General features: G+C 36.5%; 7 protein-coding genes across 8 annotated transcripts; 4 read left to right on the top strand and 3 right to left on the bottom strand.

Moving 5' to 3' along the window:
* The first annotated feature begins 19436 nt into the window (after positions 1-19436).
* LOC111914681 (PLASMODESMATA CALLOSE-BINDING PROTEIN 5) lies at positions 19437-20567 on the top strand. Its single transcript, XM_023910380.3, has 3 exons — positions 19437-19955; positions 20037-20064; positions 20208-20567. Exons 1-3 carry the CDS (start codon positions 19586-19588, stop codon positions 20371-20373), a joined length of 564 nt encoding a protein of 187 aa, XP_023766148.1. The 5' UTR covers positions 19437-19585; the 3' UTR covers positions 20374-20567.
* A 2745-nt stretch (positions 20568-23312) lies between these two features.
* LOC111914679 (zingipain-2) lies at positions 23313-24890 on the top strand. The gene is made up of 2 exons (XM_023910378.3): positions 23313-23983; positions 24222-24890. Exons 1-2 carry the CDS (start codon positions 23530-23532, stop codon positions 24809-24811), a joined length of 1044 nt encoding a protein of 347 aa, XP_023766146.1. The 5' UTR covers positions 23313-23529; the 3' UTR covers positions 24812-24890.
* On the bottom strand, positions 24777-26613 carry LOC111914680 (pentatricopeptide repeat-containing protein At1g06270). The gene is made up of 2 exons (XM_023910379.3): positions 26269-26613; positions 24777-25992 (listed from the first exon to the last, which is right to left on the bottom strand). The coding sequence occupies exon 2, from the start codon at positions 25917-25919 to the stop codon at positions 24882-24884; it is 1038 nt and encodes a 345-aa protein (XP_023766147.1). The 5' UTR covers positions 25920-25992; positions 26269-26613; the 3' UTR covers positions 24777-24881.
* Positions 26614-31906: 5293 nt separating this feature from the next.
* Positions 31907-32389, top strand: LOC111914580 (RING-H2 finger protein ATL52). The gene has a single exon (XM_023910286.1). The coding sequence runs from the start codon at positions 31907-31909 to the stop codon at positions 32387-32389; it is 483 nt and encodes a 160-aa protein (XP_023766054.1).
* On the bottom strand, positions 32382-33855 carry LOC111914678 (glucosidase 2 subunit beta). Its single transcript, XM_023910376.3, has 5 exons — positions 33655-33855; positions 33462-33575; positions 33010-33105; positions 32735-32923; positions 32382-32607 (listed from the first exon to the last, which is right to left on the bottom strand). The coding sequence occupies exons 1-5, from the start codon at positions 33758-33760 to the stop codon at positions 32504-32506; spliced, it is 609 nt and encodes a 202-aa protein (XP_023766144.1). The 5' UTR covers positions 33761-33855; the 3' UTR covers positions 32382-32503.
* Positions 33856-45181: 11326 nt separating this feature from the next.
* Positions 45182-45948, top strand: LOC111914677 (LOB domain-containing protein 2). The gene has a single exon (XM_023910375.2). It carries the CDS (start codon positions 45182-45184, stop codon positions 45884-45886), a length of 705 nt encoding a protein of 234 aa, XP_023766143.1. The 3' UTR covers positions 45887-45948.
* Positions 45949-50491: 4543 nt separating this feature from the next.
* Positions 50492-52366, bottom strand: LOC111914676 (F-box protein CPR1). 2 transcript variants are annotated; one of them, XM_023910374.3, is made up of 2 exons: positions 52131-52366; positions 50492-52034 (listed from the first exon to the last, which is right to left on the bottom strand). In XM_023910374.3, exon 2 carries the CDS (start codon positions 52018-52020, stop codon positions 50758-50760), a length of 1263 nt encoding a protein of 420 aa, XP_023766142.1. In that variant the 5' UTR covers positions 52021-52034; positions 52131-52366; the 3' UTR covers positions 50492-50757. The 2 variants fall into 2 exon arrangements, with proteins under 2 accessions (XP_023766142.1, XP_042756858.1); XM_042900924.2 differs by having other exon boundaries at positions 50492-52031.
* Positions 52367-72089: the final 19723 nt, after the last annotated feature.

The following is a 72089-nucleotide window of genomic DNA, read 5'->3' as shown; positions in this document are numbered from 1 at the left end:
AATTAATTAAGAATTAATTTTGTGGTCAAAAGATATTAATCGAACTAAGGGGACTGGAATTACAATTATAAGATAATTGGATTTTGGGTTGAGGATCCCTTAGAAAGGGGTGGGAAAAATCAAGGGTGGAAGCCCACCTTGAATTCGCCCAAGGCCTTGTTCTGGAAGGTTCCTTTGGACTGCTTAAGGCCTAAGCAATCCTATTAGGGTTTTGACTAAAACCCTAGCAGCTCACCTATATAAAGGACCCTAGGCTTTGCATTTTCGGCTACCAGAATAAACCCTATAAGAGTTCCAGTCAAATTTGAGCCTCCTTCCCCTCTCTCCAAGATCATCCAACTTGCTTTGTTGTTTGTGATCGATTAGAGGTATTACACTTGTGATACTAAATCTCTCAAAGGTTGAAGATTCTTGCTACAATTGAAAGGTAATCATTTAAACTTGTTTTAGTTATTGTTTTCGATTTTATATGTTAGAATTAGGGTTTACAATCTTTGGATGATTTTCATGTACAATTAGAGAAAAACCTAGATCGATCTAAAGCTTTAGGATTTGCATGTGCACCATAGGATTGATGTAATGCTCAAAATACATCGGTGGTATCAGAGCTTAGACTGTTTTTTTATTGTATTTGATGCCTTGTTAATTGTTCATAGCTGAAATAAGAAAAAAAATTGTTTTTTGGTTTCTGGCTCGACTCACGACGTGACACAATGCATGTCACGACTTGAGTTTAGTGATATGTTGAATCTCAAATTTTCTACCCTAATTTAGTTTAGATAATTACCATAAATTGTTTTTCAAATTTAAAAAATCATATTTTCTGTTATGGTAATTAATATCTTAATCAAATAAATATATAATTGTCAGTTTAAGATAATTACTTGTTTTATAAGATAAAGATAATTATTTGTATTTTGATTTGAATTATCTTATCAAGAAAAAGGATTAGGTCAAATTATGTGATAATTATTAATTGTATGTGATATTGCCATACTTATACACATTTTTAGGCAATATTTATTTACATTTCTATTAATATTTTGGTTATTTGCATAGAATAATGGTACTTATAAGTTTAAATTGTTATTTTGCAGCCATATAGAAGCATTTTCAAAGATAGGGACTAAAATTGACAGAATATGGAACTTTGGAGATTGAAGAAAAGAAGAACGAAAAAGTCAGCAAAAGACGCACTCACGACGTGAATAATTCATGATTCACGACGTGAGTTGAGAATTCTAGAAGATATGCATGCGGGTGAAAGAGTCCTTGCCGAACACGCTTATCTCATATTCACGACGTGAGTCTTTATGGTTCACGATGTGAACTCAGGAAATCAGAAAACTATAAATTCCCTTGCCCATTACGACTTGAGAAGTTTTTGGCTGATTAAAAGGTTACCTGAAGACGATTTTGAGCAGAAAAAGAGTTCTGGAAAAGGCTTTCAACATCAAAATGAGTAAAGGTTCATAATTAGTTAATTAGTTTGATAGTTATGAACATGTTTGATAACTTGATTTGTTTTTTCTTACTTGTTATTATGAGTAGCTGAATCTAGCTGCTCTTGTCTAGCTAGATGAAGATTATGAATTATGTTTTAGCTTAATGACTATTGAATTTGATTAGTTGGTAAATTGCTTGTGTTTGATTATCATTACCTAACATGTTATTTTAGTTTCTTAGTTGCTTAAATTCATGTTTTGTGTAGCTTAGTGACCATTAACTTACATGAATTTGAAACCTAGTGATTTGGTGAACATTGAATTGCTAGAGCTAGGATCGACCAAAATCTTAGATAAGTGATAAAAGTAACTAATTTAGGTGTGCTAGAGGACATAAATTATGACCATAATTGTGTTTGCTTAGATAAATCTTACATAGCTCACATATAATTCATAACTAATTATGTGTTTTACTTATGTGTGACCATACAAGGTAGTTCATGAATTGGTAAACAGATTAGTAAATTTGGACTTGAATTGATAGTTACATAATAATTGGTGACCAACTTTGATAATTCATAATTATTAGCTAAACATAAATAAAGAAGTGGATTCAAACTAGACAGGAGTGTTTTTAATTAATTGGTTGAATTATGTGATTTAAGTTCGTCTGGTCTTGCAAAATCAGATAAAACCCCATCTTTGCTCTAAAATTAGGTTAATTTAGTAGTAGATAAATTAATTAGTTAACACCGTTCCCTGTGATCGACACCCGACTTACCCAACTATTCTATAATTCGACTAGGTACACTGCCTAGGTGCATTTTAGTTAGTTAAGTTAGTTAGGTTATAAATTATAAAATTAGTGGGTACTTGTGTGCACATCAGTATGATATTTACTTAATTTTCAAATTTGATCTAAAAGATGTTTTGAAAAGTTTCAAAACTTGCCCTCAAGTTTTGGGATTTAAATTTTTAATTAAAAGTTTTAATTTTGAAATATTTAAATTCCAAACCCTAGAATTTTACAAGTTTAAAATTCAACCCTTATACTATTATAATATTATAAGATTAATAATTATATATATATATATATATATATATATATATATATATATATATATATATATATGTATAAGATTAAGATAGTCTTACCGTTAGTAGGCCTCGTTCACGAAGTCGATCTATAAGGGGGCATAAGGTTGCTGCCTATAAAATGGCAGTTTAATGGGTGTCCACTCTCACCCACCGCTTCCTTGATTGGTGGAGGGTCGTTAGCTGAACGGGTAGGATAGGGCAAACAATTCCTCATTAAAGTATAATGTTTAATAAATTAACTAAATGTTTTTATATAAAATTCTCAATCTTAGTTACTTTAGGAAAAATGTGAAATGATGTTATTCCATGAAATTACACTTTGCACCCTGCCAAGTCGTTAATGAAGCGTGTGTGGATAACCGACACACTAATATGAACTAGAAATGGTGGCAAAGGGTGGCTCGATGTTTATCATAGATTAATGGAGCGTGTGTGGTTAACCGACACATTGATTAGGTGGTAAATGACATCGGGAGCACCAAATACAATTGCATGGTTATTCACACCTTGTTTGTGATCCTCGGTATCCCAGTCACAAACTTGAAGGGCATATCGAGATTTAAACATGCCATTGAAAAGCTCAATGAATCTCAAAAGATCTAGGAGTTTTAATACATTTAAAATTTAAAACATTTTATCGTTTTCATGGTGAAAATTAGTGAATCGTCATTCACTTACATTCAAATTATTTGCAGTTTGGATTACGACATCCCTCTTCTAAATTATAAATAATGTTGTTGGATCATAGCCCTAATTTCTCATTTGGGTGTTTAAGTGGGGATTCTTATCTAATCAAACTTTGTCTCTTTCAGATGTCTACTTCAAACAATAACAACGCTTCAGGCTCGACCTTTTCCGTCTCATTCTCACTCATGAATTTGTGTGGGAGGGTGATTTTCGATGGGTTCATCTTCAATGATTAGATCCGCAAAATTTGAATGGTCACCCATTATGAGGACAAGGAGTATGTTCTTGACAAGGAGCTAAAAGAAGTCAATGTCAATACTGCTACTCCCGAAGAAATCGCTGCCTACGAAGCTCATGAGTGAGATGCTACGAAAGTTCATTGCACCAAGCTCGCGACAATGACCACGGAACTCCAAAAGTCCTATGAGGACTACTACCCCTACGACTACGAGATGCATTAAGATTTGATGGATAGGTACCATCAAAGCATGAGGCAGGAAAGGTATGAGATCATCGTTGCGATGATCACTACCAAGATGAAGGATGGAGAGTCCATCACGGCCCACCTGCAGAAAATGCAGAGATATGTGGACCGCTTGCTAAAGTTAAATGTTAACTTTGATGAGGAGCTGACCATAGATATCATTCTAAATTTCTTACCTCCTTGTTACAACCAGTTTTGTATGACCTACCACATGAACAAGGAGGACGTCACTCTAAGCAAGCTTCAAACACTGCTGAAAGTAGCCTGAAAGATAAATCTGTTGCATCAACTCCTACTACCGCCCCGTCTTGGCAATTAGGCAAGGGAAGGATAAGAAGAGGGAGACTCCTTCTAAGAGCCACAAGGCAAAGTCCCATGATGGTACCTCTTCTAGTGAAACCAAGGCTGGTCCTGCTGCTCCCTCCTCCAACCCGAAGGATGCAGAGTGCTGGTACTACCACGAGAAAGGGCATTGGAAATAAAGCTGACCAAAGTACTTGCAAGATATCAAGGATGGGAAGATAAATCCATTCTTCTCAGGTATTTATATTATTCATTCTAACAACTCATCACATGCTATGTCTTAGGTCCTCGATATAGGATGTGGTTTTCACATTTGTTTTGATTTGCAGGGTCTAAGAAGAAGTAGGGATGTGGAGAATGGGAAGATAAACTTGATCATGGAGGAATAGGAAAGTATCTTCTGTCACCAAGATTGGAGTTTACTCTTTAGGGCTTAGTAGTGGGTAAGGTTTAGATTTGAATAATTATTCTTACTCATCAGAAATGACACGAAACATTATTTCTTTTCATGGTTCGTATAAACAAGGTTTTAGATTTTAATTTAATAATGAAATTGGTTCTATTAATGCTTTCTTTAATGGTTCTTTCTATTTTGAAGCATTGCCCTGTAATGGTATATATGAAACTGTGATGGTTGTAGACAACTTAGGAAATGATGTGTTGCATATCGATTCTTCCAATAGTATGGATAAAGCATGCTTGTGGCAACATAGCCCAAATCCAAAAGGATGGAGTGTTAGGTCATTCGACCTTAGGGACGATGACATGTGTGAGTCTTGTTTGCTTGGAAAGATGACCAAGTCACCCTTCACACCACAAGAGATGTGAACAAGTTCTATGTGACTTTCACCGACGATTATAGCAGATATGGATATATCTACTTAATCAAGCACAAGTCAGAAACCTTTGAAAAGTTCAAAGAGTTTAAGCAGGAAGTGGAGAATTAGTTGGGCAGGAAAATTAAGATGCTCTGATCCGATCGAGGTGGTGAGTACCTTAGTTTTGAATTCCACGACTACCTCAAGGAATGCAAAATTGTTTCGCAATTGACGCCACCTATGACATAGCAGTTGAATGGTGTGGCTGAAAGGCACAATTGAACTTTGTTAGACATGGTTCGTTCCATGATGAGTCATGCTTCGTTACCTATCTCATTTTGGGGGTATGCCTTAGAGACTGTCGGTCATATCCTTAACTAGTCCTGAATAAGAAGGTTGCTAAAACATATCACGAGATGTGGACAGGGAAAGCCCCCTCGTTGGCACATATCAAGGTTTGGGGTTGCAAGGCTTTCGTAAGACGAGAGACTCACGACAAGATGGAACCTCATAGTGAGTGGTGTATTTTCATCGGTTATCCGCAAAAGTCCTTTGGTTATCTCTTCCATAGACCGAGTGACAATATTGTCTTCGTTGCGAGGAGAGGGGTTTTACGAGAGCAAGAACTCATAAGCCAAGAGGACAGTGGGAGGCAAATTGATCTTGAAGAGCTTTAAGATTTAAGCGATGAAGGAACCTATAACGCTGGCGTTCAACCCGAGGAGGAAACTCCTGTTGAACCGATTGATGAGTCCTTACCTCTTATACGTTCCAGTAGAGTTAGGTGTTGTTTGTTTTTCTATAAAAACCTCTTCAAACCACTTATTGTTGCACGGCGCAGCACACGCGCAACACTTTCCCTCTCACAACAGTTTGTTTTTTGAAAGACTTCAGACTACAAAACCTCTGCGCGTGTGTTGCGTGGCGCAGCACTTGACTTGTCTCTTCTAACCTCTTCAGCTTTCATTTTTTCTAAGTGTTTTTTTAAGAATTTTTGTATAACTTTATTTTTTTTTAATTTTTTTTTAAAACTTTGATTTTCTTAAATTTTTATTTACAGATGTGATACAATTTATTTTTATAATTTCCACGATTTTTTTAACTTGATTTTTTTTTTTATTTTTTTTACCGTTTTATTAATAATATTTTCAATTTCAATTGCATTTTTTTTAACGTGTGTAATTTTTTACGAACTTTGTAGACAACGTTTGCAATACTTTCTTAATTTTTTTTATTATTTTCTTTTTTAATGTTTTTTAAAATTAGTTTTTTTTCGAGAATAAAACTATTAGCGTCTTTTATATTTTTTTAAGTTTTTTTTTTAAAAAAAAGTTTTATATTTCTATTTTTTTACATGCTCTTTTTATTATTATTTCAATGTTTTAAGACTAGAATTATTAAATTTCGGTGTTGATAACTATTTTCAGTTTATTTAAATTTCAGTTTACTGCAGCAGTCTGCAGATGTTAAAAAACAAATATGTTTCTTATTATAGGTTGTAGTTGTTTGTTCCACCTCTTTTGCTACAGAGGATTGCAGAGGTGGTCCGCAGACTTCAAGAATTTTCGCTTCGTAAAAACAGACAGCACCTTGGTGTTCCACCCGTGTTGTATGGTTTTCATATAAAAAGTGAGGCTGATACGTTTATTAGTGATAGTACACTAGTAAATTTGGATGAACCTAATAGCTACAAGGAAGCCATGGCAGGCCCGGAGTCTGCAAAGTGGAAAGAGGCTCTGGACAACGAGATTCGGTCCATGTATGACAATCAAGTTTGGAACTTGGTTAACAATGTACCGGGTCGTAAGACGGTCGAGTGCAAATAGATCTTCAAGAAGAAGAGCGACATAGATGGGAAAGTACAGACTTATAAGGCGTGATTGGTTGTGAAGGGATTTACTCAAACTTCTAGAGTTGACTATGATGAGATCTTCTCACCAGTAGTGAAGATAAAGTCTATAAGGGTTATGCTAGCCATAGTTGCATTTCATGATTATGAAATATGACAGATGGATGTCAAAACCGCTTTCTTAATGGGAAGTTAGTTGAAGATGTTTACATGAGTCAGCCAAAGGATTTTGTCGATGCAAAACACCCCAATAGAGTGTGTAATCTTGATAAATACATCTATGGATTGAAACAAGTGTCTCGCAGATGGAATCTTTGTTTCGATGAGAAAGTCAAAGAGTTTGGTTTCTTGGGAAGCGAGGATAAGTCATGTGTATATGTCAAAGCCAGTGGGAGTATAGTTAGCTTTCTCATTTTGTATGTCGATGACATACTGTTCATAGGAAACGACGTCCCAACCCTGCAGGAGGTTAAGTCCTGGCTTGGAAAGTACTACGCTATGAAGGACCTCGGAGAAGCTACTTATATTCTTGGGATAAGGATAGTGAGAAATAGGAGTAAAAGACTAATAGGACTTAGTCAAAGTACTTACTTGGATAAGGTACTAAAGCGTTTTAGTATGGAAAATTCCATGTAAGGGGAGTTACTAATCCAAAGCAATACCAAGTTGAGTAAAACTCAAAGCCTGAGTACCGAAACCGGGATAGCAGAAATGAGCTGAGTACCTTATGCTTCCGCAGTTGGCTCAATCATGTATGTTATGACTTGTACTCGCCCTGATGTGGCCTTCGCTTTGAGCATGGTCAACAGATATCAAGGGAACCCTGGTAGAGCACATCGGACCACAGTCAAGAATATTCTTAAGTACCTTCGGAGGACTAAGGAATGGTTTCTTATCCTCGGTGAGAGTATTGACTTAAGGGTGCGAGGGTATAGTGATGCCAGTTTTCAGACCGATCGATACCACTTCCGCTCTAAGTCAAGCTAGATCTTTACCCTGAATGGAGGAGCAGTGACTTGGAAAAGTTCCAAGCGGGAGATCATAGCTGATTTAACATGCAAATTAGAATACATAGCAGCAAGCGAAGCGTCAAAGGAGGCAATATGGTTGAAGAACTTCGTCGGAGACCTTGGAGTTGTGCTAGCTATAAAGGAGCCTATGGATATTTTCAGTGATAATGAAGGTGTGGTTGCCTTAACCAAGGAACCGGGGGATCATGGAAGATCCAGACATATCGACAGGAAATATCATTTCATTAGACATCAGGTAGAAGAGGGACTCCTCGTAGTGAAGAGGGTATCGTCAGAGGATAACCCAACAGATCCCCTTATGAAGGGATTAAGTAAGGTTAAGCACTTGCAGCATGCTAGGAGCATTGGGCTGAAGGATGATATTCGTTTTAGTGATTAGATAGTCGTAGAAACTTGTAATAGATAAATTGTAATTGACATTTTGATGATTAAATAAAGGAGTATTTGTAACGCAAGAAGGGACCTCTTTGGATCCAGATCCAAAGTCTCAACACAAGAAGGGACCAATTGCTCCACAATCCATACTCTAAAGGGGCTAGAAACCGTAACTCTCAAAGATTAACACCAAAACTAAAGAAGGATCGAATATATACCTCAATATGAAGTCCCTAGACTCTGAAATCCACATAATAGCACCCTCTTCAGTTCTCTCTTGCCTTGGCCACCTTCTTCTTGCAAAAACACCCACACAAGGATCAAAAATGGCCTCTTCTTCCTCACAAACGCTCTAGATCTCTTAGGGTTTCACTCAGGGGTCTGGTAGCCGCAAATGGTGGCTATAAGCCCCTTTAAATAGGTCCCAAACCCCGGGAATTAGGGTTTCATTAAACAGCGCGGACTCGCCGAGTCCACTAGTCGACTCGCCGAGTCCGGTCATTAACCCGGATAGATTTCGCGATCCTACTCGGCGAGTCTAAGCGTCAACTCGCCGAATCCCTCCAGAATCTCCAAAATAAATGAATAATAATGTACCTGGGAATCCGGATGTTACAGTATTATTTATGAGTAATGTTACTGTCTTATGTAAATTATTTACTATTGTTTCACTTTGCATGTTTTGACTTCCTAAATAATAAGATTATTTAAACTATCCGCAGTCGTTCATACTTTGGAAGTAGGTTTGAAAGAAGACTGTCATGAATTGGTTTGTACATTGCCTAAGTGTTTAGACATAGCAAATGTTTGCTGCAACGTTCATGAGTGCTCTTTAAATAAGATTTGAGTATTTGATTAAACCCACGCTCACTTGAATCATGTCATGGAATTAATCACGAGTGATTGTGAGACGATAATATCATATAATCTTTAAACCTAGATATATGGTTTATTGTTTGCAAGTTTGTTGTGCATTGATAATGTGTAAATGCATCAGTAACTTGATGTTATAAAATGCATTGTTGTTTATGATTTGATGAGTAAATAGTAAAAGCATATAAGTCGAAGTTTATCTATTCCTTTTATCCTAAGAGGGTAAAAGCGATATCTTAGTCCCCTCGATGATTTGTTTTGACTTATGTGTCAGGCCCGGTCAGGACTGAATTTATGTGTTTAATTAAGTTCTATGTCAGACGAATCAGAGATCAAGAAACAAACTGCTGGACAATAAGTATGACTATGTTCCATGTAATTGTCCACACAATATCTTGAGAACGGAGGATTATATGATCCCTTATCTAAAAGACGTGTAAGAGTTTGACAGCGGCTTTTGAGAGATATGATTGCTAATTGGATTTTGAATTTGTACTTGCATCTATAGTTAGTAGACTTATCCAAGTAGAGACTGTTGGATTAGATTTCTAAGCCCATTACTATATTTGGTATGTACTTGACCCGGTTGTAGCATGGTCTTTTTGGGTTTCCTTCACCATAGTAACTTGACTGGATGATTAATGGAGAAAGAGGTTATTATGGTTTATTAATATATTATATGAATAATATATTAAAAGAGAAATCAAATTGGTTAATTAATACTGGTCAAGAATTAATTAAGAATTAATTTTGTGGTCAAAAGATATTAATTGAACTTAGGGGAATGGAATTGCAATTATAAGATAATTAGATTTTGGGTTGAGGATCCCTTAGAAAGGGGTGGGCGAAATCAAGAGTGGAAGCCCACCTTGAATTCGTCCAAGGCCTTGTTCTGGAAGGTTCCTTTGGACTGCTTAAGGCCTAAGCAATCCTATTAGGGTTTTGACTAAAACTCTAGCAGCTCACCTACATAAAGGACCCTAGGCTTTGCCTTTTCGGCTACCAAAATAACCCCTATAAGAGTTCAAGTCGAATTTGAGCCTCCTTACCCTCTCTCCAAGATCATCCAACTTGATTTGGTGTTTGTGATCGATTGGAGGTATTACACTTGTGATACTAAAGCTCTCAAAGGTTGAAGATTCTCGCTACAATTGAAAGGTAATCATCTAAACTTGTTTTAGTTATTGTTTTTGATTTTTTATGTTAGAATTAGGGTTTACAAGCTTTGTATGATTTGTATGTACAATTAGAGAAAAACCAAGATCCAAAGCTATAGGGTTTGCATTTGCACCATAAGATGGATGTAATGCTCAAAACCCATCAGCAAGAGCATTCCTTATGGCACAAGAGGAGTACCCCTTGGCGCAAGAGGAACCCATTAGGGTGTAAAAGGGAGCATTATGGTGCAAGAAGGAATGTCATGGCGCAAGAGCGTCCTTCTTGGCCCATACCTTTGACATATGGCGCAACAAGGTCCTTTTGTTACTCAATATCACTCCATAGTGCTCCAAACCTCTTCTAGGTCCTCCAAAACCGCTTATGCATGATTCGTTCCTTTGGTACTTGATCCGTTCCTTTGTCATCCGATCTATTCCTTTCTCAGATGATCCGTTCCTTTGTCACATGCTCCATGAACCTCAAGTGCACCATTGGGTTCCAAGTGCTCCAAATGCTCCATGAACATGATCCAAATGCTTGACTCACATTTAACAATCTCAACCTTTACTAGATCATCCTTCGAAATCCACATCGAATAAGAACTTCCTCTCCCTTCCTGCCATTCGTCCTCAAAGGGACCTACCTCCTGCGAACATCAACCAAGTCCAAGCAAAGCTTGAATTTCTCCGTGGGTAACAACTTTGTCAACATATCTGTTGGGTCGGGCCTATTATACTTGTACTGTATGAGTATGGATATTAACCATATACAAGCACTGAAGCACTCCTTTGAAGGCCAACATAGGCAATACATATCTTAAAGTACTAAGGAGTCAAAGTGGTAAGACCTCGTTTGATAGACATCTTTTCAGGTACAAACAAATCTTTCTGGTTGAATGGATCAAGAAGACTGTTTGATTTGCAGAAAAAGGGGTTTTTCCTAGTAATATATATTTCCCAGAAAACCACAAAACCATATCTTTCTGGCTGAATGAGCCAGAAAGACAATTGTACCCCAAACTTTGTCTCTTTCTTTCTTGAATTATTAATTTTTTTAAATAATTTTTTTAGTTTCTTTTTTATTGGTTATTATTTTTTTATTAGATTATTATATATTAATAAATTATATATATATATATATATATATATATATATATATTAAAATTCTCTCATGTTAGCTACAGTGAAATAGGTGTTCTTTTGGCAAAAATAGTCCTTTGTTTATGGATATCTTTACACTTGGTTTTGGTTTTTATTATGGGGCATTCTTATGCCATTTTGTGTATTCTTCATAGATACGTGTTCTTCCACCAGGACGACTTTCTGACAGATTCCATACGTGGCTTGCTCTATTTTTTTCTTCTTCATCTCAGTTCCACCGCCAATCTAAACCGATAGACATTAGATTGGTCTCGGTCAGTCGGTGTACTCTCCATTGTTGTTTTTGTTTTTAGGTTGTCGGTTTTCTAGGCAACGGGAAGGCTGAAATCGCACGCCAAGGAAGCGCTAACACATCCACACAATCAGTTACGCCAATTTTCCTCCACCTGAAGTTATCATAGCGTTGACTAAGCTGAAAACGTATTATGAATTGGTTCATCTCTCTTAAGACCCGTCGTGTTGGGCATTTGCGACGGAGATAGCAAGGTCGGCGACGATACTGCTGCTCTGTCGCGTACGCCACCTCTGATGTCCACTATCAATGTTCCACTGCCCTTCTTGGTCAAGACTTATGATATGGTGGATGATCCTGCTACCGATAAGGTTCTTCCCTTACGCTACGAATAACAGCTTCATCGTCTGGGACCCTCCTAAGTTCGGTAAGGACCTTTTTCCCAAACACCTCAAGCATAATAACTTCTCCAGTTTTTTTCGCCAACTTAACACTTATGTATCATCATGTTTCCCTTTCTATTGAATTTCCAGTTCCAGTTGACATGATTCTCTGAATGCTCTTGTATTTGATTGGTTATGTGTGTAATTGCGTTAAATGACTACATGTTAACAGATTTGTAAACTTGAATAACTTTTCATGTATGATGATCCGCTAGGTTAAGAGTTAAAATTTTTAGGGAAAGAAAGACCAACTGTTCATCTTTTGATTGCTTGGAAATATGTAGACTGTAGAGTTGTGAAAGATCTTATTACTGAGTATTTCTGAGTGTATAAAGTAATACCAAAAAACAGAGTATCATTACTATGTAACATCAATGCTTATCTTTGTAATTGGACAAATAGATACCACCAAGAGGGTATCCTCATCCTAATAATGTGAGGTTTCAGGAAACACAAATCATGAAATGTAAAAGCCTATTTTCAGATTCATCTTTGTGGTTGTTAGATTACATTCTCGAGCATCGGTTATGCACTTCTGGTGTCTATGTTGGATTTTCAGTGAATCTTCTAGGTTGAATTAGTTTGAAATTGTCACTTTCCATTCCAATCAGAAAGTGCCTTCTTGGTCTTTTTTCTCATACCATAATCAGAAAAGGTACTCGATCCTTTTTGGTTAACTTTTTATTAGTTGGAATCATATCTGTATAAAGCAATAACAGCTCTAAAACATCACATTAACGATACTGAGATCATTTACCTTCTTATTTCCTTTTTCTAATTTGTTTAGATCATGAACCTCTATAATAGTAACTAAATCACAAAGAAAACAATATAAGAGTAGGTAATGTTGGCTTCATTTCTCTTTCTTCTGTTATATATATTTTAACCCTATTTCATAGTTTGATCCTCATTCTATTCTTTCTTTTTGAGGTATTTTGTCACACCCCAAAACTGAGAACGGCGGAAACGTTCCGGGGTGGAGGACGTCATGTACAGTATCATAACAATGCATAATAGTAAGGAGAAGCAACAACATCCATTGCATTAATATAATAATTGTAATACAAGCATGTTCTGTACAGTTTGTTAGACACCAAAAAGTATAATCAAAATAAAAGATGAGTCTTGTATGTGTTCCATTTTCTCAAAAGCTGTATATGTACCTGTCTACTGATGACCTTAGAATACAAGTTACTTTGAAAACGAGTATCAGCATAAAGCTGGTGAGTTCATAAGTACTTAGTGTCATTGCTTGTATAAAAGTGTTTATAATCATGTAATATAATAGCTGTCATCAATGTTTGAAAATAGTATGATCCCTAGAAAATCCTATATTTTCCAGTAAAAGTAGTCTTCTACCAAGACCCGGTTATCTGTATGTTTGATCCTTTGAAAATGTAAAAGTTTTCCCAGTGAAACTATCAGTATGAAAATATAGTTTTAGACTTCATTCATGTAAAGTAATTGGGAAAATAATGTTTTACCCCAACAGTATCGCTGCCGGCTGAATGTAATAAAAATGCAGACTCCAGGTAATATTAAATGTACAATACACCTCGGGGAGTCTGTTTCGCCTTTAATTCTTAATGTGTTAATTAAAGGTCCAAATGTGAAATCGTATGTAACCATGCTGATTGACGATCGAATAACTGATGACCCTCTAGGTCACACGTAGTATGGTGACATTTGTCACCCCTGGGCCTAGTCGGCTCGGACTGTAGCTAGCATTCGGGATGTGGGAGTGTCTGTCCCGTATAGATCTATACACAAAATGCCCGCTCTCCCTCCAGGAGACTCTGGTTACACGGTGATAGCATAGTGAAGTGTCTATTGAGAAGTAGTATGTCACGTTCTGTTTTAGTATATTCTCTTGTATTAGTGTATAATGTATAGAATGTTCTCTTGTAGAGTATATAGTATTGTCGTTGCATAGTATTCAACATGTATTGACTCATAATTGTACTAACTATAGTAAGTGTCATGGTAATAGTAGTAATGAGCGATAATCCTTAACTATACATATTATAGTTAAATAGAAATGTTAGTTGCATGCCTTTGATACACAAATGTATTGAACTGGAGTGAAGACTTTTATATCCAACACAAATATATATAATATATAACTAAGAATTCAACGACAGCCGGACAGATAACAATATACCCTAAGTCCACATCAAACAAGAACAGGAAGTAAGGTGAGCTATCAGTCCTAAGTCCTTCAAGTCTTACTTATATAAATATATTGGTGTAGATATGGTTTGGAAACAAAAGAAGTTTAAAAGAATTTGGAAATAGTTTTATAACAATTTAACATGAAAAAAATGAGTTGATAAACTTTTAAAGCAATTTTGTTGGCAAAACAATTAAAAGTATAGAAAATCCTCTTGGTTGCAAGTTATAAATCACATGTGATTGATACTATAACTTGTTTGATTCAACTTGTATCCCCCCCATAAAAGCATTTAAAAACATTTAAAATGTTGTTTAAGGGGTATGAACTCACCTGTAGTGAGTAACTCGTATGAAAGATCGCTATAGGATTGTTGGGTGTCAAATGGAGTTTTGAGCGCAAGTGAATCCTATTTAACATATAATTACATATATATGTGAATACATTGGTAGTTATCACCACTAATGATGATAGGGACATGTACTAAGGACACAAAACACTTAGAATTAAGTGTTATTAACTCATATGGTTGCACATGAGGAGTATATAGCCCTATATTGGAGTGTAAGGCCACAAAAGCATGACTTTTGTGTGTGTGCGGCCAGAATGTGCGGCCAAGTGTGTGTGCGGCCGCACACTCACTATGGAGTGTGTCAAAATTGCAGTTCCAAGCCTTTGGGACTTTCTAGTGAAGGTGTTTTGACCATTGCTTAACCAGATTGGGAGTTTGGGGCCATTTTGGACCCTAAAAAGGGTGTGTGCGGTTGCACATGGTGTGTGCGTCCAGGCCTGTGTGCGGCCGTACACACTCCTATAAACTTGTCCAAATCGATTTTCCAAGGCTTTGTGATGATTCTAAGAAGGTGTTTTGGTCGATGCTAAGCTTGGGTGAGTGTATAAAGCCCATTTTAGGGCCAAAAGATGTGTGTGCGGTCACACATGATGTATGTGCGGCCGTACACACATGAAGATCATCTAAACTGATGATTTCATGGATCAAACTCGAGGCAAAGGTTTTCCAACGTGTTTTCGTAAAGATCTAAGGGTGTTTACTTACTTGTTTTGATGATTGGAGAGGAAAACTTGAAGAACTCTTGAAGAAACCTTGAGAGAGAATGTTCCAACTTGAAGGAGTGTGAAAAAGGGTGTAAGGTTGACTTAGGTCCTTTATATAGGCTAGAGTGTGAGGCTAGGGGGTGTGCAGTTGGCTGTGTGCGGCTGGCTGGCCGCACACACCTCGTTGGGCATTTTTGGCCCGATTTTGTGATTCTACACACATTTCCACCCTTCCTAAGACTTATATCTAGGTTATACTACGCCTCAAGCACCCAAATAGACCCAAAACTTTATTATAAAATAGCAAAACGAGGCTATCTTTAATAAAATTTGAAGAATGCACAAGTTAAAAATTTCGGGTTGTCACATATTTACAAATTGGGGTTTCGAAAAGTCGACCCAAATAGATGGGACTTTGCAAACGAAGGATTCCTATGAGGCCAAAAACACTGGCTCAAAATCATTTTGGAGTTGGATTATTTGTTTGGACTTTTGCAACACTTGGTTGTGGGATTTCAATTGACTTTTGAGTAATGACAATCTGCAGAATGTGATTTGACTATTTTATTTTTCAAACACAAATTTTACTTCATAGTTTTTCTTACTCATTAGATTAAATCACCCTACCGACTTTTCAGGTTACTTGGTGTTGTTGAGGCTTCTTTCATTACTCCTACAACTCCGTTTATTGACGGTAATACCCGCGTAACTCATGCTCCATTTTTTTAACCAATCACCCATTATTTGTACATATGACGGAAATACCCATGTATTCAAATAACATTTTTTTACAGAGAACAGTTTCGTTCAAAATCTTGTACGTGTGCATACCAACAGGAGTTGCCCTAGGTTACATTTATGGTGGATGAGTAAATAACTATATATAATTTTTTATTTTACCTAATTTTAATTATACTAAAAAGTGTAAATATAATTGTAAATAGTGAAAATAATTTTGTTTATTTATTTTCGTGTTTAGGTTGGAGATGAATTTAGGTGGAGGTATGTTTTTTTAGTGACGTGATTTTGATGTTGCCTTCTGCTACGCAAGTGAAAGGTATTTTTTAAAAATATAACATATTTTTAATCATTTAGTTTTACTAATAAAATTTGAAAATACAGGTTTTTCTCTTTTCTCTACCAGTGATGAAATAATCATTGACAACTCCATAGACAAATGATATAGAAATTGAATAGGCTTCATATTAGTTTTTGTATTTTATTTATTTATTAATATACATTTCTTTTAATAATTATTTGATAAAAATATTGTGTATTAAGATAGTTATTACAACAATGGCCCCTTCAAAGAAACATAGTGGCAATTCCGCCTTTTCTAGAAAATCAATATTATAACACAATAGACATGAGACTGAGGTATGGAAACGATGGATGTAATGTAGATTTTTGTTAATACCTTTACTCTGAATTCAGCTTTCTGAATATTAGTTTTAGATTCTGTTGAAAATATCTTGAGATGTAAGAACAAAATCCCAAACGTTCTTTATTTTTGTTCTTATTTATTATAAAATTCAATGAGGTCTCTTTATTTATTTATTTATTTATTTTGCCTAGATTCATGGCAGGTCATGATGTCTGGAGAGAACTTGCTGAAATATATGTTTCATTGCAACTGTGAGTGCTCCATTAATTTATGTGGATAAAAAAAAGACAAATTTGCCCCTAGGGCTTATCATAGTTTATGTGGTTTTGTAGGTACAAACAAGTAGGTTTCTGTTATGAGGAGTTGATCTTATCTCTACCAATCATTCATATACATCATCTTGCTTATGCTGATGTAAGTATTTACTATGAACATAAACAGTTGTATACATAAAAAAAAATCTGGACTGAATAAACTTTCCGAAAGAGAGTAAATGACTATTTTTACTTCACACTTAAAAAGATGTTACAATATTCATCAGTTTTAACGTGACAGGATTTGGGAGGAAAAAATGTCAAATAATATAATTGACAGGTGGAAAAAACATTAGAGCACTTTTTGGTCTTTACTTGGTGAGTTCTCTTTCATTTTGCAATAATTATTCAATTTTTTTTATAAATATTGCAGTTTCATCAAAGTTTATTTTTTGATTAATTTACCATGCCCTGTGTTCGATGAATTGATTAAGAGTATTCTTTTTTATTAAACTCAGTTGATTATGAGGGATTGACATTAGGTTGTTTAATGTGATCAGACAAAGTTGGGCATGAGTACATGAGTGGCGGAGCCGAAAGTTACTGTTAGTGTTATGGACACATTCCAGATTGTGGTGGGTCGGCTAAAAGCGGATACTCAATTAGGCATGGTTGTAGAATTTCTGCACAAAAACTACATGTATTAAATTTTGTGAATAGTATCTAATTCCATGTTAACACCACATCTTATTTAGCATGAAACCATACGTTAACCTAATTTTTCTTTTCCAGGATGCAACTTATCGGGGAATTGTTGGTGTAAGCTTTGATGTTGTGCAATACGGGTGATGTATTATAACGTGGATTGCCTTTTGTTGGAATTGGAGGGATCTTATTTGGTTATCATACCGATAAATATGTCCATGTTTTCCTTCATTTTATTTTTATTTTATATTTTTCTTATTTACATTGATAATTTTACTACCCAACAAGGGACAAGAAGTAGAGAAGCATATGCGGTTGCAAATAAACTACAAATGAGATCCTTTCTTTTTAATTTATAAAATTTAGTGTTGAACCCTTCTATCTAAGCTTTGGATAAGAATAACAACCTACTTTTATTTCCTATTTTACCAATACCAATGTACTTCAGTTTTTTGTCGAATATAACATGATACTTTCATTTTCTATTTTGTCAAATATAGAAAAATACAAGTAGAATGTTGTATATGGGTATCTACTAAAAACTACAAACCATCAGGGCATTTTTTGTGGCATGACATTTATGATTTTATATGAGAGGAGATGCAGCGAACAATGGACCAGTGGGTCAAAGAATTGCACAAGGAACGGAATTGATTGCAGAAGGTGGATGTGAGTTTTTAGGTTAGCTCACCTATTTGTGTACTACGTCTCATGTTATTTATTCTGCCTCTGCACTTTTAAGATAGCTCATGTAAACCTTTATATTCTGTTAGTCATATTAACTTATTTAAGCTCTATATTCTGTAACTGAATTTCTGAGATAGGCTTTTTTGTTTTGATTTTCAGGATCATTGGAGACCACCAATTATGTTCTTCTGATAAACACTATGTTCTAATTAAAGCCTTTGAGGAACACTTTGTTCAAATCACACAAGCAATTGAAGAAGAAAAGATTCAAAATTAAAGTTAATTCAATCTTTGGAAGTGATATTCATCCACAAACATCATTAGAAAATGACTATAGTTGCACACAATAGCAATAACTTCCGACCCCCTCTAGGGGGGGGGGGGAACGCATCTAGTTTATATTATATAATAGTATTATTAATTTTTTAGTTATATTTTTTAATTTATTTTTATTAAATTAATTTTTTTTGGACAACAACATCACCATCCTAATTTATTTAAAAAAAATGTTTAGGCTATTTTTGGTTACTTAACTTTTGGTATTGTGCTCATTTGGTCACTTAACCCTTTTTAAGATTTAAAAGGTTTTCAAACTTTTGGATTTATGCTCATTTAGTCACTTAATTTTTGGTTTGGTCACATCTAGTCACCTAACTTTTAAAATTGTCCTAATTTAGTTACTAAACTTTTAAATTTTTTCAAAAGTTTAGTGACTAAATAAGCATAATTTTAAAAGTTAGGTGACTAAATGAGCACAAATCTAATAGTTAATCGATCAAACCAAAAGTTAAGTGACCAAATGAGCCCAAAGCTAAAAATTTGATGACCTTTTAAAATTTAAAAAGAGTTAAGTAACAATATAATCACAAAACCAAAAGTTAAATGATAAAAAAATAACCTTAAAAAATATTAGTTTGAGAAATAACAATCATTGGACATGTTTTTATTTATTTACTATTGTTTAAGTTGATCTTTTTACTTTTTTTGGTATACATTATACGTTTGAGCGTTGTTTCCATATTTGAAGTAAATTAGACTTCGTCACGTGCATGTAACTTATTTTCCTTTTATATAAAAAGAATATGAATACACATTATTTTTAGTTTTCTTAACATCTTTCGATCCCTATATATTTTTCAAAAAGAAAATAATAATAATAAAAAAATTTACGCATCTTGTTACCCCCAATCTCCACCGTCCAATAAAAACCAACAAAACGACACAACTCACAGCAGTTTCATACTTTCATTACAATTTACACCCTTCTCTCTCCCCCACGATCTATCTTCTCCCAGTAACCCAACGGTCATATATTCCTTGTAAAAGAAACCCTCCATCGTCAAACCTTCAATCATTACTTCAACTGTTCAACAATGGCTCTGGAACTTTCTTGTTCTGTCCACCTTTTCCTCATCGTCTCCACCACAATCCCCCTATGCGCCACCGCCTTCTCTTGGCCTACCCTCCGCCAACAACAATCACAACCCTACGGCGTCTCAATGAAGCTCTGGTGTGTCGCCAAGAACAACGCCGACGACACCGCCCTTCAATCCGCCCTCGATTGGGCTTGCGGAACCGGTGGAGCCGATTGTGCTCCCATCCAGCAGGGCGGCGGTTGTTACGATCCCGCGGACATCAGAAGAACAGCGTCGTATGCTTTCAACAATTACTGTATCAAGAATGGAATGACGGAAGACACCTGCAATTTCGCCAATACCGCCGCCCTCACTTCCCTTGATCCAAGTAAATTTTAATTTCCCCCTCTTTCTACTTCATGAATCCTGTTGTTTAAAGATTTTAATCAAATCGATCTGATTTTTTCAGGTCACAGCAACTGCACATTCCCATCGAGGTATGTATCTTGTGATTAACTATCGAATCTTGAAATGAATTTTGAAAAAGAAGCATTGTAATCCACAAGATTGCCCAGAAAACAGTTTATGGATCTTGATTTGAAATGAAAATTGAAGAATGTGATTGAATTTGAAATTTCAGTTCGGAGGGGAAGAGTGGAGAAGGAACGACGGCGGTAGGCGGCGGAGGAGGAGGAGGCGCATCGACTGCAGATCTTACAAGTAAAGGAGTGAATAATGGTGGTATGTGGTTATGGTGTTTTTGGTTTTTGGTTATAGTTCATTTACTTTGGTTAAATGTTGTTTAGATTTGATTATGTTTCTATATTTCGTTTCCCCCCCTTTTGAATGTGTAATTTTGTAAGGCCAAAATGGCTTTATTTTAGGAATTTTTGTTAATGAAACTCAACTAGTTTTAAGTTTTAAGTGATTGATTATTACTACTTGTAATTAGAAGTGCTAAGAACGTATTTTAATGATTGACGACATATTTGCTTTTTAATTGTGTTGTATTTAGCTATTTAAAAAAAATGGAGTTGCAAAAAATTGACGTTCGATTTTTGAGATTGGATAGAAGTAAGAAAATATTACGCAGTCATGTTCAATTTGCATCGATGTGTATTCTGAATGATTTTATATAAAACAATTTTTTTTTTTTTTTTTTTTTTTTTTTTTTTTTTCTTTATAGAACACATTAAAGACTTGGAGGATTTTATAATAGACTGAAACTTGTAAAATTATATTTTTTAGGTCTCAAAGTACTGTCCATTTTTGTAATTTTTGTCCTTTTTTTTTTTGTTCTTATTTGAGGTTATTATAAGCATTTTTTCCTATGTTTCAAGACTCTTTTTTTAACAAAACTTGTAAAAAGCGACTATTCTTGAACGTGAAAAGTACTCGTTGTACTGGAACATAAAAAAAAAATCGCTTTTATAAACGCGTTGTTTTTTGTCAATGTTCCAAGCATATACTATTCTTTTCAACAAAAATTGCAAAAATCAAATAATCTCGAAAACCAAAAGTATTCAGTATAAATTAAAAATGGAACAGAGAAAAAAAGATTCGTGAAAATCTAAAATAAAGACCTAAACTTAAGGAACAAAGTTGCCGCAAAAACCTTGTATACCAACTTTAAAAAAGAAAATTTATCGGGGCCAAATTATAAAACTAAACTATAACCAATATGTCTACCATACCAAAAATATGGTTTACTCGTAACTTCGTTAAGAAAAATGATTTGTGAATCTATGTACAAAACTTGTAAAAACCAAAAACCGTTTTAAGCATATTTGAAATTCATTGTTGGCATTTAGATAAAATCTCTGACAAATATATAATTTAGGTGAGTTTGGCAAAAGTAATACTAAAATTGTAGCTGAAAGCTTTCCTGCTTATAGTTATTAGATAATAGTTGGAATACCGTTAAAAAAATGATTTAGGAGGGTAACTACCTTTTACCCGTGTTCACATATTGACAACTTCTTTTTTGTACATAATAAAACAACTAACTTGTTTTAACTGTTTAAATTACACCAATATTATCGGTTAATACCTGTTTTAACTGGTAACTCAAAGAGAAAATGATTTAGGAGGGTAACTATCTCTTATCCGTGTTTACATATTGGCAACTTTTTATTTTTTGTACATAAGAAAGCAACTAACTTGTTTTAACTGTGTAACATCCCAAAAATCATAAACAAAAATTTCGTTTTTAATTTAATACTAAAACCATAATTGTCAAACCATTAATTTAATACTCCGACATCGGGCCCCGCCCATTATCAGGCCTCGTCTGGCATCGAGCCCCGCTCGGTATACAGATTTGTCTCTCTTAGGCCCCGCCCACTAAACACATGCAATCATATAACATGCTAACACATAAAGAAACATATTCTACCGTATTCATGTCCTAAGAAACATACTCTGCTAATAATGAGATATGGAACTTCGTCCGTACTCAACTAGTTCCAGCCAGGGCTTCAGCAGTGCAAGGTGAGTCTCCTCACTGTGTGAATGGGTTTAAGGCCACAATGTCAGCCCATGTAGTCTATGAGTAGGAAGACCCGGGGGTTAGCCCTAGGCATTGTATGCTAGTATGTTATTCCAGACCAAGGTCCAATGTCGGGCGGGTGCCTGAGGAATGTTTACATGTTACATTATACTTGTTGTCTGTGTGATACTTGTATGTGCCTGGTAAGGAGGTGAGTGTGGGCGAGGTCCCATATATCATCACTAGCTGAGTACGGACGATGTTCTGTATCTCATTATTAGCAGAGTATGTTTCTTAGGACAGGGATATAGTAGAGTATGTTTCTTTATGTGTTAGCATGTTATATGATTGTATGTGTTTAGCGGGCGGGGCCCGGAGACAGGCGGGACCTAAGAGAGACAGACCTGTATATCGAGCGAGGCTTGATGCCAGGCAGGGCCTGATGTTGGGTGGGGCCCGATGTCGAAGTATTAAATTAATGGTTTGACAATTATGGTTTTAGTATTAAATTAAAAACGAAATTTTTGGTCATGATTTTTAGAATGTTACACAGTTAAAACAAGTTAGTTGCTTTCTTATGTACAAAAAATAAGAAGTTGCCAACATGTGAACACGGATAAAAGGTAGTTACCCTCCTAAGTCATTTTCCCTTTGAGTTACCAGTTAAAACAGGTATTAGCCGGTAATATTGGTGTAATTTAAACAATTAAAACAAGTTAGTTGCTTTATTATGTACAAAAAAGAAGAAGTTGTCAATATATGAACACGGATAAAAGGTAGTTACCCTCCTAAATCATTTTCCCTTAAAAAAAAGATAATAGTTGTAAAATGTAGTTTTATAACTATTTAGTAAAATCCTAAAAATAACTAAAAGTTTTTGAAATGTATAAAACTATATAATGACAATTGGTTTAAAAAAATAGATATACAAACATATTTTTAAGAGTAATCTTGTAAGTTTATTATAACATGAAGAAACTTTTTGTTAAGAAAGATAATATTTCTATTTAGATTTTCGATCCATCCACTTAAAAACAATTTGATTTGATTTTTATATTTTTTTGTTAAATACTATCTGAAGCAATTTTTGGATTAAAGATTTTTTGTTTAAAATAAGACCTAAAGTCCTGAATGAAGTGTTTTTCTTTTAATGTTAATTTTCTTAAAAACTAAAAACAAGAAGCTATTAAAAACTAAAAGATAAAGGCTCTTAAAAACCATAGGTGGAACAAATCTTTGCAAATCTACAAAATTTAGTTTACACTTTTACACTTTTAACAACACTCTATCCTCAAGAAATTTTAAAAAACAAAAAAATGATTTCAGATGTGTACAAGGCGTAAACGTAACCTCTAGTCAAAATTTTCAAAGCACAAAACACATGAACATAACTGATAACACCACCAGAAAATAACGCAACTAACCAATAACCTATTAAAACATTAAACCGCATCAAACATACCATAAACAAACAATGGCTCCCATTCCCATTCTCTTAAAAAAACCTTGCTTATGTATTTGTACCCTATCCCTATGCTTTATACTCCAACTAGCCACATCTCACAAACCCGACCCAGTGTTAAAAAGGTACGAAAAATGGCTCCAAAAGTATGAAAGAGAATACCAAAGTAGAAACGAGTGGCAACAAAGATTTGGAATTTACAAATCTAATGTCCAATTTATTGACTATATCAACTCCCAAAATCTTTCCTACAAACTCACAGACAACAAATACGCAGACATGACAAATGACGAATTTAGCTCTTTTTATTTCGGTTATAACAATCATCAACACTCAGGTTCAGATTCAGGTTCGGGTTCAGATTCAGACAAACCTGAACCTGAACCCAAACCTGGTGATTTGCCAAAAAGTCTGGATTGGAGAAAAAGAGGCGCGGTGACTCATGTCAGAGATCAAGGCCATTGCGGTATTATAATTTTTTAATTTTTATTTATCTATTAAGGATCTGTTTGATACGATATAATGAAATAAAAAAAGGAATGGAACAAACAATGTTTTTAAAATAGAACTGTAATAAATAAAAATTAATTTGATTGAGTTTTGAAATTTTTTTAAAACATTAGCATAATTGGAATTCTACAAATAAAAGTAATTCATAATCATAATATCTCATTTTATTCCATCAAATAAAATAAAAACTGTAGGAGCCTGTTGGGCGTTCTCTGCTGTAGCAGCAATCGAAGGCATTAACAAAATCAAAGGAGGCAATTTGACGATTCTATCCGAACAAATGCTTGTGGATTGTGATGTCAACAATGGTGACAAAGGATGTCGCGGGGGTATAATGGAGAAAGCATATAACTTTATAAAAAAAAACGGTGGAATCACTACAGCACAAGATTACCCATATGTAGGAAAAGACGAAGGTTGCAAAAAATTGAAAGCTCAAGAACTTTCAGTCATGATAAAAGGATACGAAACTATAAAAAGTAAAGATGAGAAAAGTCTCCAATCTGCAGTTGCAAAGCAACCCGTATCAGTTGCCATTGCTGCAGGGTTTTTATTCCAGCTTTACGGAAGTGGGCTTTATTCGGGCCCGTGTGGGACCCACCTTAACCATGCTGTAACCGTGGTTGGGTTTGGGGAAGAAGATGGAAGAAAGTATTGGATTGTTAAAAACTCATGGGGGACTGATTGGGGTGAAAATGGTTATATGAGAATTGAAAGAGAGAGTAAATATAAAGGAGGTAAGTGTGGGATTGCAAAAGACTCTACTTACCCTGTACTTATATGATTATATAAAAATCACAAAATAAAATGTAACTATGAATCTATGATTATTATATAAAGATTAAAGACAATGTCTAAGAGTTAAGTTCTGTGAATCTTTTTTTAAGAAAATAAGCAAGCTCCACTTGTCCAGCATCAACCAACTTTTGAAATACTTTTTGTCTCACTTTTATATGTGGTATAAACCCTTTGTTTGTCATTCTTATAGCAAGTTTTCCTGCTAAAACGAATAAACTACCTTCCAAACACATCTCAACAACCAACTCATAGCACTCAAACCCAATTTCAAGATTCATTTCTTCAAGAAAATTAACCATTTCAACTGTTTTATCCACTTCTTTGTTTGCTCGCATTGACTTTATCACTTTAACCACCATCTCTTTTCTTGGAGACAATCTATATCTAGATACCATCTCCTTCATCAGCTCTTCAACTTGTTTTGTTTTTCTAAGGTCACAAAGTGGACCAATTACAGAGCTAAAGCTGTCCACATCAGCAACACAACCAGCCTTAGCCATACACTTCAATACTTGAATTGCTTCATCAAACTGATCGACTTTACATAGTGAGGAAATGAGGTAGTTGCAAGTTCCAGTATCGGGTTGATATCCAATCGATTTCATTTGAAGTAGAATAGTGGGGACAGTTTGATTGGGTTGTTTTCTTTGATGAAGCCATACACTTGAGAGAAGTAGGTGAGTTTGAGGGATTGGGGAGCAACCTGATCGAAGGGTGCGTTGGAGGATTGCTAGGGAGAGTGGTAGGGGATTAGGGCTTTGTAGGGTGAAAGAGAGGAGGTGAGAATAGGCGACTCGAGGGTGACAACGAGGTCTTAAAGGGACAAAACTTTGTAGAACTTCATTGATGACTTTGGTTCTATGGTTTTGGGGAAAGTTTAAGAGGAATGAGAATGGATTGGAGGTTTGACTGGTTTTGTTTGAGTCATTGAGAAGGTTAGCAATTTGTTGGTAGTTTTTGGATTCAATGGCGGATTTGATTGATTGCTCAAGTAACCTTTGTGATGAGATTGAATGGATGGGAGATGAGAGGTAAATGGAGGGGAAAGAAAAAGAATAGAGAGGTTTACATAGTTTTGTCAATGAAATTGCCATTGATTGATAATCAGAGATTCAGAGCCCCGATTTTCTGATGAAATGTGATGTTTTTTGGCAAGGTTAGTTAACCCTGTAGATAACAATTTACTATATAAGATAGTAAATCAAGCTTCACAGAATGAAAAATAAAAAAGAAATAAAATGTTTATGTACATGAGTTGCAAATATATGTTGTATATTTAACATAAAAATAACATACAGCACGTGAAATCATATGGTGCCTTTGACCAATTAACGAGGAAACCAGACCAAAAATTCTAATGAACATATAATCAAACAGTTGGTGTGCGAGGATAGTGGCAGAGTATGGTTTCAACAGCAGAAGAAAACTGTAATAGACTCGTACCTGTGAAAATGACAATAACGCCAACAATAAAACCGAGAAATTGGAAGACTGATAGTTGCAAGGGTTAGAGCTTGAAGATCGATGGAGAGCCTGAAGGTCGATGTTGGCAGATCGAAAAATTGGAAGATTGATGTTGGAGTTTTGGGCGAGATTGCTCATCGATGATGGATAGCCTGACGATCGATTGAGGATATAATTGTAGCCGGCGGTAAAATGTCAGACGAGGAAGAGGCTTTGCAGAGATGGGAGTCGAAGGAGATGGAGGCATACAGAATAGAGGAGGAGAGGTAAAATGAGGGTATTTTTGTAATTATATCTTAATACTTCTTAAAAAGAATAAATTACACCCATCGTTCCGTTATAGGTTCGGATGCTCGAAGGAGATGCCCCTTTCATTTTTATTTTCAAAAATTAATTCTGATCATTTTTTGATATATGGTTGTGTTAAAATTTTAGTCGATGCCATATTTAAATTGACCATAATGCTATTAGCATATTTTTTCTCAAATTAATTTAATGTTATTATTATTACTTTTAATTTAAAAAATATGACCCCACCCACCCCACCCTCGCTCCCGTCTCTTTCCCTGCCATGAAACAAAACCATTTCATCATTTCACCGACAATTTCAAAAACCTACAACTCCGACCAAATGCAATAAATATTTTTTGAATATCATTTGCACAAATCCAAACCCATATCTCCAAAGCCAATACCAAAAATACTCGAAATATGAAGATAAAACATAATTGATTTTGAAATTCGTTTCAAAAATCATTTTCAAGATCTTGAATTTCCATAAATCGTATGTAGATGTTAAAACTCTAATATCTTTCCTTATCGCTCCAAAAATTGTTTGTAGATCTCGAAATCCTAACTTCGGCCATATGCAAAAATCATGGTGGGTGTTGTTCGTTGTTTTTCCTTTTCCATAAATCAAGGTGGTAGTCCTTAACGACGTTTTGAAAGAAGATAGGGGTAAAAATAGGTAGTCTGGTGGCGATCTAGATGACCTGAGAGAAGAGAGAAACATAGTAAGCGATAGTCCGTTGAGGGGTCCAGATCGCCATAATTGCAAAAAGATTTATGTGGTTTCTGGTGGAGATGGAGGTGGTTTTCGCGGAGTTGTCATGATTTCTATTTCAACAGAATTAAGGCCATTGGCAAGCGGTAAGAGTCAAGTGGAGAGAGAGGGATGTTAGAGCCTTGAGAGAGAGGAGTGGGTGAGGGTTTGATGGCATCGCCGAAAGTGTCTTGGAGCGACGATGATAAGTGATGAGTGAGCAGATTTCGTTGGCAGCGACTTCATGGTTGCAGAGGATCAATATCAATGGATAGATGGGAAAATGGGAAAGGGTTATAAGAGCGAAGAGATAAAAAAAAAGATGGGACCCATAAAATTTAGGGAAAATGACGTATAGGCCCTATAATGTTTCTAGGGTTTACTCATTCAGTCCCTGATGTTATTTCTGTACCTTTTTAAGGGAACAAAGTTGGTTGTGTCGGGTCTAAAACATTCTTTTTGAGAAAACGAAGGGGTAACCCGGTTACCCCTTATGACAACTCACGTATTTTTATATTTTAATAATTAAAAATAATTAGAAGGGCCCACAACTCTCTCTCTCTCTCTCTCTCTCTCTCCAATCCACGATGTGTTGTTTTGCTCTTTAGTATACTCTGATATAGATATAGCAGTTGCAGACATGAAAGAACCAATCAACCCACCAAAATCATCAACACCCAAAGCTTTCTTTCTCTCTCTCTCCTCTCTCTTTTCTACCTCATCTTTCTCCCTCTACAATTCAAACACCCCAACTCCAGTCACCGTACAATCATCATCAACGGACTCAAAATCCGACCCGAATACACCTCCTACGACATCCACATCCACCACCAGCTTCACAAAACCACCAACCCAAAACTCCGAAAAATATGGACCTCCAGGGATGGGGACCAAAAGATTAGGGTTTTCACCCAATTTTTTCTCCAATTAAAACAAGAAAAATTGCTCGCAAATTCATCAAAGGCGCTTTGTGTTGGAGCTCGGGTTGGGCAGGAAGTGGAGGCTTTGAAACGGGTCGGAGTTAATGATTCAATCGGGTAGGATCTTGTACCCTACCCGCCTATTGTGATCAAGGGTGATTTTCATCATCAATCGTTTGATGATAAGGCTTTTGACTTTGAATTTTCGAATGTGTTTGACCGTGCTCTTTATCCAGATAAATTCGTTGGAGAGATTGAACGGACGTTGAAGCCTGGCGGAATCTGTGTGCCATCAAAATAGAAGGAGGCTTGCTTCAACTGGCCATGGCGGTGGTTTGGTGGTGATTGGATCAGTCTGCCATCAAAATAGAAGGAAGACGAGAGGATGGGTTGAAGAAGGCAACAACTTTGGTTGTTTCTGGGTTTTTTCTGGTGTGTTTGTGTGTGAGAGAGAGGTGGGCCCCAAGTTTTGTCTGCGTGTGCTTTAAACCGGCTAAAACAAGTAAAGGGGACTAAAAGAACAGGTTGCCCACAAGTTGGTTCCCTCATAAAATCACGAAAAAACTTAAATAACTAAAAGGGTCAACCTTAGAAACTTCATAGGGCGTATGTGTCAATATATTTTATTGTTAAATTAATCAGAAACATTAAAAAAAAATAAAATGGCAATATAGCCATTTTATTCTGTTAGAGATTAAACCTACAACTTTTAATGACATGAGGGACGGTCTGAATTAATTTTTAGAAATATAAAATAAAAATCTTTTTGACAATACACGACAAACGATTTGTGTAATTTACTCTCTTAAAAACTATGGGGGAAATGTTTTGCTATTAATTTTTTAACTCGATGAACTCTTAAAATACCAATAAATCAGTTTTCAAACACAAAACCAAATATCCTTTTAATTAAAACAATATAAACTTTAAAAAATAAAGTCACCAATAAAGAGTATTAAACTTATATTTGATATTTTATTTAACATAGCTTATAAGGCAGTGTAATTTTAAAATATTTTATATTTGTTATGTTTGAAAAATTAAAATATAGTTTATAAGATAGTTTTTTAAAAATTTATTTAAGACAAATATTTTAATGAATTTATATAGTTTTTTTAGTTCTTCTAAATATATCATTTATTAGTATATAATGATTATTTCTTATTAATATATTTTTATTTCTACTTTTTGTGATCTAATGAAAGTCATTTATTTTATAATCTGAAACAAAAATATATGTTAAACTTGGATAACAAATTAATTTAACAAAACAACAATATTAATAAATAAATATTAGTAGATAAGTGTTATTATATTTTGAAAAATAAATATTTTTATATTTTAAGAGTTATTTATTTTTATCATATGTATAATAGAACAATAATAAAAAATTAAAACTATGTTTATCGACAAAAGATATAGATAAAAAAAATGTTATTAATATTTTCATGTTTATTTTTATCCACAATGTTTCTAAGTCCATGTTTCTCTTCTCTCAGCCATACATCTTATAGTTCTTTTAAGATAATGTTTGGTACTGAGACAGAATGACACTGGACAACTGGACAATACTAATAAAACCTGACTGACGTAGACAAATTGTTTGTGTAGTGTTTGGAACAGAGCTGATTAGAGCAAAACATGTTGTTTGAATGCGTTTTAAGTTACCAAATTACCAAATTGCCCTTATACAAAATAATAAAAACTAAACAACATAATCAACAACACTTCAAAATTAACAAAGTTTTTCGAACAAATCTTTTTCATCTATTAATTTAAACAAATTATAGTTCCGAATCAACATAACTTCAAAATTAGCAATCTTGTTAACCTATACTCTTTGCATCGTAACCTGAATCACAACTTTCAGAGAAATGATGGAATGAAAAAGAAGACCAATGATTGTTTTGGTGACAAGTACAACCATGGTTGATTACTTTGGTAAATACTTAACCAGGTATATAAAAAAATTACACGTATAACAGGGCAGAGCTACGTAGGAGCCTACGGTAGCACAGACTACCTCTTAAATTTTCCGGTGCAGTGGAATTTTTTTGAGGAAAATTTCAGTGTGGTGCAATTTTCCATGTGCTGCCCCTAAAATTTGTGTGCTACCCTGACATTTTGTTCTGGCGCCGTAGTTAATAAAGGTCCATAGGCATATCTTTGTCTTAAAGAGCTCCATACCTCTTGTTGCATGTTTGGAATTGGAATGATTGATAACTAATATATTTGCGGGCTTTGAAACCTGAAACAAATATTGGAATGCTTATTATAATATTCATGATATCAAAAAGGATCCCAAGATAACAATAACTCTGGAGTTTGTTTTTATTTTGATATTCATATATTCTTGACTAAACACATCGGCAATTTAATTAGTATATATAAATTAACAAATTTAATACAAAATAGAGAACTGAAGCAGAAAAATCTAAAAGATAAATAGACGAGAAAGAAGAGAGGAACGCGAAGATATGATGAGCTTACCAGATGACGGAGGCGAGAAGATAGTTGGTGAAGGAAACAGAAGGATTGTTTTGTTAATATAGAACGTACAAAGTTTACTTCCATTGTGTTCCTTCTTTTAGTGAGACTAAATTTTTACAAAATAGTGCTACAAACTTTTGTTCAATTTCATCTTCTTTTTTTTTTCGAAAAAAATAGTCCAATAAAAATTTATCCCATTTTGTTCCATATTTTCTAATGGGACTAAATTTGAATAAATAATCCTATTGGATTTGCTCAACAGTCCATCTTTTCCGTGTGCTAGTAATGCCACACACCAACTCAAAAAGCCTTGTTCTATTTTGTCACATTTTGTTCTACTTACCAAACGTAGCTGAAACACAATAATAAATCACAGACGATCACAAAATATAACATTCGAGAGACATATACACAATACATGCATACAAGATACTAGAATTTCATATGATAAAGAAAAGAAAAGAAAGTCACGAGAGAAAATAAAAGGAAAGAAAAACAAAATTTTCTTTCGTGTTCCCGGGTTGGAGAGAAGTGGAAGGAAAATGAATCATTTTGTTTTTTCTTTCCAAATCCTCACAAATCGGAAGAAAAGTTAGGAGGGAAAGTGATCATCTCATTTCCCTCCACTTCCTTCAACTTCCCTCCTTTAGTGAAACTCGGGAACACGAATCTCTTTTATTTTCTTCTCATTTCCACTAATTTCCTCTTTTATTTTCTTCTCATTTTCATCTATTTCCTTTCCTTTCTCTCGTTAAGTTGAACTCGGAAACGGGGTGTAAATATTTACTTAAACATAAATAACCAAAAAATAAAATATTTAATATTTTAATTTAAAATATATTACGTATTTAGGATGGCTGAACCAAATCACCATAAAAGTTATAAATATCTCCTAATTAGGAAATAACGCCGTGCCGCCGCGAAGAGAGCAACTCGTTTCAATGCTACTATTATTTTGTCTTTGTCTTCACAAATAATATCTAATTATATTATAAATAAGATAAGATAAGATAAATCAACTCTTTGGTTAATTTGCTTCCAAATTTACGATCTTAATCTTGCATATACACCGTGGCATCAACGTCAAACGAAACTCCTCCACCATAAATATTACATGTAAACAATTTAACTTCAAAATTAACCAAATCCCAATCACCATATTTCCATGGGTGATTCACCCCTCTTTATGGGAATCCTCGGTGTCATATCAGGTGCAATTTTAGTAGCTTTTCTCCACTGCTTATTTGTCACTTGCCGCCATAATAACACCGATGAACCCGCCACCACCTCACCACCTAGACCACCAGAAATGAACCGCCGTCCAAGGCTCAGAGTTGACATTGACTCAAGTGCCAGCTCATCATCGTTCCCAACAACCAGCACCTCAACCTCAAGTGCCTCATCGATCTTGTTAACCGTTCATAAATACTCGAAAGATTTTAAGGAAGGAACATGTGCGGTTTGTTTGGGTGAGTTTGAAGAAAACGATGAAGTTAGAATTATGCCGGAATGTGCACATGTTTTTCACGTGACGTGTATTGACATGTGGCTTTTCTCTCATGGGAATTGTCCACTGTGTAGAGCCAATGCTACTCCACGTGCTCAAGATGTTCTTTTATCAATTTTGAATTCAAGAAATATGGAGTGAATGCTTAACTGTGTATATACTTTACTTTTTAAGGTTTATAAATATAAAAATCAAATGAGATGTTACAACTTACAACTTACAAAAAAAAATCAAATAAGTGAAGTAATAAGTTGATTAACGAGAATTTCTCCTTCTAGATTTGGCACGTTGACGACACAGACAAAGGAAGACTAGAAAACCGATGAGAATCACTTGGACTATTATCATCGCCTTCATACCTGCAATCATTTAAAGGATCTCATTACTAAATAAAGAAACTAATGGGCCATGTAATGATCAAAGTTACTAATTTTAGTAATGCTTAATGAGCAAAAATGGAAAGTGTTTGTGTTTATGTTGTGTTACCTTGGAGTTTTTGGATTGTGTCTTCACCGATTTGGCTAACTTTTTTCTGTTTAGTGTGAGGAGAATGAGAACCAAATTTATTGATTCTGGAATTGTAATTTATGGTCTTGTATTCGGAATGTCCACCCATGATACATGTATTAGGACAGATGATGCTGCTATCATATTCATCGCTTCCATCACAACAGTCTGGTAATAAAAGATATAAAAAGTTCTTGTAAAATGAAGATGTTTGAAAGAAAAGTGAAAATAGGTAAATAAACCAATGAACATACCACAAATTTGGTCGTTTACACGAGAAGAGAATAAAAATTTAGGAGTGCTTCCTGAATTCCTGCAATAGAATTTGGCAGCAGGGCAAGCTGATGTTCCTGCAGATCATAAGAGCTTTGGAATTAGAATTGATTCTAGCTTCAAGATTCTTTACGTCACAGTTTTCGTCATCATCATAATCAGAAGTTCAAAACCAGAAGATTAGGTGCACATAAAAGCGAAACCCCAATTCACCAATCACCACTACCTTTACCAAACACTATTAAAATATGATTTCAGCAGTATTGTATGTGGGTCAATTGTTGTGAAGTTAGCGTAATCATCAATGTATTCTCGGAATCATTGAATTTGAGATCAATTTGGGTGGAAAAAAACTTGATCAACGATTAATGTCCAAGTGTATGTTTTTGTGGTGGACGGAAGGGTTAATTAGGGTTTGAAGTTTTAACAATACCTGGTTCATCGGTACCATCAACGCAGTCGCAAAATTCGTCGTTGATACGATCTCTAGTGAAAGAATTGGATCCATCTTTGCATTTGATGACCTCCGAAGCAAAGTACTTCTCATCTGTCAAACAAAGAGTCAAAATTAACCTAGAAATCAGCAAAACATTTATATAGAAAGAACACGCGCACGCGCAGATAACCTAGAGGGTGGATTCCGATAGGTACATTTGAAGGATCGGAGAATGCCAAATTGAGATTGAGAAGGAAGCAGACGATGAAGAAAAGCACAGGATTAGTTGATTCCATTGGAGCCGGGGTACGATTTTGAGTAGTTTTACTCGTTCTTTGAGTTGTCTCCAGTTCTCTAGACCTTCGAGTCTCCGATGGAGTCAACGAATGTCATCGTTATTCTACTTAAAAAATATGTTATGCATTGAAGTTTTTCTTTTGACAAAAGACAAAATTGCAAAAATGGTGTCTTTGTGGTATGTATTTTTTTGGGGTTCAGTTCAAATCTTAATTTTTTTTTTATTCAAGGTCCTTTTGATCTAGTTTGTATGTAGAAATGGTCCCTCCACTTAACTTCCGTTAAATTATTGTTGTTAACCCCCTCATGTGCATCTCATATGAGGGTATATTTGTCTTTTCACATATAAATGACCATTTTTGCACCTAAAAAATATATCCCCTTTTTTTAAAATAAAAATTAGACAAAACTTCAAAAATGGTCCCTGTGGTTTCCGAAAATCTGAAGTTCGGTCCCTAATTTACAAAAACCTCATGGATCGTCCCTGTGGTTTCAAAACTTTTAACGTTTGGTCTTTTTCGCTAACTCCGTTAGCTTTTGGCCGTTAAGTGAAGGGCAATTCTGTCATTTCACTTCCACAGGGACCATTTATGAAGTTTTAACTTATTTTTTTTAAAAAGAAAAAAATATAATTATTTAATATTAAAGGGTCCCACCTCTCTCTCTCTCCCTCTCTCTCTCTCTCTCTTGCATCTTCTATTCCACTGTAGCCCCATTTTCCTTATTTTACATGGTCCAAATCAACGAAAAGAGTTTTCTCGATTTTACTCAATTTGTCCCGGAGTCGGTTGATCTTGAATCATATATAAGGTGTTTGTGTGAAAGTAAAATGATTGAGGATGCGCTCCAAGTGTTCGATGAAATGAAGAAAGCTGGAGTTTGCCCTTCATTAGAAACATGGAACTGTCTTTTACTTTCTTCCATTCAAGAAGGGTATACGAATCTTGTATGGGAATTATATGGTGAAATGATGCAATCTGGCATTGTTGCAGATCTTGATACTGCCAGTTGCTTGATCCAAGCCTTTTGTTTGGACAAAAATGTCACAGAAGGGTATCAACTTGTTCGACTATTTTTAAACAAAGGGTATGTTCCTCACAAATCTGCTTTTGACAAATTGTTATTTGAATTTATACTGGATCAAAAGTATGACAGAGTACCTGCTCTTCTTCGCCGGAAGGTATGTTAGATGTTAAATTTCAGAGATCCAATCCATAATCTCAACAGACTTTAGGCTCCCAGAAAGACTTGGCGGCTTGGCGCCCAAGAAATTCTTGTACATTCGCCCATCCTTGTTGTATCCCCTTTCCGGGTCGTTCCTTCGTTCTCATTGAGTCCTAACTTGACTCACATCGCGACTATTGTTTCCTTCCTCCGATTGTTCGGGAATCAGATCGGGTTCCTCAATAGGTATGATAGGTTCGTCCCTATTTTCATGTAACATCTGTCGCATCTCATCCCTTTGTTCGGCTAACATAGCCCGAATCATGGCTTGCACCCCAGCCATCGTTATTGGTTCTGGTGCTGCTGCTACAACAGGTATTTGCTCAATCACTGGTGGTTGATTCCTGTTTTCATCCGCGTTTCCAACGCCACTCCTGGTTCTTACCATTTTTGATCTACACACCGAATAAGGTGAAATTAGATCCTCATCCACGATAGATAATTAAATCATCCTTATCACTCCGAAACATTTACATGCTAGTTCTAATACCATAGACATACGCTTAGAATCCTAAACACATAAGGTTTCCAGATCCGGTCGGCAACAGACCATAGATCCGAACAAATAATATCATATATGGCAATATATAATATTTAGCACATAAAAGCATTTTAGGCATGGCTCCTAAAATAAACTAGTGTTTGTGTCAATTTAGGTGTACTACCTAACATATTTTAGACACACTCCTCCCAATCATTACTTAGCATTCTAAGTTTAAGTCTAGAAATTTCCTACAAATTCCTAGTTCGCTTAAACTAATGCTCTGATACCAACTGTGACATCCCCAATTTCTCGGCCAGAAAAGACCGGTTTGTTTATGCTTTATTTTAAAATCAGAGTAATCGTTTAAAGAAAACGGTTGCGGAATTTGTTCCCAAAACAAAATATGATAAAATTTATCAAAACGTTTCTCAAAGAGAATGTATTTTCATTAAATAATAAAACTTCGGGATGTTATGTTCCGATACAGACCAAAAGCATAAACAATATAAAATAGACCTTACAACAGTTATTTGTAACTACTGATCTATAATCCAAAATCTCTCATCAAGTCCACCAATTTATACTCTTGTGCCATTACCTGTAATGCAAAGAAAACTGAGTGGGTCAGGCTTGGGAGCCTGGTGAGCATGTAGGGTTGTCAACCCACAATAATACATTTATTATATTGAATTATCAAACAATCAACCCAAATACTCATTCCCATTATCTCCTTTATTTCTTAAGGATTTACCCTAAGAATCAACTATCCTTTATCCATTTATTCCTAAGGATTGACCTAAGGAATTGACACAAAGTCCACCACTGCCAAGGTCCACAAATTACGATTGGTAAACACTTAGTTCAACATACTTAACAAACACCTAGTTCTAACACTCCTAGTGAACCATTAATTCAAAACATCTGGTGAATACTTAGTTCTAAAACACTTAGTGAACACACTCAGTTTAACAACACCAAGTGAACACATCTAGTTCAAAAATACTTAATGAACACATTGAGTCCAAAAATACCAAGTGAACACATAGAGTTCGGAAATAACTAATGAACACATTGAGTTCAAACACCAAGTGAACACGTAGAGTTCAAAAATACCTAATGAACACACTGAGTTCTAAAATACTTAATGAACACATATAGTTCAAAATACCTAATGAACACATTGAGTTCAAGGACACCAAGTGAACACATATAGTTCAAAATACCTAATGAACACATTGAGTTCAAAACACCTATTATTTCGTCTCATATCAACTATTTCATCTGCCCATGTTCTACCCAACATATTTGTAGATGCAAACACATATAAAGTTTAAATCTTTTAAAACATGTATAACACATTATTTCAACATTTATCTCAAGTAAACAAACAATGTATAAACACCTAGCACATACTTCATAGCAAATACTTCATATCTATGCGGTAGAAGAAAGTGAATATACATTCACACATATAACAACAAAATATACACATAACACGTATTTCGTATAAAATACTTCGTATTTATGTGTTAGAAGAAAGTAACCACACACTCACTTGATCAGAAGATGATCGGACAACACTACAGCTCTAAGAGTAGTATTCTTCGGTGAAACCGGGATATCTTCACACACCGGGTTTCTCGCGGGCATAGCTTCGGCTCGGAAACTCTTTTCTTTTCGGGATCTTCGGGGATTCGGGACTCGCTTCGGGTCTCGGGGTTGATACCGGGGCTTCGGGATATTTCTTGCACGCAAATCAAGGTAAAACGAGAGAGAGAGAAGAGAGAATGAGCAACCAAACTCGGCTGGCCCTTCAAATCTATTTATGGGGCAAATTTGGCCCTTGCCACGTCGTGGCAACCTTTTTCCACGTCGTGGGCTTGGTCGTCACTGCATGCGTCATCCCAAGTTGCATCTGGGGGCCTCCCGGAGGTGTCAGGAGACTTGCCACGTCGTGGCACTGCTTGCCACGTTGTGGTCTCTGACAGTTTTGGGGTTTCGCGCCCCGAACTTCAGAAATTCATAACTTTCGCATACGAACTCTATTTTCGACGTTCTTTATATCGCCGCGAAGATGAGATTATGCTCTACAACTCTCGTTTAGACTCCATTGGCTAATTTTGACTTTATTTTTAATATATTATAATTATATTACTTATATATTATTTTTTGTAGGCCGGGACAGGAAAACTCCGTTATAAACTCATAACTCCTTCGTCTGACGTCCGTTTTCGTCTGTCTTTCCGTCGTTGCACTACTATCGATGAAATCTTCAATTCTCGTTTAGATCACTAAGGATAGATATCTATCAACCTTAAATTCACTATTTACGACGCGCTGGGTCGCGCTAGGTCGTGTCGGTTCTGTCGCAAAACTTCGACAGGTCATAACTTCTTCGTTATAACTCGGATTTTGGCGTTCTTTATATGCACGGAAACCTTGTGACATATACTACAACTTGGTTAAGATTAATCCTTCTAAATAATCTTCCATAAAAAAGTCATTTTTGATGCTTATCGTCTCTAAGTTGACTAACCCTGATCTACGGGCGTTACACGGCAGTCCCCTGACATAGTGCCCCTCCTTGCCACATTTATGGCACCCACCTCCTGCTCTAAAAACTCCCGAATGAACCCTGCCACACTTTCCACAAGTGCGGCTCTGCTGACCCCCAGGTCGTGTATCAGCGCTCTTAGACCGCTTAGGCGCCGACTGAGACTGTGTCGGTGCCTGCCGCTGCTCCTTCTGCTGCAGCTCTAACTCCAACTCACACCACCTCGCGGCTTCCTGAAGATCGAGGAGGGCATCACATCGTTGTGTAGACACAAACTGTCGAATATCAGTCTTGAGCATACTTAGATAACGAGTCATCTGAGATTGCTCTGAAGCAAACTCTGGACAAAACATAGCCCTCTCTGTGAACATACGGGTAATCTCCATCACAGACTCCCCATCCTGTCTCAACGTCATAAACTCTTGCGCAAGCCGCTCCCGCTCAACGCATGGAACGTAGCGGGTGCATAACATATCTCTGAACTACTCCCAAGTAACAGCAGCCCGCTGATCATCAATATACGACCCAGTCGTCAGCCTCCACCAGTCCTTTGCCCCAAGCCTCAGCAGGTTCAGGGCACACCTGACCTTTTGGTCAGCAGGACATGAGCACGTGAAGAAACAGCCCTCCACATCAGATAACCACCTTGTAGCCCTAATTGCATCCTGTATACTATCAAACATCGGGGGCTTCGTATTATCGAAGTCCCGGTATTGGAAGGCCCTGACGGCTCCTCCTCCAACCCCTGTCGTAGTTACAGCCGAAGTGGTTGCGACGACAACTGTCTCTGCTAGAGCTGCATATCGCTCATCAAAATACTCAACCATCGCAGTCTTAATTGACCCAAACATTTTTGGCAGCTGCGCTCGGAACGCAGCAACAATCTCGTCGTGCATGATCTCCCGGATCCTGGCATCCAACTCCTCAGTCCCTATCTGAACCACGGGCTCAGGTGCTACCGGCACCTCCAACCCTCCGTCTCCCGACCCCGATCCTAATCCTGATTCGGATCTCGAAGCAACACATCTCGTCACCACCATACTGAAATATATATGCACAAGTCATCAGATAAATAACATAATGTCGGGAGACCAAAACCCAAGAACCCTAGGGGTTTTGGTTTCCTTGCTACGCGTATGGGTCCTGTGCTTTCAATAGTACGGGCCCATACTACCTTCCACACCTACCCATATTTGTCTCAAGTATCACCACAATGCCCTAACCATATCATCATCATATGAAATGCGCTCAACCCTCATTTCTAGGGGAATACCAAATATCTCGCATATAGTCTCACCACTTATCACGACTCACACATCCATGAAAATTCCATCATCCCCTGCAGCGCTAGTGCATGCTAGCTGCACATAACGCTGGACCCAATAGACTTTCAAATATCCAATCCTACCCGAAGGCCGAATCAACATTCTCAAGCTATAAGGTCTTTATTATGCACAGCCGCGATGCATACACTAAACATCTACAGTTATGATGTCAATTCCACATACAAGAAACCCTAGGCTAATAGGCATCATGCAATCAGGCAAATCTATCATGTGATTCCTGAAGATCCCTAGCCTAGCACTAGCATGCTGTTCTAACATATCAGAATATCAAATAACTGCATGGTATTTTGGGGTTTACTTACAGGCTCCGGCTGATCGTACCCTTTGCATCCTCCATCCTTTATTTTGAAAACCATTTTAAAACTTATTTTCCGAAAATCTCCTTGATTTGAGACTGGATTCACACGAGTGTTCCTCCAATTCACTCAAACCAAGGCTCTGATACCAACTTGTAACAACCATAAATTTTACGCTAAATTTAAACTTTTAAAATCATAAATAGAAACCAAATAAATTTGTTTACAAATGTTTTCAAATCATTTCCCATCAGAGTGTCCCAAAAATCATAACATAAGAATGAGGAGCGGTACGGTCACGCCTTCACCTTTCCATGACCTCCTGAAGTACCTGAACAGTAAACTGAAAACTGTAAGCCCGAGGGCTTAGTGAGCTAGCCCCAAAATACCAATACCCCACTGACAATACCATATCAGTAATAATCAATCAATCAACATGAATACTGGGCCATCGGCCTGACTTGACCGCCCTACCGGGCCTACAGTCTGTCTGAATCTATCCCGAGCCTTCGGCATGACTGGTCCGCCACGTGGGCCTACAGTCTCCTCGGTCCACTCATAGGGTATATTGGCCTTCAACACAAAGCAGGACCGCCTCAACCCCACCACAAGCAAATAACCATGTCCACATATAATAGGTAATCACATAACAGTCCATAGACAAACAAATCGATCTAGCGTATCATAAGGCATATCAACATTCTAACCAAGATACTGACCTAACCGGTCACTAACATAGCATCATCCTATATACCAGGATACCGACCTAAACCAGGTCACTAACATAATACTGTCCTAATTACCAGGAAGTCGATCTAATCAGATCAATAAGCACATCAACCCGTACATGTACAATTATCAGATATAACTATCTCACAGATCATCAATCATAGTAATCTCTCATAACCAAAACACCGACCTAACCAGGTCACTAACATATCAATCCTAACGGATCATAAGAGCATGACAACATACTCTCTATCTGGATACCGATCTAACATATCATAACCACATGTAGCATACCATAACAATAACAACTAAAGGGCCGACCTTGGTGCCGTAGACCCTATCGATATAGTGAGGATAACTCACCTCGCAGATGTCGACACGAAAGGTAAACTCCAACTCTCAGATCTCTTGACACAGGCTCCACCACCTATCATCATAGTACGTCATACTCATAAGTCCTTAACCTTATAAGGTACTCCACAACCAACTAGTCAACCCCTGGTCAAAGCCAAAGTCCTCAGTCAATGTCAACAGTCCATGTTTACCTTAACTCGTCGAGTACCCTCGGCTACTCGCCGAGTTCCCTGAAGTACATTCCAACTCGCCGAGTCATCGGAGTGACTCGTCGAGTTCCTTTGATTCTCGATCAAGCTTTAAGGCCACCTGTCGAGTTCCTTCCTTACAACTCGACGGATACACCTTTATATACATCCAATAGAAAACTCATCCGACTCGCCGAGTTGTTCTTCAACTCGTCGAGTCTGATGGCGATCTTCATCGGACTCGCCGAGTTGTTCATCCAACTCGTCGAGTTCACGACCATCTTCATGTGACTCGCCGAGTCAACCTGCGACTCGCCAAGTCCATTCAGTCCTTTTTCCACACATATTTGTTTTGAGCCATGCAACAATTCCAACTCATAGATCCAAGCTTCTAGGGCATGTTTATTACGTAAAGTTGCAAACTTTACGTGCATGCATGGCTATAAAGGCTCCAAATGCCTATTTTAAGTTCTTAATGGAACTTCATGCTCAAGAAGGACCTTAATCACAACCAAGACTGTGACTTTATGCTTCTAGAATCCAAGGAGGGTCCAGATCTGAAGTTACAACTTCAGATCTAGCCCATAGCTCCTCATACCAACTTGAAAATCCATAAAAACCCTAGAAACTCAACAAAAGGGAAAAAGGGAAGTAAGGATGGCACTTTGATACCTCCTAAGGATGCTAGCTGAGGTAAATCCGGCTTCCCACTCCTTCCTTTCTTCAATTTCCTTTGCACTCTTAGCTTTCTTCCTCCAAGATTCTCTTTTCCAAGCTTCAATACCACACCAAGGCACACACACACGAATTAGGGTTTTAGGGGGCTCTCAAAGACTGTAAATAGGCCAAAGGAGGCTAAGGCTCCTTTAAATAGAGGTGCAAACCCCGAGATTTAGAGTTTCCACTGTCAGCTCCTACTCGCCGAGTCCCAACATGGACTCGTCGAGTAGGTCACTTAACACGCAATCTCACCCCGCTGCTACTCGACGAGTAGGTTAACCAACTCGTCGAGTAGAGCTTAAGCCAATAAATCTTATTTAAGAATTACCTGAGAATCGAGGCGCTACAAATGGTTTTTCTGCAAATATTTTTTTTGCTAATACTATACGTCATGTGTCTCTATAGTTGTTAACAAGATTATATTATGTTTTGTTTATTATAGTTTTTAAATGGTTATTACATATTTGCAAATTTGATTGCTATTAATTTGCCTCTTTTTGTTATAAGAGATAGAATGAGAGTATTTATTCGGGTCTTTTTTGCCGATATGTATAATTTTGTGTTGCATGAGTTTCCCATAAATATAGGGGCATAATTATGTTTTTCGCCAATGACATTAAAAACCTATGGACTGGCCCTAGTCATGAGTAATATTCTCGAACCATTCCACCCTTAGACCGCAATGAATTATGATAGGCATCGAACTCCAGCTCTGCTCAACCTAGGATTGATGTATTTTTATCATGTAAATGGAGTAGGAGAGAAGAGAGTGGCAAGAATGGGAGAAAAGGAAAGAAGAGAGAGTCCACATAAACATGCCGAGCTCGACATTTTTTTGCTTGATAATGTCAACAAGGGCTGGTGTTCCTCTCGGCAAAAAGATTCTAGCTAGGCATGCCGAACACCACTCCATCCAATTTTAATGGTTTAGAAACAATGTTCCATGATCAAAAATTACGTGTATCTCTAGAAGAAAAAAATGATAGTTCTTTTAAAAAAGATAATAATTTGAATGATTTTCATGGTTAACAAACTATGTTCCATGATAAAGTTTTAGGTTGTATCTCCATTAATAAACTATCTCCATGATAAAAATTAGGTTGTATCTCGAAGAAAAAATAATAGTTTTTTGAAAAAGATAATAAATTTGAATTATCTACCCTAATAAATGAGAATTATTTTGTCATATGTCCTTCTCTTCTTCACTTGGCCACATGTCATTTTGTCATAATTTTGAGATATATTTATTTTTCCACTTATCATTTATTTTAATTTTTATTTCCAATATATCATTAATTTAGTTCCCACAAATTAAACCTATTATTAATTTTAAATTTTAAATTTTAAATTTCAAATTCAACTTCAACTTCAAATAAATTTACAATTTAAACCTTTGTGTTTACCGTTTTGTTATAATTAACCAGTTTAGTACACGAGTCTGATAATTAAATTTATAATTTTCATTAATTTATTTTTTGCATGTTTTTTCTCATAATTTTCACTTATTTCAAATTTTAAATTTCAAATTCAAATAAATTTACTATTTAATCGTTCGTATTCGGCATTTTGTTTTAATCAACCCGTATAATATACAGGTTTCACAGCTAGTTTTTAAAAATATAAAAATATAAGTGATTTTCTTGAAGAAAAACATAAAATTATGGTTTTGAAATAAAATGTACAGTTGCTTTTTAGAAAATTTCTGTATCTTAAAAAAGATTAAAATAATGGATAACATTGGTATCTTTACGGATCTTTATACCGTACAAATAAGCATAATCATTGCAAGTTGCAAAGTTTACCAATTTTTTTACCCTTTCCAATCTTTCCATATCCAAAACCTTATATATCCCACTCAACCCCCAGCCCTTTTCTCTTATTTTCTCTTACCACCCAAACCTTCGAGTTTATTAAAGTTAGTCCCTAAAGTCGATCTCTATGGCGAGTCTCATTGAATTCAGGATCCAATTGAAAAAGTTCTCGGAATTGAAAATGGCTAATTTTGGTGCACACATTTTCTGTTCGTTCAGACCAAATTGCAAATTAAAAATCTTAAAAGAACTTCATTTTAATAGTTTTAATTTGTTTTTCTGAACGATAAAATTTTTATTTGCAACCCACTAGCAAGAAACTAGACCGGAAAAAAAAACACAACAAATAATTACATAACAACGACAATTGGGTTGGGAAGCCAACTGACCCAATTAATAAAATTTATGTCTATGGTTACACCATATGTAAATATGAGTTGCTATGTTATAAAAAATGTGAGTTTGTTTTGGTTTTTCTTTACCAAAAAGAAGAGTGTTACAAAAATATCAAATATGCCAACACATCACGTAAAAAACAACTTCTAGTAAATCTTTAGCACCTTTCCTAAAACGAATAGCTTTAAACCACAAAAGTCAGTTACCATAGGTCATAGGAAACGATCAACAATTTATCTATTCCCATTTGAAGATCCGAGATCGTAACTTCGAGGCCACTTGACAAGAAAAAAAGAGATGTTTATTGGTCTCTTGCTCTATAGGCAGGAAGAAGAAGAAATATCTATGCCATGTATCTCCAAGTTTGTTCTTATAGTTATAGGTAGTCTATCCAACAATAATGTCCAATAAAAATATCGATTTTAATTGGCACTAATTTAACCCGACTATAAACATTGTTCAAGTATTTATTGTCTAGTAAAAAAAACAAATTATTACCAAATAAGTTAGGAAATATTTATATTAAAATGGATGATGTATCTAAAGTTATTTTATTCAGATTAATTTATGGTATGAACAAATTCCTATACATCTTTCCAATCAAATCTTTAAATGAATTATGAATATATGATCAAGCAAATCTTTAAATGAATATATGATGAAAAAAGGAAAAAAAAAAAAAAGCTAAGCATGAAACCCGTTACATGTATGTTCTTTCTTTATGAACACTTGTTCATTTGGATCCATTTTTCTAGTGAAGACATATCATTAAGAGTTAAGACATAGGTAGAAAATATTTCGGACCTAGATGACATTTGCTAAAATCTAGGGGGATTAAGTTAAATTTAGTTGAACATATATACACACACCCTTCGTCTTCATGTGAACCACCTACAAACACCCATAAAACCCTAAACCTTTTTAAACAAATCCTCAATCTTTCCATGCGTAATATTTAGATATCACTCTCCTTCCCCTACCCCCACCCCACCCCACCCCACCCCACCCCACCCCACACACAGATACACACAGAAACATAGTATTTCTTGGTATGTCTACTTATCTTTTTCAAGGATTTTATTAATTATATTATTCAAGAAACACCCTTTTCATTCTTGACATAAACAAAGGTATAAATATAAATGGTATCTTGTTTAGAATTGTGATACGGCACATGGGTCAAGATCTTGTTTATATATAGATGTAAATTATCATACTTGTTAATTTTTTACCCTAAATCGATCAAATAATATTCTTTCATTCAAAGCTTTTCTTGATCATCTCCCCTCAATTCTTGATTTATATAGTTCATCAAAAGATGCAGAAGAGTCACATTACTACAACCACCATTAGGGTTCTTGAGGCTGCACCCTCCCCATCTCCGCCACCGACAACCACCACCAATGGCGGAGGCGGAGTTCCTGCATGCGCATCATGCCGCCACCAGCGAAAGAAGTGCACAGAAAAGTGCATCTTGGCACCTTTTTTTCCAGCGGAAAAAACCCAAGATTTTCAAGCTGTTCATAAGGTCTTCGGTGTTAGTAATGTGACTAAATTGGTGAAGGATTTGACTAGGGAAGACGGGAAAAAAGCGGTGGATTCACTCATCTGGGAAGCGAATTGTCGGCTTAAAGATCCTGTGTTAGGGCCATTAGGAGAGTTTCAGAGGGTTTCAGAAGAACTTAGGGTTTATAAAACACAATACCAACAAGCTAATATTCATCATCATCATCTTCGACAAATTCCCATTACGCAAAATGGGGTTTTGTACAACAATAAATCTGGGCAGCAACGTTTGATTGGATCATGGAATGGTGACAACAATGGGATTAACAATGGTGCAGTGTTGGATTATATTCATAGCAATGGGATCGGTAATGGTGGTGGTATTGATAATTCGCGTATGTTCAACTATGGATCTTTGCAAAATATGGAGAAATTAAAGCAAGAAAGAGATCAACAACAAGGTTCTTTGATTCATCCACAGCAGCATATGATGAACGACTTCAGTCAATTTTACTAGCAAGGTATTAATTTGTTTTGCTTCTTTTAGAAGATTAGATTCGTAATGAAAAACTTTTTCTTGATAATTTGTTGACTAATACATACGTGTATGATTCAAGCTCAAAATTTTGTGTTTATTTTCACAAATCTTGATCACTCGAGCTAATCTAGATTTGTAATTTACCCTTTTTAGTGACATTTAATTGAATTAGCATCTAATTAAGGGTCTTTTTTTTAATAAAGTTTAATTAATGAATTCTTTTTTGAATCTAATGGATGTATGCTTTAAAAGTAAGATTTTAATTTAGAGTGCTTTCGTTCACCCCCAAACCCTAATTAAGATTGCGGACAAATCTTAATGACGCGGTTACAATGGTCAATTTGAGTCATATAGATTTAGTTGACCATAGATTGTTTCGATCATTCTCGAAACGATATAATATTAATTAAATTAGAGCTTTATTTTATAAAAAGATAGAAAATATACTAGTTATATAATGATCAATTTTAATATGCGGAATGTGGATTTAGTTAACCATAATGTTTAGCTGTGATTCCTAAAATTTGAAATTATACTAACGAGTATTTAATATTTGGATAAGCATAATCTCATTATTTAATTTTATAAGAGTCAAATAATTAGCTAGGTTTATATTGGCTTCAATAAAATAGATAATATTAAATCAAAATAAGTCATCTATATTCCTCTAACTTGACTTTTACTCTCATTTCACAAGTTATCTCTTTTTTTATTAAATGTTATTTTGGATATTTTATTTTAGGGAAAAGGCTGAAAATTATCAATGAGTTATTCCATTTGTTCATTTTAGACATTTAATTTTTTTTTTTGTCTATCTTTAATGAATTTTTCAAGCCCTTTAAATCAAGTATTGTAGGTAATATCGGTTAAACTTTGGAGAAAATGTGATAAATTACCAATAAAAATAATTACATTTGTCCACTTTTAGTTACTAACTTATTTTTATACACTTTTAGATTTCCAAAATTGTCTTATTTTAGTTTCTTTAACCGACTGAGATGACATTATTCAATGATTTGTAGTAAAATTTAATCAATGTGTTAGAACCTCATGTTTCCCAAAAACGAAGACAACACACGTAACCAATTTGATTCCCTTCCAGACTAGCTAATTGAATTTGTGTTTTTAAGAGGCTAGATTGTCAAGTCATACCTATAAAAGCCATGTCATCTTACTATTATAACAAAGTTTTAATATAGATAATAAAAAATATCATGCAAGCAGGTTAAGGTTTATAGCCAAATAAAATAATTAAAATAAGATGATTTTGAGAAGTTTATTGCCTAAAAAAGGATAAAAGTAAGTTGAACAACAAAAAAAAGTTGAAAAACAGAATAACTCTCCCTGGTCATTTATAACAAATTTCTTAAAGTTTATTCGGTATTATGTATATATGTTACTCAGTTAAAGAGAATAAATTAGACGGCTTTAGAAAATTTATTATCTAAAAATGGGCAAAAATAAATTCAGTAATTAAAATTGGACAAATAAAATATACGTTGGTCATTTTGAACAATTTCCCTCTATTTTATATTCAAAATGCTATACAAGCAATTACCCAAATTAACATTTTAATCGCTAAATATGTGAACTTCAATTTCAAACACATATCGAAACAATATATCTTTTATATGTCATCAACTTGTGCGACATGGTTTGAGGCTACTTACGTTTTAAATCATGAGATACATAAATGTGAAAAATTGTTAGGTTATATACCTTATTAATTGTGGCTTTCTAACTTAACCGTAGTGTTCGGAAAAGTAATTACAAAACCATGGTTAATATAAATTATGGGCCTCATTTTTATTATAAAAAAAAATGAAAAAACACATTACCTCACCATGACCCTTAGACTCGAAGGTGTAATCCAAACCACAACGTGTGGTAGATGACTTGGCAGGAACCGCACTTAGGAACACCATACCTTGGATGCGGTTTAGTTTTCCATCTATTTTTCTCTTCTTCTGGTTGGTCAATGTTAAAAACGTTATTTTTTCTTTTCTTATTCTTTTTTAGTTTTTATTAAATAATATATATACTAAAAAATTATAAAAAATATATATTAAAGTTTATGGTTTTTAATTCTCTATAAAAAGATTTAATATTTATATAAAATATATTTTAAAAATAAATTAAAAATAAAAGATGGAGTGAAATGTGATTATTTACTAGGTTGTGAAGAGGACATATGAAAAGTGTAAAGTGAAAAGTGAAATATATCTAGTCTTATGCGACACTATTTTTCCCCTTCCCATCCTCTTCTACCAACCACTACCACTGTGTCATCTCCAGCTTCTCTTCCATCGCCGACCATCATGTGCCATTTCCAAGTTCATCCCATCCATTACTAAGGAGATAAATGTATCAATTCTTCACACTCAAAAGCTCATTGTTCTTTTCTCTTATTTTTTCATGGAAAATAACGAACGGTTTTAATATGTAATAATTTCTTAAATTTTTTTGCCATATGTTCTTGAATTACAAGCATTATCGTTGTGCTCCCTCCTTCCTCGTCGTTTCTTGAATTACATGCATTGTTGTCAAACCCAATCAAGAACCATTAACAGAAACACTTCATCACCAAAAAGATTCTCAAAGGGTGAGCTTCTTCTCTAGAAGTGTTTTCATGGAAATATCTAGTTTACTGGGCTTGGATCTCCTGGCCTTGTGTCATTTTTCCAAAATTTGTTCATTGGATTGGAAATTTTGTAGGGAAAAGTAGGGTTTATGGTGGAGATCTGGATACCAACTTGGATCGTGATATCACTTTCCGAACTGATATTTCTACCCTATGCATGGGTTACAAGAAATTCAACCTAGAATAATCCAAGTGGACACTTACGATTCTAGGCACAAAAATCGTAAGCCAATATGCTAGAGGATTCTGTGAAAGTATGATAAAACAAGAGCTTAAGATCGTCCCCCTCTTCTGTAGAGGAAGAGTTGTTTATATATTAAACAAAATTAGGGTTTCATTAGGGTTAGGTCGTCATTCAGCGGGTCCCCAGCCAGGGGCTCTGCTCCTTGGACCCCGCTAGGGGCGCTGCCCCTAAACCCCGCCAAAGGGGCACTGCCCCCGGACCCCCGACTAGTCGTCGGACTGGTTTCTAATTCGATCTTATACATGCGTGCACTCTGCACAAACTCCGTACATATATTAGAGTACAAATTATGAAGCCCCTTAGCTCACATGTTAGTTCCAATTACTTAAAATGCCATGATGATACTAAATTCACCAACAAATTTTGTTGTCGTTTCATCTATTTATCAATCTTGCTAGCAACATCGTGAATGTTAACGATCCCTCTTAATTAATTAAGAGTCTAGTGCATATGTATAAGAACTTTTGCATCCATTGCAAAAACTCTTTTGATATTTGAAAGGTGCTACTCAAATGCGAAAAACTTGAAAAACAAAGGTTAGCTGGCATGTTTGAGATATTGACATCGTCACTTCATAATATTTCAAGAACAACGAAGTGCAAGAGAAAGAAAAAGTCAAAGATGGCATCGTGGTGATCACCGGTAGAGGTGAATGAGAAGAGGAAGAAGACATTGGCAATGTGTGGTGGCGGGAAAAATGTTTTTCATTTTTTAGTGAAAAATACGAGCTCCATAGTTATCTCAACTCTGTTATGGTTTTGTTAAAAAAAATTAATAAATTGTCAACATAAAATTTTGAAATATTAAGTAAAAATAAATTTTCAGTTCATTTTAATAGAACATTGTATGAAATAATAGACAAAAAAGTTATTATACATACAAAACAAAATAAGAAGTTGTAAAATAATAATTGTTATTTTAAAAAATAAAATAAAATATGGATACTACAACTATAGTTGGCCATGGCCTGTTGCTCCATGCTTTTGAGTTTAGGCCCATGGGCAGTTCCATGCCTGGGCCTGGCTTCTTATGTGTTAATAGTCCTTTTTTGCTAGGTAATTTGTTTAACAACATTTGTAATGTGTACAATTTTATTCTTCATTTAATTCAATAGAAGTGTTTATATTTCAATTGATTTTATATTATATCTCAAAATTATTATTTTTAGGTTATATACTCTTCTTATCAAGTTAATATATTTAAAAATCACTATAACATTATACAATTTTCTTTTTACAAAAGTACATATAAAAAAATTATATAACCTTAAATACTAAATGAAGACTGATGTTGTGGGGGGATCGGTTTAAGACCACTTGCAGCCATAGTTGTCATACATTACAACCTTTGTATGCATCTTAAAACCAAATTTTATGTAACTCTGACATTGATAATAAATACGAGTAAATGAATGATAATTTTATTGTTGTTAAATGTTGTTATTATATATGTATCAAATCATAGATTGTAATTTATTTGTTATAAAGTTACTAATGATTTGATAATTATATACAGGTCGGCTAAACAGTTCAATAACTCTATGGCAGCTCAAAATTCTTGGCCTCTTGATTACCCTACCCTTTTTTCCATTTGTTTTAGTACTTTTTTCTATCATACAAATGTAATATTATTTCACTTCTTAAACTCTTTATTTCATTTCATATCTAACTAGTATTTTGTAAATTAATTGAATAGATAATTGCACTCAAAACAATATATTTGATTGGTATATATGTAAATAATAATATATACACATGACTCACATTTTGGTATATGTGAAAATCTATAAGGAACTACATAAAGTGATACGACACACTTATTGATATAGACCACCAATGAAACCTAAAAGTGGAATTCTAAAAACAAGGTTTCATATTCAAAAGCCTATAATGCTTACCCGAAGGTCCAAAATAAACTGTGTGAGACTGTCAGATATAAATTTACCATTTTTACATATTTAGTGCTCTATGGGTCAATATCATCGTGACCATTCTCTGTGATTGACCACGAAACGAGGCTATTGACATGAATCGTATAAGCAGATGGATGAATCGGAAAAATCTCTTTCTTGACCACAACTTTTCGCATTTGTTCCTTTTCAAAATCAAAAGCGAAAACCGAACCATCTTTATCCATGAAATATATCTCCCATTTAAATTTCGGAAAATAAAGGGGGATCAAATCTCGTATACACCCAACTCCAATGGTATATATCTTTTTCCATTCTCCACATAAACTCTCCAATATCCAAATGCTTATTTCATTCATTTCTTCATGTGCCACGAAACAAAGACATCCAGAAACTTCCATTATTCTATCATTGAATCTACTAACTTTTGGAAGCTCGATCTTGTAAAACTTCTCATCATCTATAGTCATTGAGACTATGTATTCACTATGATCAATTTCAGGAACCCAATGTAATGCACCAATTGCAAAAACCGGTTCGTATCCAAACCATTTCAAGAGCCCAAAAGATGGCCCATCGATTACCCTCCATGATCTTTCACCAATTCTTAGAACCTCACACCCAATGAACTGTGATTCATCACGAAACAAGTGAATTAGTTTGTACCCTTGTGTACAATTCACAAGCGCTAATGATTCTTCATGTGAAGGGTATATCGTGCCTAAGGGAAGTAAACCCAGTTCGCGAGTGACCGGATTCATGATCACCAATTCGCCTTTCTTCAATTTGTTATCGATCACGATTAAACCATCGCAGGTTGCTCTAATTTTGCCCAAACAAGTGGCGTTAAGCTCACCTATTTTTATCTTCCCATCGGCTAACATCATGTATCTGATAGCATACTTTGATGATGAGTCGATTAGAGGTCGATGAAGCACATGAACTGATTTCAGATCGAAGATCTTGGCTTCAACAGAAAACGTATTAGTGTTTTCGCGGAAAACTGAATCTTTATCAGACCAGCGAGAAACAAGATTGAAGGGGCTCAAGAATATCAAGACCTTCTCAGCTCGTTGAAGATTGTCGTGAACGAATGTACGGCTGTTGATGATGCTATACCATGGCTTGCAAACGAATCTGGATCGTTGAAGGGATTCGAGAGGTAATCGGACAAGGATATTGGATACGCAATCTTTTGGAAGATAAGGTACAGAATCTAGCTGTTGCTTTTGTTTTCCTTCCTCGAGTTTTTTCTTCAACTTAGCTCGTTCTTCCGCTAACTTCAGTAAGCTCATCGCTTTGCTAGCTTTCTCCGCCATTTTTACTCGATCTGCTGCACGGATTTAGGAAATTCTGACGAGGGTGGGCTAAAAACAATCAAATTGTTTTAATAGAAACATAAAAATCCGATCTTTTTCTATAAAAATACCTCGATCATGAGTGATTGGATTGAAGAACTGATTGGAACATAAACATCTGAATACTTATTTGGATCTTTACATTGGATTGACTGGTAACGTATAAGAACTGAAATACAAGAAGTCGTCCACAGAAAGTGGTGAAGACGGAGTGGGGTTGGTGTGATGTTGAGATCCTCTTCTTTTAAATTATATATATACATTTACTCGTCGTAACCTGATGTCGCGAACTCAATTGCCTATCGTATATTGACGATTTAATCAATTACTTACTACATATAGGTTAATATAGGAGACACATAATTTACGCATAATTTATATCCAACGTTGTGATTGTCGGGGTTGGAATAAACGTGGGCCCGTTACTTGCCGCGGTCTTTCGTCATGTACGCAGTGCGAATAAAACTAAGATATTTGTTCACCAAGTCACGCCGTGAAGATTCGGTTGTTCGAATTGCCGGATTTTGGGTTATTCGGTATGAGGTTTTTTTTGCACGGCTGAATTAATATATATTAGAAAGAACCCGCTAGGAGCTAGGACACTTAAAGGAAATAGACTACAAATACATAAGGACAAAGAGAAAATACATAGGAATTTAAAAAAACACCAAAAAATCTAATGGACAATAACTAAATGACTAAAAGAGGTACCTAATGTCCAATGAAGAGAATATCTAGGAGAAAGACACCAACAACATCCAACATTGAATACCAACCTTTATTTTAAGGCCAATTACTCATACCATTTGATGACCGACATGAAATGGTGTATCGCTGGGGCTCACCAAAAGACAACAGCCGCAAAATTTGAGGAGGGAAGAAATCAATTTTAGAATTACCTTAATATACTCAAGAGTTTAAGGCTTCCTTGAGACCAAAATTTTGTGGAGCAGACAATCCAAGACCAGTAACACTGACAAATGACTTTACTGCTATCCCATCACCCAATAAGGGCATTTTTTGAACAGAAACTAGTCTCCAATATCTGCATATCCATGATCCGAGGTCGCAACTGATATCATCATCTCTTTATGCATCAAGCCTGGTAGACAACTTCAAAGATACCTTCTGATTCGAATGGGCTAACTGAACTGTGTTTTCCTGCACTCGAAAGAATATCTGGCGCAACGTATATCCTATTTGATGTCTACCCTATGAATTAAAACGCACGCCGAACACACACTAGTTGCGTCAAGATATGTCACCAAGGACCCCAAAGTATAACCCTTGCCCCCACCCACCCAACCCTCAGTCAATGCGACACCAACATCAAACGTACAACCAATTAAAGTTGAAACAATATAAACACCTTGATTAGAACACCACAGCCACATCAGAATACAACAAGATTTTTTTTGGCGACAAACCAAGCCACATCCCAAGAGTATATCACATACAATCAGCGTATTGTATTTATTGGATCGAAACACTAGTCCTTCCATCCAATTGACCTATTTTTTAACCTTGCATTTATCCATAAGTGTGATATCGTTTGGATATCATTTGCCAAACCATTGTGAGATTTTATTTTTTTTCTGAATGGGCCTTCGAATTCCTGTAATTCCAGATGACCCATATGTAGACTAGCATTATAACTGACTGGAGCTGAAGAGTGATGTTTGATGTCCCGTTTTCCCAAAACAACAAGTCTGTTACTGATGTCAGGGAGTCTGGGAGCGTGCGCCATCGGGTTTTGAGACTATTCCAGACATCACAACAGATTATGCAATTGAGGAAAATATGATCTTCGGTTTCTGTTTCTTGCCCGCATAGAATGCACATGGGATTAGTACCAATTCCTCTTTTCAAGAGGTTCACCCTTGTTGGGATCCGACCGTGAGCCACTCTCTAGGCCAGTATATTGACCTTCTTAGAGACTAGATTGTTCCAATCCCAGACTAATGCCGATTTAGGCAATAACATTTCGTCAATCAAAGTCCGAAGGGAAGAGACCGAGTATATTCTTGATGGTTCCAACTTCCAGTTCCAAAGTGATCGCTGATTAGACTGTGATTTTGTGAAGAGCTCTTTAAGGTCAACGTTTACTTTTGCTAGAGTTGCTGGCAGGTTTGCAATATTACCCCAACAACAACTTTTTCGCTTTGCTCTGGAGGGTGAATTAAAACCCCCATCTTGTCCGTAGATTGCTGTGATGACACTCTACCACAGTTCCTGTTTGGGTTCTTTGAAATGCCACCACCACTTTACTAACAATGCAAGGTTATGGGCTTTGAGACTACTGATACTTAAACCTCTATTCTCTTGTTTCGATAGAACTTTTTCCCAGCCAATCCATGCTAATTTTGATTTCTCTGATGAGCTACCCCAGAAGAAGTGTCTTCTTATCTTTTCAAGGTTATTAAGAACTTTAATTGGCGCCGTATATAATGAAAAGAGGAATGTACCAAAGCTACCCAACACCGCTTTGCATAATGTTAATCTGCCGCCAAAGGAGAGCATAGAGACTTTCCACTTTGATAATTTAGCTTGGAATTTGACAGTCAACCCACTCCATTGGGATATCCTTGAGATTGTAGCACCCACAGGCATACCCAAATAGATAAAAGGTAATTTACCAATGGAGCATCGGATGCTTCTGGCCAATAGTTCAATTTCTAGATTGTTGATCCCCAAACCGAAGAGCTTTCCTTTTGTTATACTTACTTTTAGACCCGAGGCGAGCTCATAGCAACGAAGTATTCTAATTAAGTTCTTGGCATTTTGTATTGACCACTCTCCTAGGAAAATTGCATCGTCCGCATATTGAAGATGAGATACGGTTGGGCCGTTATTTGGAAGGGTAATGCCTTTGAAGATGCATTGGTTTGTAGCTTCTTCCAGAGCAATATTGAGTCCCTCAGCAGCCAAGATAAATAAGAAAGGAGAGAGAGGGTCCCCTTGACGAAGTCCGCTCTCTAGTGAGAATTCTTGGGTTGCTAGTCCGTTGACTATTATTGAGGCCCTGGCGGTGGTAAGACAAGACCAAATCCATTTGCACCATTTTAATCCAAAGTCCATCTGATCCATTATAGAATCATGGTACTTCCAATTTACACAATCAAAAGCCTTTTTGAAATCTACTTTAAAGAGGAAAGCCTTGGTTTTGGATTTCTTAACCCATGAGATGATTTCATTTACGATCAACGGGTACTGCGGTTCTTTATGAAAGTTGTTTAGGTTGGGATAATAAGTTTGTCTATCACAACTTTTAACCTTTCGGCTAGCACCTTCGAGATGATCTTATAAAGGCAACATATTAAATTGATCGGTCTAATGTTGTCCAACGTATTTGGGTGTGTAATCTTCGGCACTAAAATGATAAATGAGGAGTTGCATCCCCTGTCTATCCTTCTGGTTTTCTCGAATTCTTTGATAGCTAAAAAGATGTCACCTCCAATTATATCCCATTGGTTCTTGATAAATGCAAATGTGAATCCATCGGGGCCTGGAACCTTTTCAGCCACGCATTTCCACACCGCTGTCTTTACTTCTTCAAGGGAAATAGCTGCTTCAAGAATGGACTGGTCGTTGAATTATAATTTTTTGAACTTGGAACTAAAGAAGGGAGGCCTATTTAGGTTGGTTTCCTTGAACTTGTTGTAAAAGTGGTTATAAGCCTCTGATTTGACCTTTTCTGGGTCTGAAGTCCAAATACCATTAACGTTAATGTCAGTTAGTCGTTGTGAACGAATATTTTTGTTAATTAAAGCATGAAAGAACCCGAAGTTTTTGTCGCCTTCTAAAGCCCATTTACATCTTGACTTTTGTTTCAGGGCCATCAAACGTTTCGATTCGAACTCTCTTAGTTCTTTTAGCAGCTCGTTTCTAATTGTCATGTCCGATTCATATGGTTGTGCATCCTCTGCCTTTAGATCGATCTTGTTCACTTTGTTGGAGATTTCCTCAATCTTTTTCCTGTTTTCTTCGGTTTTTAGTTTTCTCCATTGCTTTATTTTTTCTTTTGTGTTTTTTAATTTCCTAGCAAGCACTGATAACGGAGAAAGTGAAGAGCAAAATCCAGTACTCCAGTATGACGACCACCCCGCTCTCACGGTATCCTCTAGTGAATCATCTAGTAGCCATGAATTGAAGAAGCGGAATAGAGATGGGCCAAAGTCGGAAACTTTAGGAGTTCAAAGGATAGGGCAGTGATCAGAGTGGAGGCGTGGTAACGCCACCGAATTAAGTTGGGGCTAGTCATTGATGGTGTTGAAAGTTACCATGAAGCGATCTAACTTACTATGTTTGGATCCATTCGTGCTCATGAATGTGAATCTTCTACCTCCCAATTAAATATCGATTAGCCCTTATTTTGATATGAAATTGTTAAAATGGTCTGCAGTTGATTGGTTAAATTAGGAACCTAGTCTCTCCAATGGAGATCTGACTGCGTTGAAGTCGCCCAAGACGATCCAGCAAGTGTCACAACCTGAATTTATTTCCCTCTCTAGCTTTCTCCAAAGTGCTTGTCTTCGGTTTGGATCATTGGGCGTGTAGACGTTGACAAAAGCATAATTTTCTTTAGATGCCCTCCAAATACCCTTTATTATTAAGTATCCTTGGTCGCTTGAAGATTGTGCTAGAAGGAATTTTTCAGGATTCCATAAAGTCACAATTCCCACAGAGAGCCCTTGGGGATGACTGACTTCATGTTGAAAAGGATTAGGGCCCCAACTATCTTTATCGAGACTGCCTTTGACCTCCATGGATTTAGTTTCCTGTAGACCTACTAGAAAAGTATGATTTTGAATCCTAAGATTTTGATCCATTCTCTTTTCATCTCGCACCCAACACCTCTGCTATTTAGGGACAAGATATTCATTGATGGATTATGGTAGTTCTCCTATTCTTGATTACATACTTGATTTGATCTTCGAAACTGCATGGGGGCTTAGAGGAGGGGCAAAGTGGGCAGCCGCACAGGGCCCAATTTTTTTCATTATATATTTTTGTTTAAAAATACAAAATTGTAATAAAGATAAGGGTCATTTTTTTCTTGTTCGTCTCGGGCCTTTAATAATATTTCATTTTTCAGGACCGGCCCTGCGAAACTGCTAAGGTGGAAGCCTATTTTTTTCTCCAACTACGATTGTTTGAGAAATCTCTTCTTCGGTGTTAGAAGTCGCACCATTGTGGCGATTGGTGTTACCTGTGGAAGAGTTCTGGGAGCTTAGTGGTAATGTATTCAAGTCAATATAGTTCTGTTTGCTTAGGTGAGCCTTTATTCTGTCGTGGTTGGATTTGTTGTGAGGCTCCAAGTTTTGCTTGATGTTGTTGGCTTTGAGGTTTTGATTTCCAGGGCTGACTTCACCTAGGACGTTTAATTGGATCAAATATCAAACCGTTCAAATAGTCATTTAAATCTGTAGCTAAATTAGATATAATATTTGAGAAGTCATCGAGAATGGTGAACATTGGTCATGAGATCCTAACAAACTTACACGTAATGATTACACAACTAACGCTCTGGGAAGTGGTCACAACTAAACCATCGGAAAACGCTGTCAACTCAGCTCCACCACCAACCCAACACCAATTCACTAGACATTGTAAATGGTTAGCACTCCATAATATTCTTTTTTTTATTCTTTTAACATTAAATTAAATAAAAAACATAATTTAAACATAATAAAATATTTTACATTAATTAAAACCACATTACATTAGTTAAAAAAACATAGAAAATTAAAACTAAAAAAAAGAAAAATAAACCTAAATTAGTAAAAATACATAATAAAAACATAGAAAATTAAACCTAAATTACTAAAAAAGCATAGAAAATTAAATGTAAATCACTAAAAAACATAAAAAACATAGAATCCAATTGCGATATTTTTCAATAACTCGTTGAATTTTTAAAAATGCATTTAAATTTTCCGGGTAGAGATCCGGTTGTGGCTTTGTGTTTAAAATTTGAAGATCGGTGAGTGCCATTTTTCACAGACGAACTTCTTCCGTGGATTCATTTTTTTTTTCTAAAAAGTGTAGAGTTTTTTTTTTATTTTGTCTTCTTGTGCGTCCTCATTGGTTGGTTTTTCGCTTGAAGACGCCCCCTTTATCACTTTGTCCCTTCCTGATGGCCGACGAAGTTGGACATCCGGTGGACCCTCCCCTCGGTGGCGTTGAACTCATCGTTGAGGTCAAGGCTAACACCAATGTCCAACTCGGAAGTTATTGCCCTTTTGTTGGAGCCGATGGTAGATCCAGAATGCATCGTATCCGGATAAAGGATCCATTTTGGACCATTACGACAAACTTCCCACGCTTTTTGGTTGTCGAATGGTTTACCATTGTTGGTAATTTTGTATTGGTACAACGCGGTTGCTAAAATGTTAAAATTGTTGCTACCACTTCTATGCATATTTTTAAGATTGTTAAATACACTGTTAAATTTGGTGCAAGCCACTCGAATGTCACGTTGGGGGATGTTGAAATTGTTGCTACCACTTCTATGCATATTTTTAAGATTGTCAGATACGTCGTTAAATTTGGTGCAAGCCAATTCTATGCATATTTGAGTTGTTCCAAAACTCGTTACAGTAATTAAATCATTTTATCATCAGAGTAAAAGCCATAAATAGCCAACACAAAAAACGTTAGGGGATATTGTGCAGTCATGTCGACCCTTCCCTTTGCAACCGGAAGTACCTGAAACCATAAACACATAACCGTAAGAACAAAGCTTAGTGAGTTCCCCATAATACCACATACTATACATCATATCATACTTAAGCATATAACCGGTCTATTTCACCCCTGAGTCCCTTCCGACTCGATGAGTCCATTCCGACTGATCGAGTCCCTTCCGACTCCTTTGGTATCTTTCAACTTGTACGAGTGTATTTCACCCCTACAGCTAATCATACAATCATACTAGCAAGAGTCACAAAGACAATAAACACACATAAGCATATCAATAAGTGTCACAAAGACTACGAATGTCCCACATCATAATCCAGTGGGCCGACATTAGTACCTTCGACCCACAAGTACATTGAGGAAGCTCACCTCGAACTGAAGATAACTGAATCACACACACACGACTGCTACAAGGGTTCCTCACACTGAATATATCCAAAATTATTCCTAATCAATAATTACAGTAATAACTCATTAACAATGGTTCAATTGTTATTCTATCTTAATAAGGATAAAAGGTCGTTTTACCCTTACCATACTTGACCCAATAATCATGGCCCAAAACCCATAATGACCCATGGCCCAAATGCACATATAGAAGTACGACCAACGTACTCCACACATATGCCCCATGTACTAGTTGATCACCGAGAAAGAAATGGATTGAGACCCATTACGCGCAACCTACCAGAGAGACGTCTTAAGTCACAAAGTTTCTAAGCTCTTAATACTTTAGGACCTAATGTCCAACTCTCATATCTGACTCTAAGAGACGTCTTAAGTCACAAAGTTCTTGACTTTATGACTTTTCATGGATTAATGTAGTCCAAACCAAGGCCTTAAATTTATAATTTCGCCAAAGGACCATTAACTCATGCATGGAAGAGATATATCCATCAAGATTCGATTTTTATGACTTAATGACCTCAAAATGGCTATAAACGAGGCTCAAAGTTAACGGAGTAACTTCTAATCATAAGACCCAATCCATGGGACCAAAACATGTTCAAAACATAACCTAAAACTAGATCCAATCAATAAATCATAAAGGTTGAGACTTTATACATACAGAAGAATGATCAAGATGAACAAGGTCTGGATCTACAAGCTCCAAGCCAACCAAAACTTCTCCAATGAGCTCCTTCTTCTTCAATGTGCAATAAAAACACACAAAATCACTCAAATGGCTCAAGAATCACACAAATGGGGCTAGGGTTTTGAGGGGAATGCTTTAGAGGATGGAGGATGAAGATAAGAATGGTTTCCAAGGGGTTAAGGTCTTTAAATAGGGTCCAAGACCCAAAAATTAGGGTTTGAGAGCTGCATGAGTACACCCAACATACATGCCATGTCCGCCCAACATACTCAAGGATGACTATGTCAACTTAATGATGTACGCCCAACGTACATGCCATGTACGCCCAACTGTAACACTCCAAAAATCATAAAAATTTAAAATTTTCAAAAACAACCCATATTGTAACACCTGGTTCTGAAAGTGCTTCGCTGTTAGGGGCTGCGACCCAATCATCAGTTGTCATGGGGTTAGGGCCTTGGGAAAGGAAGGATTTAGCCCATTTCGAATGTGAGTATTAGGGCATATGAGATCTAAGTGTTTGATTGTGCCTTCGGAGGCCAAGGGCATACTCGTAATTTGACATCTCGGTCTTTTGAAGATTTCAGGCTCTTGTTCGTAAAGTTTTAGGTAATGAGGAGTTGTTCACAGCGTAGGGTTTCTCGCCACCTTTTTGTGGATATAAAGTTCATCAGAAATGAACTTAGAATGAAGGAGTTATAGCACTTTGAAGTTATTGTCAATTTTAGTCCCTAATGGAGTTTTGTGACAAAGCAGCCCCATGCATGCATGGAATGCATGCGTGTATTTAGTTGGGTACGCCCAGCGTAAGCTGGGTTACGCCCAACGTATAAGGTCATATGTACGCGGGTGCGGAGAGGCGTACGCCCAGCGTACTCCAGAGTACCTAAACCCTAAATTTTAGGGTATGCCACTATATAAAGAACATTATACCCTCAAGGATCAACCTCCTTCTCACCCTTAGACAGTTTTCATGAAACCCTAATCTTCTTTGAGTGTTCTTGGAGCTAAGAAGGCCCTTAGAGATCATTTTGGTGTTGTGGACCCATTTTCCAAGCAAGTGAAGAGCAAGCAAGGTACTGGTTCAAAGGAGAGGTTGTAGATCTGGGATTGTTGCTTCATTTCAGACCATTTCAAGGTATAAAGATCTAAACTTGGTGGATACTTCCTTAGATCTTTTTGGTAGAGTTTTTGGCCCATTTTAGTCCAAAGGACGAAGCTTTATGGTTCAAATCTGATTCCTAGGCTTGGAGTTGCCACTCTCAGTGCTAAATGAGTCCTTAAGGCAGAAAGTTGCATCTTGAGTGTCTTAGTGAGTTCATGCATGAGATCTAGCCAATTCCATGGAAGTTTGTTGCTATATTCCAAGTTTGGGTTCATCTGGTGGGTTGCAAGCCACCAAGTAATCGACTTTATGGATTAAGACGTTGAAAAGGACTTGGATCTGTGATTGTAGCTTCTGGATTAGAGTATTAAACACTTAATGGGAAAAGTGGCTTAATAGAGAAGTATGTTGGGCGTACATGTAGGTACGCGTAGCGTACACACCATTCAACCAATACGCTTAGCGTACAAAGGAGTACGCCCCACGTACTCAGCAGACATACACTTGGCGTATTTTGGGCCTTGGATTGGGCCATGCATTGGATTTTAGTTCTTTGGGCCTTAGTCAGCCATCAAAAGTCAGATAATTTGGGCCAAGAATATGTTTGGGCTTAGGATATGGTCTATTAGAGGGATTGGGCCCAATTTAGCAAATTGGGCCATTAGTGGGCTTGGGAAGCCTACCTAGTGTTGGGCCTTTTTGTATTATGGTTTTGGGCCTTAGATATGGACCAAGTTGGACTAGGGGGTGAAATGGTAATTCTACCCTAAGGGGGATTATTGTTTTGGACTAATTGTTATTTTGGGCAATGGTAGCTCGGGGAGTCGAGAGATCAGCAGTTCGGGGATCTGCCAGCTAGCAGCGAGAGGTTTATCCACCAGGCAGCTTGTGAGGTGAGTTTTCTCCTGTAGGAACGGGTCTAAGGCACCAATGTCGGCCCGTTTATGTATGTTAGTGAATACCGGATTTAGATCCGATGCCGGGGTTAGCCCGATGTAGTTTATATGCTTTCGAATTATGGTTCGATGTCGGGCGTGGCCTGAAGAAGGTTTATATGTATGTTTCCGAACTACGGTCCGATGCCAGGTGGTACCCGAGGAAGGAATGCATGTTTAGCTATACTTGTTGTCTTTGTGATACTTGTATGTGCCTGGTAGGGAGGTGATGAAACATCCCCCTCTGGCACGTATCACAATATTGTCCACTTTGGGCCACTCGGCACGAGGACTTCCCAGGAGGTCACCCATCCTGGTACTACTCCCGCCCGAGCACGCTTAACTGCAGAGTTCTTATGGGATCTGCTGCCCTCACGGCTTTAAAACGCGTTGTGATAGGGAAGGTATCCACATCCCTTATAAGGAATGCTTAGTTCTCCTTCCCAGCCGATGTGGGATCAGATCTAACCCACTTTAAAGTGGGTTAGATCTGATCCCACATCGGCTGGGAAGGAGAACTAAGCATTCCTTATAAGGGATGTGGATACCTTCCCTATCACAACGCGTTTTAAAGCCGTGAGGGCAGCAGATCCCATAAGAACTCTGCAGTTAAGCGTGCTCGGGCGGGAGTAGTACCAGGATGGGTGACCTCCTGGGAAGTCCTCGTGCTGAGTGGCCCAAAGCGGACAATATTGTGATACGTGCCAGAGGGGGATGTTTCAAATGGTATCAGAGCTAGGGCACGGGTCGATGTGTTCGACAGGGACGTCGAACCCTATAATGGGGGGGTGAAGGTGGGTTGCACCTGATCCTACATCGGCTTGGAAGGAGAACGAAACATTTCCTTATAAAGGGGTGTGGATACCTTCCTTGTCATAACGCGTTTTAAAGTCGTGAGGGCAGCAGATCCCATAAGAACTCTGCAGTTAAGCGTGCTTGGGCGGGAGTAGTACCAGGATGGGTGACCCCCTGGGAAGTCCTCGTGCCAAGTGGCCCAAAGCGGACAATATTGTGATACGTGCCAGAGGGGGATGTTACAAATGGTATTAGAGCCAGGGCACGGGTCGATGTGTTCGACGGGGATGTCGAACCCTATAATGGGGGGTGAAAGTGGGTTAGATCTGATCCCACATCGGCTGGGAAGGACAACTAAGCATTCCTTATAAGGGATGTGGATACCTTCCTTATCACAACGCGTTTTAAAGCCGTGAGGGCAGCAGATCCCATAAGAACTCTGCAGTTAAGCGTGCTCGGGCGGGAGTAGTACCAGGATGGGTGACCCCCTGGGAAGTCCTCGTGCCGAGTGGCCCAAAGCGGACAATATTGTGATACGTGCCAGAGGGGGATGTTACAGGTGAGTGTGGGCGGGGGCCCATATCTCATCACTAGCTGAGTGTGGACGGGATTCCATATCTCATTATTAGCAGAGTAGGGGCGAGGCCCAAGCTAGGCGGGGCCTTGAGACTAGCAGTTATAGTGTTGTGTTTGCCTTTTATGTACTAGCATGGTTATAATTATATGTTTGTATGTGTATAGCGAGCGAGGGGCAGAGACAGACGGGGCTTGGTAGAAACAGATCTGTATACCGAGTGAGGCTCAATGTCAGGCGGGGCCTGATGCTGGATGCGTCTGATGCCAGGCGGGTCCCGAGGTAGTGGGCTAGGCCCAATGTTTTCATTATGTGATTATGTGCATGATATGTGGTAGTTTGGGGAGACTCACTAAGCTTCGTGCTTACGGTTTCCAGTTTTGGTTTCAGGTACTTCCAGCAGCGGAGGGAAGAGCTTGGGGTGACTACATTGCACACACCAACATGTTTAGCCTGGGATGTTTTACTCTAATAATTTGATATGAAACTATGATAAGAATGTTTTAGAATAATGTGACTCATGCTTTGATGGAATGATTTGGTAACTTATGTTTTATTATTAAATTAAAAATTGAAAATTTGGGTCCTGATTTTTGGGATGTTACACATATCATCCATAAATTGTTTACAAATCCATTGTTTCAATAGTATTATCCGAAATCTTCCCAACACCTAATAACATAAAAACAGGAAGATGTGCACGATCACGCCTTCGCCTTGCCACAGTCATCTGAAGTACTCGAAACAATAAAATGAAACTATAAGTCAAAGCTTAGTGAGTTCCCCAAAAGTACCAACACACACAAAATATAACAACATATACTGGGTCCCCATCTAAAAGACTGGATTACCCTGAGCCCACAGTATGAGTCTGGCTTGCTTATCGGTCCCAAAACTCATATCTGTCTTGCTCCCGAGCCCACAACATAAGTATGGATTGCCCTCAGGGCCCACAACCTATGTCTGGCTTGCTCTCGGGTTTGTTGGCTACTTCACAAAGTTGTACTACCTCAAGCCAACTATACTATGTTGACATATACATAAGATATAACATATATCCAACAACATATAAGTATTAACCAGTTATCAGTAAAAACAAGCAGATTCACATATTATCACGTATTGCATCCTATATACCAGAATACCGATCTACAGATCACTATAATATATCAACATCCTCTAAACCAGGATACACACTCTAGTGGCCCAACATTGGTTCCTTCGACCCACGAGTACAGTGAGGAAAACTCACATATCAATCCGAATAAAAGTTGAATAATCCCTGCTCCAAATACTAGCTCTACTCGAAACCTACTATTCAAATCAAGGCCCAAATTAATATCAAAATGCCCAAATACCCTTGGTCAAAATTGGTCAAACCCTAGTCAAATCAAAAGTCGACAGACTGCCCACCACGTCGTGGTTATCCTTGACCAAGTCGTGGTTTCAATACGATAAAATAGTCATGGACAGCCTAAGCCGCCACATAGTGGTGACCTTTGCCAGATCGTGGCCATTAGGTTTTTAATAGCTTAACGAATTAAGTTGTTTTTCTTCGATTCCTAATATTCTCCAACATAGATCTTGTTTATTTTAGGGTCTAGATGGATAATATTTTCAACTTTATCCCTTAGAACCCTCAAAGGTGCATAGATCTCAACTTTATGGTCCAAAACACCACATGGATTAAGCAATAAGCACTTAATCTATAAGTTCACTTGTCCAACAACTCCAGAAGAGTTTTTGATACCATTCTCATTATAAAAATTTGTGCTTTTCAGACATGCATGTCCAATGCATGTCTTGAACTCTTATTAGGTCAAAATAGGGCAAAAAGGGCCAAAATCCATGCATGGTCTCAAAGATCAATCCTAGTCTAGATCCAAAGAACCAAATACTCCCAAAGGCCTGAAGATCCATAAAGTTACAAGCTTTATGAGGCTAAACCACTCAAGAAAACAAGGCATAGAAAAGGGTGGAGAAAATCTGGAGATCTATCAAATTACTCATCAAGATGAAAGATTTATATCTCCTGGAGATGTTTGAGGAAGACAAACTACTGGATCAACGTTGTTTTGAACTCCCAAGATGATCTACCACCACCTTCGTCCTTCACAAGCACCATAACACACACAGTTTAGGCTAAGAAATTCACACAAGAGGGCAAGGGTTTGAAAAGGATGATTATGAGGGATGGAGGATGATGGGAGAGAGACTACAAGAGGTTAAGGTTGTTTAAATATGGCTTAACCCTTAAACTTTAGGGTTTTCTCCAATAGCCACCACGTCGTGACACTTATTGCCACATCGTGGTGGTCTATTAAATCCTCGCAACCCATAAGCTATTGTCACGTCGTGGAGAGGCTCCACCATGACGTGGTGCTGCCCAAAATCCAAAATATGGAAAATACACAAATACTTTAAACTATAGTACCTCCAAGGATCCGAATGTTACACCAGCGTATGCACCAAATCCCATTCTCATCTTAACTTCCAACGATCATAAGTTATTCGTTTCAACCTCGATTTCGACGTTCTTTATATGCACGGAAAGATATTGAAGAGCCCCACAATCCTATCTAATTAACTTGACTTAAAACATAGAACTCAGATCCTTAATTCAAGAAAGGAGTATGAAACATCACTTTTCCCATTTTACCCCTTTGATTCCCAAAACACAAACCAGGGGCTTGGATCACCTAACCCAAATTACTCACATCCAAAAGGGTCTACTCTATTTCTTTGAAAGCCCAATGCCTCTACTTGATCCATTTATTGTCCAAAATCCGAAATAAGAAACTTCTCGAAACTGGATGTTACAAATATTTTGGATAATGTTTACATTACTGATTCTTTTTATCCTATTGGTTCATTAGTTTAATGTCTATTTGTTTCAAAAATTTTCTTTAAAAAATGATTAATGTTTACACCTTGATATTGAACCTTTTTTAATCAACCTGTGTAGCACACGTGTCTCACACCTAGTAGTTAATAATTGACAGGCGTTCTAAACTTTAGGGCCATTTTTGTAAAATAGTTAATAACTAAGTATAATACATTTTTCATAATTGTATCACAACTTCCACAATCAAATAAAAATGAGAATCATTCGGTAAAGGAAACACAATTATATAAGAAAAATATAGGTGAAACCTTGTATATTGCGTACATAACATTCTAGTAAATGGGAAACCTTGTATAGTGTTCGACCGAATGTTTATGTTTCACATAATTATGCATAATGCACCACACAGTTGTAATGCTCAAACTATTAGTATATCCAATTATTAATAAAAAAAATTTGCTCTTTATAATGCACCACACAGTTGTAATGCTCAAACTATTAGTATATCCAATTATTAATAAAAAAAATTTGCTCTTTATTATTTTTATTTATGTTATTTTTATTTGTAATATTCTAATAATAATAAGAATAATGATAATAATAATAATAATAATAATAATAATAATAATAATAACATGGTTGCAAAAATCAGGATTAATCAACGATTAATCGTGAATTAATCGTTTGACGTTCTTCAATCGTCGAGGATTAGGGTACAATTTGAAAATTTATGATTAATTGGATTTAGCGGGATTAATCGGTCAATAAAAGTCAAAAAGGTCAAAAAAAATTTAAAATTTTAAAAATTTTAAAAATATCCAAAAACATCAACTTTTTTTTTACTCCAATATTTTCAAATTTTCAAAATTTTAAATATTATACCAAAATGTTCATATTTTCGCATTTTCAAATTAAAAATTTTCTTATTTTCTAATTTTGAAGTACTTGTTTTTCTTAAGATATATTAATATTTGATTAGTTTTAATATTTTATTAATAATCTATGGTCCCCGTTTAATCCCTGCCAAGATCGATTAATCCCTTAACACCAGTTGACCGCCGCCGAGCTACCGTCGAACGATTTTTAAAACCTTGAATAATAACAACAACAACAACAACAACAAATCAAATAGTTAATAAAATAAAAATAAACAACAAAAAACAAAATAAACAAGAGACAAAAAAATCCCCCTGTTCCTACTGTACATGAAGTGAAACTGTCATTGGTTGATATGCTTGTGATTCCCGATTCTTCTAATATCATTGTTGGAAAAATACGTGATTTTAAATGTATTGAATTTGGGATGAGCGTGGGACGGAACCGGCACCGACCCGTCCAGTTCCCAATTTCCCGAATACTGAATTTGATCGAAAGTTAATCTCGAGTACCGAACCGAACTAACATCACCGGTACCCGTACTCGGTACTAGTATCGATACCGGCGGTACCGATTCCCGAATTTCATGTATTTGGAGTACCAAGTACCGTCTCGTATTTTAAAATTCGGTACCGGTTCCGGTACGGTACTGGTATGGGATCAGGATTTGGGACAAATTGCTCATCCCTAATTGAAATGTTGTATAAGCTGTGTCATAAAGAAGGTTTCAATGGATTAAATATTGCATATCTTGGTGGTGAATGGGTATGGATCAAATTCAAGAAACAAAATGCATGTGTTAAATTTAAACAATCTTCTTCCATGAGATCTTTGTTTAAGGAAATTAGACCAATTCAAAAGAAATTTACTCTTGGTTGTTTTGTTATTTGGGTGGAAGTCATCCGCCTCTCTCCTTGTTCTTGGACACCTTCAACATTCAAAAAAGTTGCATCGTATTGGGGTTAAGCTCTTTTTATTGATAACGATGAATATGGTCCATCTGGATCAGGAAGGTGTGTAGTAAGACCGGTACCATGTAAAAGATATCAACTAATTTGATGGTTGATATTGAAGGTCAGGAATTCAAGGTCTCTGTTATAGAAGCTTTAGATTGGATCCCTGCTATCGAACGGATTGATTAAGATGAATAATAAGATAATAGGGATGAATCCTTTTTAGAATCTTATTATGAATGTAAAGAGGGAGAGATTTTGGTAATCTAAATAACGATGAAGTGAGGTCCAATAAAGTTCGCGAACCAATTCATCCCACGAGTGAAGATTTGGAGAGGAGTTCTTAATCAGGTAAACTTAATGTTCCATGTGAGTCTCAGGTGGGAGGATTAAAAGTAGGAGTTGAGGTTGACGATCCTTTGGAGGATGTAGGAGAAACAAATCAGAAAAAGAAAAGATTAGGAGAAACAAATCAGAAAAAGAAAAGATGGGGCGAGAGAACTTGGATGATACTTTTGTCATTGATAATAATATGAACCATGTAGTGTTGGAAAATATAAAACTAGTCAGAGTGATGATTCGATCTCGTTGTCAAGATCCCCTGGTTTTGAAAATAATGGGTATGGTAAGGGGGACGTGTCTACTCCTTCTCTCAGTTTATCAATTTATTTTTCTAAATCAAATGGATATTTTTCTCCTAGTTCTTCTCATGAAAGTAGTAGAAATAGTAAGATTTCCTCGGACGTGGATGTTACAGAAGCTATTGCCCAGTTTATTGAGGTTGGCAATAAACTTGGGTATGGGATGACTGGTCTAAGCGGGAATATGCAAGAGATTCTTAAATAAATGGGTGTGGAGTTAGTGGGTAAATGAATATCATGTCAATAAGTGTGTGTACCATGGGATATAAGGAAAAAAAATCGCATTTCCTCCTTGTGCTCTCGTATAGGTGTTTCTTTCCTTGGGTTGTAAGAAACGTGTAAAATCCTGTTTCCTGTCGTTATGTAAGGCTTTGGGCCTTGAGGAGGCAAAGTTTAGTACTTGTTGAAGTGGTAATGTTAGTTAAGAGATTTTACCCTTTAATTTTGTTTTGAGCCGAAGGGTAGAAAGAGAAAAGTGATAGGCCAGGTTCTTGCATGAAATATGGATTTTTGTTCGAGTTTTTTTTATTCCAAGACAGTTATATTATATTGCAGAGCTCTTCAATACCTTTTCGTGGATATAAAGAATGTTAAAAATAGAGTTGGAACAAAGAAGTTACGACCGTTTGAAGTTAGGCGATTTCTGGGTCTGTTGCGTATGTAGGGCGTACGATGTGACATCCCCATTTTCATGGCCAGAAAAGACCGATGTTGTTTATGCTTTATAAAAATCAGAGTACTTCATTTTATAAAAATGTTGCGGAATTTGTTCCCAGAAAAACATGGTAAATACGTTATTAAAACATTTTCGAAGAAACGTATTTATTTCATTTTAAAACGTTTGGGATGTCATCGTTAATACAGAAACATAAGCATAAACAGAACTTACAATTATTTACACTAGTGATCTACATCTCTTTAAATCTCTCAGTGTAATGTCACTTCATATCAACACCTGTGATATAAATAAACTGAGTGGGTCAGGTTGGGAGACCTGGTGAGTACATAGGGTTTTCAACCCACAATAATATAATTATTATGTTTAAACAATCAAACAATCAACCCAATTACCCATCCCCATTATCTTCTTTATTCTTAAGGATCTACCCTAAGAATTAGCTATTTCTCATTCATTCATTCCTAAGGATCATCCTAAGGAAACAACATGAAGTCCATTGTTGCCAATGACACATTGGTCAAGCGCAGCTGCTAATATTGTCACTTAGGCTCAGCTGCCAGAATTAGGACATTTTCTATGAGGCGCTTCTGCCGGTATTGACCTTTAAACACTATTGTCATGGTCATAAGGCTCCCTATTAGGCGCAGCTGCCGATACTATCCTTAGAGCGCAGCTGCTAGGACGTTTACCGTAGATCTAAAACATCTACGGGTTGTGGCGCAGCTGCCAGTGCTCATCTATAGGGTACTAGGTCCACTGCTGCCAATGTATACCCATAGGGCACTAGGTCCATGCTACTAATGTTCCTCTATATCAACTTTTATCGCTCATTATTCATCTACCCATGTTTTACCCAACATATTTTGTAGATATAAAATACTTTATACAGTTTACATCATTTAAAACATGTATAAAAATCTTTCATCAGTATAGACAACAAGTATTCAGACAATATGCACAAATAGCACGTAATTTATAATAAAATACTTCATATCTGTGTATAAGATGAAAGGGACCATGCACTCACAACACGTAAATTATATAATAAATACTTCATATCTATGTGTAAGATGAAAGGGACCATGCACTCACCTGATTAGGTGGTGATTCCGAACTCAGACATCACTTCGTTATCTCAAAACAATTTTCCTCGACAAAACCTAGTATCAATACCACTAGGGTTTAGTTTTTAACGTTAACCACGACTAATTAATAGTCTAGCTATTATTACTATTATATAAGCGTTAAATAACACTCAATATAACTCATAATAATAGCCCAAATAATTATTTTAAGCTCCTAATAATGTTACTATAATTAAATAAAATCTATATTAAATATAGTATAGGCGTAGCTCACTTACAACGAGTTTTTATTAAAAACCGGGCTTCGCTGGAGCAGCGTTTCCAAGCCGAAAGCTTTTCTTCTCGGAGCCGTCGGGCGCTCCGGGGCTTTCTTCTCGTGCTAGGGAGGTTCCGTAGACTTGGGAGGGGTTTAGGGAGGCTAGAGAGAAGTTAGAGAGAGAAAGAGAGGCTTATGGTGTGAAGAAAATATGAGGAGTTCACCATTGTATTTATAGGAGTTTTATAGTAAAGTAGTCTCTAAGCTTTGTCCGTAACTTTTGCATACGAGCTCCGTTTTTGTCTGTCTTTTTACCGTTGAGTTCCTATTAATGAGATCTTCAACTTTCATTTAGACCTCGTTGGCTAATTCTCATTCTATCTCGGATTTACAAAACTGTATCGAATTCGCCGCGCTCGAAAAGTAGGGACTAAGCTTCGTCCATAACTTTCGCATACGAGCTCCATTTTTGTCTGTCTTTTTACCGTTGAGTTCCTCTTAATGAGATCTTCAACTCTCATTTAGACCTCGTTGGCTAATTCTCATTCTATCTCGTATTTACAAAACTGTATCGAATTCGCCGCGCTCGAAAAGTAGGGACTAAGCTTCGTCCATTACTTTCGCATACGAGCTCCATTTTTGTCTGCCTTTTTACCGTTGAGTTCCTATTAATGAGATCTTCAACTCTCTTTTAGACCTCGTTGGCTAATTCTCATTCTATCTCGTATTTACAAAACTGTATCGAATTCGCCGCGCTCGAAAAGTAGGGACTAAGCTTCGTCCATAACTTTTGCATACGAGCTCTATTATCGACGTTCTTTATATCCACGCGTTGGTATTTATGAGTACTACAACTTTCATTTAGATCCCGTCGGCTAAAAATCGGCCGATCTAAAATCCAGATTTCGGGCTGTGTACTGTTGTGCTAAATCTTAGAAAAATCATAACTTTCTCATACGAAGTCAGATTTGGGCGTTCTTTTTATCGATGTTCTTAGTTTAACATATTCTACGACTTTTGTTTAGATCGCTAAGGCTAAATCTCGCTCTATCGTAAATTCACTATTTACGCTTCCCGGTATCGTGCCGGTTCCGTCGCGAAACTTCAACGGGTCATAACTTCTTGGTTATAACTCGGTTTTCGGTGTTCTTTATATGTACGAAAACCTTGTAACATACTCTACAACTTGGTTAAGATTATTTATTCTAAATAATCTTTTGTAGAAAAGTCGTTTTTGACCCCTATTGCTTCTAATTTGACTAGCCCAGATTTGCGGGCGTTACAATTATCTCCCCCTTAGGATGATTACGTCCCGGAATCATCAACGAAACAGGGTCGTATAATGACTCCATACGTCATCTCTTCATCCTAGGTAATAATTATAACTTCTACATTCCTTCAATTCTATCTCTTAAACTCATTGACTTTAAGAGTACTCGATCGTGCACCTGCTCTCTACCTCAGGTTAGACTCCAAATTATGACCTTCAGG

Source organism: Lactuca sativa, chromosome 4 (genome assembly GCF_002870075.4).
Source record: "Lactuca sativa cultivar Salinas chromosome 4, Lsat_Salinas_v11, whole genome shotgun sequence".
In the NCBI taxonomy this organism is placed as follows: domain Eukaryota; kingdom Viridiplantae; phylum Streptophyta; class Magnoliopsida; order Asterales; family Asteraceae; genus Lactuca; species Lactuca sativa.
This window is presented reverse-complemented; position numbering and strand designations above follow the sequence as displayed.

Bases quoted from the DNA above. Each gene is read 5' to 3' on its own strand.
- LOC111914681 (XM_023910380.3), top strand. From the start codon at position 19,586: ATGGCTCTGGAACTTTCTTGTTCTGTCCACCTTTTCCTCATCGTCTCC. The intron at 19,956-20,036 runs GTAAATTTTAAT...TGATTTTTTCAG, and splicing joins CCTCACTTCCCTTGATCCAA to GTCACAGCAACTGCACATTC. The intron at 20,065-20,207 runs GTATGTATCTTG...TTGAAATTTCAG, and splicing joins AACTGCACATTCCCATCGAG to TTCGGAGGGGAAGAGTGGAG.
- LOC111914680 (XM_023910379.3), bottom strand. From the start codon at position 25,919: ATGGCAATTTCATTGACAAAACTATGTAAACCTCTCTATTCTTTTTCT.
- LOC111914676 (XM_023910374.3), bottom strand. From the start codon at position 52,020: ATGGCGGAGAAAGCTAGCAAAGCGATGAGCTTACTGAAGTTAGCGGAA.
- LOC111914677 (XM_023910375.2), top strand. From the start codon at position 45,182: ATGCAGAAGAGTCACATTACTACAACCACCATTAGGGTTCTTGAGGCT.
- LOC111914679 (XM_023910378.3), top strand. From the start codon at position 23,530: ATGGCTCCCATTCCCATTCTCTTAAAAAAACCTTGCTTATGTATTTGT. The intron at 23,984-24,221 runs GTATTATAATTT...TAAAAACTGTAG, and splicing joins CAGAGATCAAGGCCATTGCG to GAGCCTGTTGGGCGTTCTCT.
- LOC111914678 (XM_023910376.3), bottom strand. From the start codon at position 33,760: ATGGAATCAACTAATCCTGTGCTTTTCTTCATCGTCTGCTTCCTTCTC. The intron at 32,924-33,009 runs GTATGTTCATTG...TTTTATTACCAG, and splicing joins TGTAAACGACCAAATTTGTG to ACTGTTGTGATGGAAGCGAT. The intron at 32,608-32,734 runs GTAACACAACAT...AAATGATTGCAG, and splicing joins CACAATCCAAAAACTCCAAG to GTATGAAGGCGATGATAATA.
- LOC111914580 (XM_023910286.1), top strand. From the start codon at position 31,907: ATGGGTGATTCACCCCTCTTTATGGGAATCCTCGGTGTCATATCAGGT.